This window comes from Ictidomys tridecemlineatus, chromosome 8, assembly GCF_052094955.1.
Source record: "Ictidomys tridecemlineatus isolate mIctTri1 chromosome 8, mIctTri1.hap1, whole genome shotgun sequence".
Taxonomy (NCBI): Eukaryota; Metazoa; Chordata; class Mammalia; order Rodentia; family Sciuridae; genus Ictidomys; species Ictidomys tridecemlineatus.
The window spans coordinates 81310917-81383005 of NC_135484.1; the positions used below are offsets into that span (position 1 = coordinate 81310917).

General features: G+C 34.3%; 1 pseudogene; it reads right to left on the reverse strand.

Annotated features, from left to right (window-relative positions):
• Positions 1 to 5581: 5581 nt before the first annotated feature.
• Positions 5582 to 35341, reverse strand: LOC101958462 (chromobox protein homolog 1-like; annotated as a pseudogene).
• Positions 35342 to 72089: the final 36748 nt, after the last annotated feature.

The following is a 72089-nucleotide window of genomic DNA, read 5'->3' on the forward strand; positions in this document are numbered from 1 at the left end:
AATAAAAAAAATAAAATTAAAAAAAAAACCTTTTTCATCAGGTACATAGATAAGTCAAAATAATTTAAGGAAGGACATATGATTAGAATATTGAGTCCTACGATAATTAAGTAGACAAGAATCTGGAGACTACCAGCTCACGCACTTCTTCAAATCAGCATGAAAGGAGTCAAAATGTGGTCCTGGACCTGTTAGAGCTCAGGTAAGATTGTTTCTCTTGCCTCAACACAGGGAAGAAGTACTGCCTTGTCTAAGCAACTATGTCCCTCCACCTTCTCCTTTTCCTGCAAAAGAAAACCATCTCAGCCTAACTATCACTAACTGCCTTGAACCCAACAGTTCTAATCTCATGCCCTTAATTCTTGTTTATGTCAATATTCAAAATGTGAAGGACTCCCAAACCCTCTTTCCCTTTATAAAGATGTTCCTCCCAAGGCAGTTCAATGGACTGAAGCCATTGTTCACCATCCCTCTCCTATCCCTTTCTCCTATAAGCACTTACCAGCAGGTGAGATTTTTATATGCTTTACTAATAATCTGTCTCTACTGATTTGAATATATATATACTCTATGAAGACAGGCTTATGTGTGCACATGTGTGGGGATGTCTGTTTTTTACATTTCCAGTGTTCAGAAAAATGCCAGTGTCTATTATATACAGGCATTGAACCTACTCGTTGAATGAGTGCATGGATTGATGCATGCATTTCTCCTGGAGTATCTGTCTTTGGAGGAGGCGAGGGCTCTGCAGAGGCAGGCCTTGCCTGGGTGGCTCTGGAGCCAATCTCCTTAGTGTCAGCTATTTGTTTGCAGCTACTAGCATTTGGAAATTCCTAAAATTGTGTTGGATGGTCCAAAGCCATTTTGAAATGCTTAAACTTCAATGGTTCTATGCTAAAGGATATAATTCCATAAGGACAAACTCTAATACCATTGAGCTGAGGTTATAATGGTGAGCAGAGTCAACTGTCTTTGTTCTCACAGAGAATTTGCCATTTATTAGAAATTATTTAAATTTCAAACATCAAATAGTCTGTAGATTGGATTGGATAAAATTACATCTTTTATGCACTGGTGACATAGAACATGTATTGTGTATTGTTATCTTCTCTTCATCTCTAACCACCCTTATCTCTACCCTAGACCTTCTCCTAATTATATTTCTATACCCAAAACTCCTGCATATTTTCAATTCATCTCTGAATGAGATTCTTTTTTCCCTTTACAAAATAAATTACAATCTATATATTTCCATCAGAATTTACTACATTGCTTTCTAGTTATTTGCTTATTAGGCCTTTCTATTTCAGTTTAACCTATTAAAAATAAAGCATTTTAAAACTAATTATTGGATTTCTAACATTAGCACACTTTCATACATAAAGCAATACATTCATATGAACCATTGTATGAATAAATGCATGAATAATGAAATTTGAGGAAAAGTTGAAATTAAATATAGTTATTATTTTGAGAATTTTAATCTTGTGAATAAATATACATTTGATCTGTAATTTGACTTTTTATCTTTCCAGTTTTCTTGTAATTTCTGTGCTTACATATATGTGAGAAATTTGAGCTTCTTAGCTACAGAAGTTGAGCCCTGTAATTTGTAAGTGATAGTGAGAGAGGTAATACAATGAATGTCTGAAATGCTGTGACACAACCTCTTAATACACTTTAGGCCTCTATTTCTGCATCTTCACTCCATTTGCAAACAGCCAGTTAGAATCTGCATTGCTTATAATACTATACAGAGAGTAAAATTATGATTATGACTAAACCCCTTTACATTTATCAACTTATTTTTTGTTAGGATTTTGATTTTGTTTGCTTTGGGATCTAATTATAATTTAACAAATATTTACTGAGTGTTTAATATGGAGCTGTCATTGTGCTGATGCCACGGTCAGAAAGTATGCCAGGCATGAAAATTTCATGAAAGAAATTATTTATTTCAAGAACTTTCTACCTATTTAATATCCCAGAGCCTGAATATCATAATCTCCACTGTCATTTTCTTTTTCTTGAAAAATTGACTTTCAGTAGGTAAATTGGCTTCATCATTCACATTAGCCCACATGTTTTGATACACTATGTAATGTAGTTAGCTCTGAATAATTTAAAAAGTGCACTTCATCCCTTCGCTTGCATTTTTCAGCTCATTGTTTTTTAATCTTTTCAATGAAAAACAGCAAACATGAAAATTAGAAAAGATAGAATAGTATGGGATTGCCAAGAATCAATAAATCTGCTTCAATAATTATAAATGTTTTTATCTATATTTCCACCAATTTATCTTCCCCACCCAACCTCCACCATGCATATTGTTTGAATTAAATATATCAATTAGTTCTTAAATATTTGCATATGCAACTTTAAAATATAGGTACTGAACTATTTTAATAAGATCACAAAAAAGTATCATACTAAAAAAATTAATATTTTCTTAATTTTAGGGTTCAGACTTAGTTTTTTTCATACGAAGTATTTTCCTTTTTGTTTCAATAAATATACAAATAAGTTATACACATATTGAGATTGGTTAATATTACCCTAAATTTTCTTTCATATTATATGTCATTAATTTTATCCCACATTATATATACTGTATCCCTTAGAGATAACCTTTAGGACAAGTGTTGAGGTTTATTCTTTTATTTTTAAATATTAACATATGTAACATACATTAGAATATGTGTGTATGTATGCCTTTCTTATTTCTAAGACAAATAGCCTAAGGTATTCTACTGTAATTTCGAGTACAGTTTTATATATTAAGTTTTCTACTGTATTTTTGGATCTCTAGTTGTTTTTCCTTTTAAAGGAATAACTGTAGGGCTGGGATGTGGCTCAAGTGGTAGCGTGCTCGCCTGGCATGCGCGGGGCCCTGGGTTCGATTCTCAGCACCACATAAAAATAAAATAAAGATGTTGTGTCCACCAAAAACTAAAAAATAAATATTATAAAATTCTCTCTCTTAAAAAAATAACTGTATTTTTGTTTCAAAGAGAACCTTTATGGTAGTACCCTTATGATACTTGTAGATTTTTTTCAGTTTTATTTATCAATTCCCCTTGATGCTCATTATAAAGTTAGCCAGTATTCTGTTTTTCTCCAACATTTGTCTCTCCTCCTTGTCACCTACTATCATTATATGTGGCTCTTTGGGTTTGGCAGTTTTCTTCCTATTTGTTCTCTTTCAGGCAGAATTAAGAACCATGTAATTTCTATCTGTCTTCCTGTATATGTGTTAAGTTGCTTTGCTACTTCTTCTAAAGGACATTATTGGGAATGTACAATAAGAGGAAAATTAATTGAATTTATTGTTTACTACTTCTCACAGCATTTCCAATTCAAATGGAATTAAATTATAAATATAATCAGGATTGGAATTTAAGCAGCTTGTAGCTTGTAGAGTCTTGATGTTCAAAAAGTTAATATTCATCTGATTTGATCTCCAGATTTGAGCCTTAACATTACAAATTTCTAGGTAATTACCATTCTCCTAAATGTTAAAATGGTGTGAAAAGTTTACAATTTTGGTATGATTCAAATAGTTCAGGTAATTTTACCTTTGTTCTTTTATTTTAAAATTTAATCTCATAATTAACAAAAAGCAATTATAAAGTACTTTCTAACTCTTGAGAGCTATAGATATACTGAATAATAACTCTGAACTCCGTGTACCTTTTATAATTTATAAGGTTTTGTGTCAAATGAAAAACAATTACTTTAGGAAACACTGGATAGCTCCACTTTGATGACTTCAATAGATGTGCTTTACTTTAGGTTGAGTGTCTCTGAGGAGAGAAGACGAATACAAAGGAACAAAGTCCATGTGTATGGGGAGACAGCTTGTGTATTTTTCAACCAGGTCCCTTTGGTAACCAAGAATATCTTTTGCTTTGGGTAACCCTTTTTTCAGCTCCTTGAGATTTAGGTTCAGCCTTCATGCTGTGAAAGAGATCCAAGCAAAGTTCTCCCCAGCTTCTATGGATTCTGGCATTGTTTATGCCCTGGCCTGAGTCACAATCCTTTGAGGCCCAGCAGGATGATTTCTTTATTAGAAAAACTACAAAAAGAGAAAGGCAAATTCTTATGGCAAGCACAGAAAATGCTTTCTTTTCAAGAAATCATTCTCTTCAAACTGTTTATTTTTAATATAACTGTCAGGAAACTGAGTATAAAGGGTATCTGGAAAGGTGAAGAACATATATTTTCACTTCTGGAGATTTATCCTACTTTGTATATTGTTTGAAGGATGGGTTGTTCTATCTATATGAGGCACAGATTACAGGAAAGGTTTATGCAACAAAAGTTTGCCTGTACCTCTTTCTTGCAGAATCCCATCTTTGCAGACATTTTCCATAACACTTTGCTGTTTGTTCTCACAGTTTGTTTCCTGCCTTCTTCCTCAAATGCCATCAAATATTTTGGCTAATGCAACTAAAATGGAAGATTATTTGCACTTTAAATGTGTCCTGTATCCTGAAATTCTTCATTTCTGCAGAAATTTGTGCTCTCAGAGTCCTGGTCTGTGCAGAAAAGGACAAAGATTCTTTAGGACTCCTATGTTTCTAGGGCGACTCTGGAGTTGAGTCTTATCCTAACCTGAGCAGTGAATAAAACAGCCCAGGCTCTTTGTCTCCATCCTGCTGGGTGGTTAAAGGAAGAATATCCCAGACCCTGCACTCTGTGCCTTTTGGTAATAATTTCTCTTTCATAAAGGCTGACATAATGACACTGCCTCCTACTCACAATGCAGTGATAACCAAGGTGACGTTCCCAGAGAACAACAGCTCTGCAGCCAGGAATTTCTGCAGAGGCAGAGAAAAGCAGCACTACCTCAGAGCAAGCTGATGTACACTGATAAAAGGTACCCAGACTTCACTGACTTGCTCCTGGACATATACTAATTATTTCTTATCTCTTCTTACACCACTCTTCAATATCCAATTTCAGGTGATCATTCAATTTTAGTTTACTGCTGGGGTTATACTGCCCGTCTTTTGTTGACTTCATCAAACAAAGCTTCCTTCCTGCATCAGAGTCTTTTCAGGTTTTTCTTTCTGCCTGGAACACTCTGCCCAAGATCTGCCACCAGATCTTACTCTGATGCCTCTTGTGTTAAAGAATTCTAGCAGAGGTTTTTCTCTTCAGGTCTAAGGTAGTCCTATTTACTTGGTAGCATAATATCTTATAGCATTTCTTCATAAGCTCAAGTGATATTTCTTATTTATCCTTTAATAATTTGCAAACTGAGCCTCCCCCCAAAGTATTAGGAAATATGTTTCATGGAAGTAATGTCTTTACCTAATGTGCACTGTGGTGCCTAAATGGGAAGAACTTTATAAATACTTGCTGAATAAATGATCATTATGTGTTTTCTGCCCTTTGTTGAGGATGAATCTTTAGTCTAAAATGATTTTCAAACCAAGAGCATTTGATTTTTAGTGAATATAACTATCACAGTTACTGAAAAAAAGAATATTCTAATAAAGGCCTGAAAAGACATAATGGTCTATAGGAGAATACAAATTAACAATGTGATTCACTCTTAGGTAACTCACTAAATAGCTCAGATGACTTTGATGACACAGTCTCTACTCTCTTCATTTTGAGCTAGAAAATAGTGTAAATGAATTAGTATGTTATTTTTGTTTTTAAGTTAGGCAATTTTAAATGTTGATATGAATTTTTGCTTTATAACCCACATGTATATTATATGTCATCTGGTATGTTTCAAAATCTAAGAGAAATTAGTAATAAGGATTGACACAATTCGGTAAATACATATTAAAAAGACTCTCTTGTCTTGAAGTACCTTTTGGTTTGGTACAGTGGTGTACTTCTGAGGAGAAGACTGTAGGACCATCTCCTACTTTCCTCAGATAGAATTTATACTATTTTGTTACTTCCTGGAGTTGATTACAGTATTTTGCCAAATTGATAGAAGATTTACAGCCTCTTCTCCTTCTATCTGTAAAGGGTTTTATTATGTTGTTATAAATGTTGATCTGAATTTTGAATTAGCATAATTGAGAAGTTGGTTGGGGCAATATGGACAAGCAAATCTAAGATGTCTCACAAGAGAAACTAATAGAGATCCGATTTGCACACAGCCTCATAACAAATGGGCATCTCAAGCCAGTTTTTCTGTGTGTCTTTATTCAGGAGTTGCCATTTTGTATCCATACCACTTATAGTAATTGAGGAAATATCTGATCAGATACAGTGACTAGAAGAAGCTGCTTAGCATTGTATTGAAAACACAGGCTGCTAGGATGAGCTCCTGCATTCTTTCCTCCCGTTTTGAGTATATTATTGAACAAGACTATGGAGATCTCTTCTACTAGAGACTCATTCCTTTTTCCAATTTGAGTAAAAGATTTTGAGGAAACAATAATAAAATTCACTCAGGTACTTTGCTTAAGTACCTTTCTGTCCTGTGTCACTTGGAATGGGTGAAATATTTTTGATTATTTAAAAAACTTTGTAAGTAAAATATCATACATTGATAGTACTAAGGGTTTGAGCTCCTATAGAAGAGAGAAAAATTGGAAGAACCCCTGAGAATTTCCAGATTTAAATTCTGTCTATATCTATATAGATTTAAAAATTACAACCTTTTATTTGCCCTGCTTTTAGTCATTGAGAAATATAGAAGATATGATTAGTCAAAGTAGAGGCATTTACTTGCCATTGGAGCTTAAGTTCCAGAAACTTTTCATGTCAATAATTGTGTCTAGACTGTTGGACCCTGACCACACATACCCAGGTACAGTACATTGATCACATTTGTTAATGGGATAGAAAATTTTGATTTTTCTAGTTGAATCTATTCCAGAAGTTGGTAAGGGAATAGACAGTTGGAGGCACAGATTGATTGGATCGATGTAGGGGGAGGAAATTCCTCTAGAGATGTAAAACCATCAATGGGAGATCTCAGAATGAAATGACACAGACGGACATAATGATTGCCAATGTGGAATGATATATGTGCTGATGGTTTATTTCAAAATTGGACTTGTGTCTTTTCTGAGAATTAATTTCTCACCCTGCTCTCAGATTCAATCTGATTTGAAGTCTTTTGAAAAAATCAAGAGAACAAAGGAGGCAGATTCCAGTTTTACTCGATCACAGCTCAAGCCCCAGTGCTGAGAGTAGCATCAAGCATCTGGTAGGAACTCAGTTAATGTTTGTGGAAAAAATTAACAAATAATTGCTATCCTTAGAACCTGGTCCCATTGTCCTACTGATAAGGCACATTACTTCAATTTCTGCAAGATGCCTAGGAATGTAAGAATATCAATTTAAGTGAAGAGGTCCATCTGGCTTTAACCAGGTAATTTCTTTCAAGGTACTTAAGAAAACCTCTGAAAAATGTATTGGAAAAATATATAAGAAAAATATATGCCTGTTGCTAACTTTAGAAGAAAAAAGGACTGGTTAGACTTAAGGAAAATCTTCAGTCAAGAACCACTTGTTTAAGGCAATTTTCTTTGAGTTTGTGGTTTTCCCTATGGAACCATATCTAACACCGAATCTGGTCTCTATGATTAGCTAGAGGGCACGTAACATTGCTGTCACAGGACAAAAAAGACACTTTGTGAATGGAGATAAACCATGGAAAACAAGTATGTGGAGAAGCTAAAGCTTAGTGGAAGTTATGAGAAAGTTTAATGGAAATGAGACGACATGCACATCCATTCGAATCATAAAAAATAACAATTGTTAAGACTTTAGAAGAGAGAACTCTCACACCATTCTGTGGATATAATGAGCTAGTACAAGTCACTTTCTGTGTGTGTTGGAATGGGGGTATATGGAGAGTTGAACCCAGATGTATTTTACTCCTGAGGACATTCCCAGACCTTTTTACTTTTATTTACTTACTAATTTTCAGAGGGTGATCTTGAACTTGTGATCCTCTGGCCTAAGCCTGCTGAATCACTGGGATTAAGAGTGTGTATCACCTTGCCCAGCACAAATCATATTTTTGAAACTGATATTTTAAAAGCAATCTGTGGATTCTTAACAGAATTAAAAGTGCATTTCTTCTATGTCATTATAGGTAGCACTTCTGGATAATGAAACCAATTCATTCACAGATTATAAGGGACATAAAGATACTTATTCTGGTTGAGATCATAGTAGTGGAGAACTGGGGCAGGGGATATAGTTGAGTGTGGTACAGTGCTTGCCTAGCATGTCTGAGGCCCTGTTGGATCATCAACACTACAAACAAATAGACAAACAAAAAGACACATAATAGTGGGAAACTGTATCTAAACTAGATGTGCTTCCCTTGAGAAGGTGATAAATAAAATGTGACCGATACATACTAAGGTATTCTCTGCAGCAGTTAGAATACACATGTGGACACTCAAATTGTGCATGGAGCCACATTAGTAGAGCTCTAGCAACAAGTGAAAAAAGAAATGATGAAATAATAACATTCAAAACAAAACAGTGCATTTATTGTATAAAGACACTCGAACTAAAAACAGAGGGTAGTAGAAATAAGGATTAGCAATCAGAATGGAAAAATAGAATAAGATAAAACAATAGAGGACACTTACATGGATTTGTGCTGACAACATGTTGTGACATGAGGGGAAGGTTCTCACAGTGCTCAATATCCAAATGCCACTGCCTCCCCCATCATAGTCAACCACACTGTCAGCTCAATTCCCCATGAGAGAAGCATAGTCTCTTTTAGTCTCTTTCCTCTGATTCACCATTAAAAACACACACAAATATATATTTAAGCGTGGTCTTCTACAAATATTGTGTATTCTGTCTACTCAGATAAATACCTAAGCAAGGATTTTCTGTCATCTACTTGAGCTCTTACAATTCACCTGAAGTGATGTGAGAGGTCCCAGTTTTTTGGCTAAGAGAGACTTCATTTCTCTCCCTCACTGGAAGACTTTAACAATTTAATTGCTCATTTCCATTCCTGTGTTAAAGGAGTGAGACATTGTGTTGACCTTCTTCAGTTGAAATTTATCTATTAGTGTTGTTCTGTTCCTAAGTCTTTGCAATGACAGTTTATGTGGATCTGCATTCATTGATCACAATAGATTCTTTTTGGTATGAAACTAATGAATCCTACCATTTTATGGTAAAAATAAAAGTCCTCCAACTCTGCAAACTATTCAAGATGGTCATGAACTGGGGTATACAACAGTACTCAGTTCCATTAATTTTTCTATATTTCTCTGATGTGTAATTAAATGTAAGGAAATTTTTCTGCAGAAAGTGTTCAGAAGAATATAACTCTTTCTAATCTCTATTAAAATCACTTATTTTTTTTTTTAAATTTTTATATTTAGAGTACAAGAGGCAGAATACCAATCACCTCTGAGAGGAGATTTTATTCCTTAATCTGAAGTGTCACGTTTTACTCTGAATTCAAAGGAAGAATAAAAAGGAAAACAACATTTTTCCCTCTTCATTTTTATATCTTAATGAAAATTTGTGTATACACTTTTTTTTCTGTAACAAAAAGGAGAAAGCTCAAGAAAAAGATATTAGCAATAAATCTCATGAGTTTTAATGTCTTTAATTTTAAAATCCTGGCTTCTGACTTTGTAATTCAGAGGAGGAATTGTTGCTTGATCAGGCTCAATCCCCTAGATGAGCAAAGATTTATTTAGGAAAAAACAGCAAGTTTCTGAGTCTACCTTCTTAATCTGAAATTAGGTATAATTTTCAGGTATGTTTGAAAGAGTAAATGAGATAATGTGTAAAATATTTGTTTATTATACATAGCATATGGCAAGGATATGCAGTACAGTTTGGTAACTATTTTTTTTAATTCCCCTTAGGGTCTTAAAAATACTATCAGTTTGTTGATGGCATGTCACAGAGTGTGAAGGAAACAAAAAATGTTAACTAAAGTTAATTTTTGAAACATGACACATTAAACAGGAGAATATATTCAAATTTTGCTCTTTTTGATAGGTCAATATTTAGAAAATATGGTAATATTATAATCCTCATGATTGGAATTCTAAAAGACTCCTTTCAATTTCTTTGATATTTAGTTGCTTATTTGCACCTTTTGTTGACACCATAATAATATCATCTAGAATTTACATCAACCAGTTGATAAAAAGTATCCTTTATCCAGTAATTTTTTAAGAGTGTGAAATTATTGCCACTGAGTTTTGATTTTCTTTAAAACAACTATTGGCAGGAAATGAAGTATTTATTTGAAAACTGGAAAAATGTTTGTATTATGCCATACAATTCATAAATACTAAATAAAAGGAAGCATACTACAGTAGGTACAGAACTTGACACTTGAATACATGGGAATAAATATATATCAAGACATGGTTTCTAATAAAAATACACGTATGAATATCAACACTAGGGAAGCCTGTTATTGAAGTATGTACCAGTTACTTGCCATAATTATCATACATCTAAGATGACTATCTTTAGGAAAGCTGTTTTGCTTCTTGGATATCAGTGGGATATTTTCATATATTGAGTTCCTTAGCAGAAAGCAAGATTTCTTGGTAGTTTTGGTCTGATGTGGTGACCATTTTCATTTCCCAAATCAGATTGACAAAGGGCTTTTTGTCTTCATCATTTTCACTTTTTAATCTATGCTAGAGTTCAGAATTTGTACTTATTAAGATATGCAATGTTCAGAATTGGAGACTCATTTCACTGTGATATAATCCATTAGGAATCTAGAAATCCTTTGTTAAAATGTACATATCCCAGGTATTCATTAATAATTATCCATCAAAACCAATAGTATTATCACAATTATCACACTTATCTGGGCTTTTCAGACCATGTGGAAAAATAATTGTCAATGGGTCTTTTATGCTTCAGTATGTGTTAACAGTGAAGTCACTGAATGTCCTTTGTTCTGCATAATTTTTTCAACTATGTTTGTATAGCAACCTACCTTGAAAGACAGAGGGGAGGGGAGGGGAGGGGGGATAGTAGGGGATAGGAAAGGTAGCAGAATACAACAGTCACTAATATGCCATTATGTAAAAATGTGAGTATGTAACAGAAGTGAGTCTGTATTATGTATTTGGGGAGTTCAAAACCCAATTGAGTCGAATGTATGAAAGATGATATGTCTTGAGCTCTGTAATGTTTTGAACAATCAATAAAAAAAAAAAAAGAAAGACAGAGATAGTGCTTTCTTCCAGAGCAGAAGTTTGCTTTCTGTCTCATATAGCAGATTAATATGTTCTACCAAAGCAAAATTTGGCTAGTGTTGCTCACTGTCCATTATAAAGTACTGGAGTTTCCTAAACTTGAGATTCCTCATCATCCAGCTAGAAAACATCCAGCTAGGCCACTATGCATCATCTCCATGTGATTTAAGGGTCAAAGGAACCGACGTGACCATTACTTTGTACTGTTTGATGCACAGTGAATATTAAAGTCTTTTGTCTTTAATCAAGGAGTCTTATATTTTCTAAAAGTATCCATGAAACTGAGTCAGGCCAACTTGTTAGCTTTACAGGTATGATACTATTACAGAATTTTTATAATTCTTGACAGGCCATGAAAGTGATACCCACATGACAGGAAAGTGAAGACAGGGATAGATTTAGAGTATGAGGTAGTTTGTGGTGAATAAATTCACATGGGTTGCCCTGCATGTAGAAAGTGATGGATATTTTTTGTGGGGCAGATACCCAGGATTGAATTCAGGGGTACTCATCCACGGAGCCACATCCGCAGCCCTATTTTTTATTTTATTTTTTAATTTTTTTTTTATTTAGAGACAGAGTCTCACTTAGTTGCTTAGTGCCTTGCAATTGCTGGGGCTGGCTTTGAACTCACAATCCTCTTGTCTCAGCCTCCCAAGCTGCTGAGATTATAGGGGTGTGCCATGGCAGAAAGTGATGGCTATTGAAACCTCAAGGGCAAGTATTAGAAGAGCGGATAATTCAAAAAGAGATGATGGAGAAAGGTTGCAAGACACAATGATGCATTTTATTCCCTAAAGTTCATGATCGAATATCTTTTAATCCCTAGCATAAGGATTTAAGTCTTATACTCAGGCACAATGGCTCTAGAATATGAGGATGGAAAGTTGTAATAATACATCAGTTTATATCTCTGAAGAGATAGGAAATAAATTGTACTGAATAGGCAAACTCTTATTTTAAACAAAGAAAATACTGAAATGAAGCAATACCATCACAGAAAATAATGACATATGCTTCTAAGCTGAATTTCCATGTGAATAAGCATGAAATAAGAGACTGTTCACTTCAATCCATTCCCCTTTCACTTCAATCCATTTTCCCTATAGCAGCTGGAATGATTCCTCTAAAATCCTCATCAGATTTAGCCAGTCTATAGTTCAAAATTCTTCCAGTATATTATCCTCTCTCAAAAATACCTGCAAATTTGCTCCGAATGACTTACAAGGCTCTCCATGACCTGATCTTTTGCAGTTGTGTTGGCCTCATCTATGATCACCCCTTTCCTGTGTTTCTCCTCCCTACCACCCTTGCTATTAATCAGACATGCCAAGATTCCTTTCTTCCTATGGACTTTACACTGGCTATTTTCTCTACCTAAAGCCCCTTCCCCACTTAGATAACCCCCTTGCTTGCTTATCCATGCCTTTTAGATTTCTTGTCACATAATTTTTTAAGAAATATCTTGCTTCTCACTGTCAATAAAATAGCACTCCTTCCTCCAATTGTCCTGTGTTTTGTTAATCACACTTAAAACCACAAGATTTAACATATGTACACATTTATAGGTAACATATAAGTGCACACACATAACCACTTCTAATACTACCTACCCTATCCTAATATGGGTATCAAAAAAACTGCTTTATATGGGTATTAGTTCGGGTGACATTTATCAGTTAGCAGTTGATCATGACCTCATGTACAGGTTTATCAAAAGTTTATCTTTTTTTAAATAAATCTTTAGTTTTATTAAGACATCAAAGTGTGTATGAAGTTTACATTTAAACAAAAATTTCAAGAAACCTAACACATACCTAGAAAGATTTTACAATGTAGTTCCAGATGCAAGTCTAGATGATATCAGTAACTTTTGGATTTCAGACCACGTTTGGGTGTCAGTTAACTCATAAGATTTTTTTCCTTAAAACAAAAAAAACTTTAAAAAAATGTGTTTAAAGTGAACCACTACACAATATGAAAGCTACTCTCCTGAGACCAGGGCTTTTGAAACCACTCAACCCGTAAATTGATTTAATGAAATTTATGCTGTCAGTGACTTAACCCTTCCACCAATGGTCTCAGAGTTCACAGTTAAAAAAGCAAGGTCTCTAAAAATTTCCCTAGTCTTTCCCTAATCTTCCATCTCTTATACTTCCCCTCACCCCAGTACTTTAGCCAGTAGCTTAGATGGATACGCTGATTTTATTGATAAATTTATAATTGTAAAAGAAAGGGTCTTTTCATCTAATTTCAAGAATTAGAACCTCTAAGATAGAATGATCTGCCCATTTATATTCTCTAATTAGAGACCTTCCCATTTCAGTCAGTTTCTATTTCCAAAATGGCAGCTTTGATAACTGATGAACTGGCTTAGTTGTTTGTGGGGAACAACATTAATTCAGGCAGGGAACACCTTGGCTTATAGGTTTCAGGTATTCACAGCTTTGAAAAACAGTCTCTCGTAGTCCTCATCTATGGTGCCAATGACATTTTTTTCTTTTCTTTTTGGAGAAGGTAAAATATTCTGGGTGTAGAACCAAATCATAAATTACTTGTTCTTTCCATTATTTCACCATTTTCCCCAAATTTTAATGAAAATGATCCTATTCATCTCCCTTCTTCCCTGCCCTATCCCTCAAACCTCAAATAATACCGCAACTACACACATGCATGCTGAAAACATGCAGAAGGCTGTGGGTTGTGGAGATATTATTTGAAGATCAACAGTATCTTTTTGCCTTCCCACACACTCAATTCTGCAAACATTTGTCCTTCATAGAAGTCTCTTTATTTTCTCAATATTAAGTGCAGAATGGGTTGCCTTCAACCCTGAGATGGGTGTGCAAACTATACAGCTTGGGTCAGCTTAAAAGTACTTGAATTTCTGCAGGGCACAGAAACCAGACTGTCTCTTCAAAAGACATATTCTCAAGCCACCTTTATGGTGTCAAGACAAGTAGAACTTTTTCCCTCCCCACTTAACCCCACAGTCAGAGGTGACAGGACAGTTAATTCTTGTCATCTTTTTTTGTGACCATCCTTCAAGGGGTAGGAATGCCACGTCAGCCTTTCCTTATAGAAGTATTTGACAACATGTGAGCCTCTGACATTGGCTTTCTTGCCAAGAACCAGGTCAGCCTCTTCAGTTTTTCCATTTCATCAGGAACACGAGCTCTCCACTGGAGTCTGGTGCTCCAATAATCTGCTCAGGCTCCAAGCCCCGGGGCTTTTCAGATACATCTCCTTTATCCTCAGAATCAGAATCAGTTTTAAGCTTGCCTCCCTCTGATTTGTCTGTCTCAAGGGCTGTTTTCTGTTACTGTAGAAACTCAGCAATGAGGTCTGGGCAGTCCAGGTCCTCTTCTCGTTCTCACGGGCTTGTTCTCATAAGAGAAACTCTTCCACTTGAAGATTCCCTCCACTATGCCCCTTACCACCCACTAGACAACAAGAATTTTTTTTCCACCACATATTCTTCTTCCTCTTCTTCTAGTACCTCCTCTACTTTCTTTACTGCCCCCCCACACACACACACACTCACTGCCCTCCAGCTTTCTGGTATAAAGGGTGAGGCTGCTCAGAGCAGCACCCAAGAGTTTAGGAGGAATCAGTGTCATGCTCACATTGCAACAGGCCAGCTGAGGGATGGGTGCCCAGGAAAGCAAAAAGCAGGATGGCCAAGGTGGAGCCACTAGCTCAAGTGGCGTGCTGCAGGCCCTGGTCAGCTGCCCTCCCCACAGCTGAACAAAAGAGCCTCACACTCTCTCAAAAGTTTATCTTTCAACAAAACATCAGGTACCCAACAAATAGAGTGACCACAAATTTACTAGTCAAATGAGGTCAAAGAAATGGTAAGTTTGACCCATTAGGGTAGAGGTAAAATTGGATTGTCCTAGGCAAACCAGGATGCATAGTCATCCTACTGATAAGGAATGCAGGGAAAGAAAAGCTGGGAAGAGCAGCTCCTTCCTGTGCCAGGATTGCTCATTCCACCAAGGTTTTATTCTTCCCTTTATGCTTCAAGACTTACCTTCTACTTCACTTCTGTGATAGCTTTGAGGATACCATTGAGCCTTAAAGCCCCAAAGAAGCAGTCAAGATTATCTCTTTCTCAGACTTATGTATCTTTATTTGTGACCCCTCATGACATAGCACAGTGTCTAACTTCCAACAGACATTCGACAACCCCATTGAATTAACAAATCCATGAATGGAAATCAGCTTCTTAAGGACAGTGCATGTCTATCTGTAAGTGGAGCTGGATTGGATATCAGACCACAACCACCACTAACAGGTTGGTGGAAAGTCAATGCTCTCCTGGTTCTGAGCTTATTATCAGATTTAAAGGTCCTGACTTCTATATCTGAATTAATAACTTTCTGAACTAAAAAATTCCCAGGGAAATTGCATGGTTTTAATTTTTTCTTTTTTTTCTGTTATGATTGCCTATTAAAAACAAACAAACAAACATTTTTACATTATTTCTGAAGGCAAGAATCCAGTAGCCCATCTTTCTAGCAGCCAATTGAGCTACCTGTTTCACTCTCCTCTGGAGCCTGGCAATTAACTACTGCAGGAATCCCTCTGGTCAGGCCTCTAGGAATGCTTTTAACACCAATACTTCTTCAATTTTCTGTGCTGAAGAGGTCTTCACACTTCATTAACCGAGTACCAACTGTGTAGCATAATCTCTTCTGCAAGTTTTTCTCAAACCTGCAGCATATTAACCTTTAGACATTAGAAATCTATCACATAGGTGGTCTTTTTTTCTTGTTTTATTCTTCTGGGTTTTCTTTCTTTCTTTTTCTTTGATTTTTAATTTAATTTAATTTTTTATCAATCAACACCACATTAATTGTCCAGGAATCATCTCTTTTGCTAATAAGAGGGAAATCCCTCACCAAAAAAAAAAAAAGTAAACAACAATTTGTTACCTGATTTCTTTTTGAAGGGAATAGCTTATAAAACCTGAAAAATCATTTTCTTTAAGAATGTTAAGAGAAGCTTGAGAGTAGGAACCATTGTCTTATTATCTACCTACCATAGAATATAGTTGATGCTGGATAAATACTGAGTACTCAATAGTATTTAGACCTGAGATGTCTCATATGGAAACTACTAACTCAGGTGGCTGGTTCAAGGTAAGAAGTAATACAGTGAAAAATCAACTCCAAAATTTAGTATGTAAAATAAGGACTTAAAATACGTTATTTATAATTTTATATTGATTACATGTTCCAGTTGTTCTTTTCAGGTTTTTTGGTCACAGCAGCAAAAACAAACAAACAAACAAACAAAAAACAAACTCAAACATTTAACATACTTGCCAAGAACTTTGTGGCTTACTTATGAGCAATTAACATTATTAGGAAGGCCCTTTGTTCAGAAACTCTTTTACCTTACCTGCAACAAATAATGCTCAATACAACCTGGCCTGGCTTGCAAGCCTGTGGGTCATACTTGTGTTTCAATTAAGGAGAGGCATTTAATTCTTCTGGAAATTTCTTCAAGGCCTTAACCCATAGTAAACACATATTCCAAAGGCTACCTAGCTCTGCCATATAACACTCAAAGTCTCAGAGTCAGATAACCAAACTTTCAAATGTGTCTCATCTCAAGATCACTTCTAGTCTCCAGTGTAGGGTGTCTGTGGGTCATGAAAAGACTCTTCGCTTGAGGGGTTCACATATAGCTGATAACTTCCAGGATATAAACACGAAGAAAGGAAAATCAATACTCTTTTTTATTTCATTTCCTTTCTTCCTTCTACCAAAAGTAATCTTTTTTAGTCTTCATTGCCTTATTCTTTCTTCAGTTTATCTTCTTATTACCTCTTTGCCATTTGTACCTCAGACTAAATCTCTGAGATGCAGTCCTCAATTTGCTCATTGTGTTAGTTGAAAAACTTCTGAGACTGTGCAGTTATCTTTCACATACGCATGCATCATTAATTTATTATCCACCTCTAATAATGCAGGCTCCCACACTTCAGCATGCATCAGAATCACTGGTGTTTTATTAAAATTATTTTCTGAGTTGGCAGGTGTGGGATAGGGAAGGAGAATTTACATTCGTAACAATTTTCAAGGTGATGCTCATACTCTTTGCCCAAGGATCATACTGAGAATGGATAATAAGCAAAGCTGTTTGGGGTCATGATCATAAACCCTATTTGAAATGATAAAAATGCTAATATTAATTTCTGCTTAATTATCTGGCTATTGCATTTCAATTAAGATGCCCAACATTGAGATTCTGATGACTTGACTAAACTGTGATGGTGTCAACTCAACGTCCAGTTTAGTCTATAAACCACAGCAGTAAAGACTGGTGGACTAGTTAAGGAATATTTTTTTTAATGCTTTGTAATAAAGAATACCTGGATTCTGCAAAGGAATCCTTCTACCTCTATTTCCAGGTGTCTGATGTGAGCTTACTAATTAAAATTTAGAATCTATAGAATGTTGCTTAGAACTGCGGGGATTTGTCATATTTGGATCAAAATAGGAAACCTTTTTAAAAAATCCTGATAATCTTTCCACCATTTTTAATATTTAACTTAATGAGAAAAAAAGTACAAGAAGTACTAGTCTGTGTAATTTTTTGCCAATTTAGCTCTTCCAAAACATCACCATTTATTAAAGAGCCTGTAGGCTCAACATCACAGCCCACATGATCTTATTTCTTCATTGTTTCCATTTTTTACTTTTTGCCTCCTGTCTGTTACTTGTAAAGTTTTATGGTGACTCAGTTTCCAGTAATTTAGCAATTTATTGTTATTTCAGCAGAAGTTTGGATGAGAATTTGTAATTAGGTCCTATAACCCCTAAACCCTAATAAGGGATGTTAGTATTTTAAAACACAATCTGAGTTGCTTATAGGATTTATAACAAAAAATAAGGTACAGTACATGGAAATTCATGGAGGAACATATTTTTCTAATATTTCTGTAATTGTGTGTTTGGGGATTTTCTTTATTTTTTATCATTAGTTCTGGAATGGAGTATACCAACTGAAAAAACTTTATCATACTGATATATTTATTCTTCACTACTACCCCACCAGGGTAGTAGTGAAGAATAAATATAGTTGTCTATTAAATGAATTGTTGTCTAGCAATACCAAGAACTGAATGCATTCCTGTAAATAGAATTTCTCAATGTGGCCCATGTCCAGTCATTACTGATCCTTTGTGGGTTGTTTTAAGTGTGCCCAAGTCAACATTAATTTTCGAATGAATTAACACAGGGCTAATCTATATAGATTCCAGTTTAGAAAGTCAAAATGATCTTGTCAATGATGTAAATGGTGCTTCACCTTGCCAGTTTGTTTAGTTTTCCTCTATCTCCAAGCTGCTTGTATTCCTACCACCCAAATTATCCTTTCATTTTTTAAATGACTCATGTGTTCAAGGTTTTTTAAAAAATGATGTCACAACCACCATTTTCTCCAAACTGTGATTATTAAATACAGCAACTCATGTACTCAGATAGCTAGTGCAGAGAGAAAAGAAGGGAGACAGTGAAAGGAAATTGGAAGTGTTAAGAATCTTATCCATTAGTCATATCATTTTCCCCTTGTTCTTATCACTGTATGAAGTCTATGTGGTTATGTTTCTGAAGACAAAGAATAAACTAAAATTGAGCCCAGCATCTTACTGTTTAAGGAAAAGTGTGTTCTAATAAGCTGAATTACACCAGGTAAATATTATATTTATTCTATTTCTTTTTTTCTGTTCATCTTACAACTATGGAATTAGAGATGGAGAATTGAATAACTGAAAAATGACAGTAAGAGGAATTAAGAGAAAATAACAGAATAATGATGTTACCTCTTTCTTTAAGGAATAAAAGACATCCTGGGCTCAATGCACTTAGCCCTGAGCATAGAGAAGATTCCAGGTCACACAAACCCTCTGCCAGGTGGAGGATACTATGCCAGCATTTCTGAGTAGCAGAGCCAGAGTCTTTCAATAACTGAACCCATTGCAAAGGTTTCAGGGAAAACTGGGCTGAGCCAGAGAAGGGCAGGTGAGAATCCTGTTAGCACCTGGCAACCACATTTTCCCCTGGAGCATAGGAGCCATTGCCAGCAAATGGGTGGATTCCTTCTTCTGGGCTACAAAAACCCTAGGACCATCACGTTGCCATAAAAAGTTCTGATCTTGTCAATTGTAATTTTTATTTTCACTTTTTCTGTGGTGCTTAGTTTTGATCACCCTCGATAATTGGGGCCACATACTTTTACATAAATTTATACTTTGTGCTAAAAAACAAAAAAAGAAAAAAAACATAATGGAAGGTGAAATGTCTTTCTCTACAATTATCATTAACTGCCCTTTGAAAAATATTTTAATATGCAAGTATTATTTATTAATAAATTGAGGATAGAAACGTTTACGCAAACATGTTACTACTTCTGAATGTTTCAAGGAGAATTAAGCAGATATCAATAAAATAAATTGAAGTAGTAACTGCATTGCTGTGGGTTTTCCGTCTAAAATAGTACATAGTAGTGCATAAGGAATGTAGCATAAACTGAATTTACATCCAGCTATAGTTTGGAAACTATAATTATTCCAGTCTGTATGAGGCAGTGACTAGCAGGTGAAGGAGAAAATGTAGATTTCACCTAGATGTAAACGCATCACATAATCCCACCCAGACAATTAACAAAACACATACTATCTGATTAGTTATCTGCTTAATTACATGCCAATGGCCTCTTATGATGTATGTACCCCAACTTTTCCATATTGGAGATGATAATTATTTCTGTACTCTTGAACACCAAGATCAAAGGCCAATGGATTTGCACTTGAAGCTGCTGAAATCAAGGAAAGCTGCTTTTCAAGGTGCCATTCTTCCATGATAGCATGCTCATGCATGTATTCTGTTGAATCCTTCATTCATTATATACCATGTTCCTGAAATATTTCATAACCCATTTAATTCTCATCTTAAAACTTCATCATGAGTATTCATGTTACAAATGCCTATAAGCATTCACTCTAATTACTTAAATCTTCATGAAGGTACCAACTACACTAGGTTATGATTATTTTGTTGGAGCTGTTGCATTGTTAACAGCTTCTGTGGAAGGGTGACTTCTCCCCTGATAAGAAATGTTTACTGTCATTGCCTTTTGTTCTGATGAGTAGGGCTTTAAACAGAATGGTTGTCCCCCACTTCTCTGAAGTTCCCATGTTGAATTCCTACCTCCAATAGTAAGTATTTGGGGATGGGTACTTTGGGAGGTAATAAAGTCATGAAAGTGGAGACCTCATGGGTGGAATTAGTGTCCTTTTAAAAAAAAAATGAGATGATTTCTTTCAGACATTTGAAGGTACACAAGAAGGCAGCCATCTGCAAACAGGAAGAGAAAACTCTTCAAATGGTCTTGCACCTTAATCTTGTACTTTACAGCCTGCAAAATTGTGAGAAGTAAATGTTTGTTAAGCCACATTGTTCAAGGAATTTGTAACAGCAATGAAAGCTAACTAGGACATGGAGTTAATGGTAAAACAGGGAAAATGTAGATGTTGGTGTTGAACGAATTATGTTTCTTTATTCAGAATATCTAAGATTTGGGCTAGAGACCTAAAGGCATTTTCACATGGTGGGCAGTAGTGATGTGAATGGAAAGAAAATTTGCACCAGTTTAGGAGACAGCAGTTGTAAACTGCATACCTTATCAAACTTCCACTTACTGAAGGATTGCAATAGCAATGCAAATGCCAGTACTACATTAGTTAATTATTTTAGCAGCCCAATCAGGAGTGATAATAGGGGACTCCAGATTCAAGGAAGCTCAAAAGTCAGCAGGAATGCAGAATATCAGGAGTTGTCATAGTAGAGGCAAAGTGCTCATTACAGTGCAGCTAGCTGCTCTAACAACATTGTGTTAGCAAGTCAAGAAGGCAGGAAAGAGGGTTGACAGGTGATCTAGAATATGCATAACACAGTGACAAGGGGAACTCCAGATTCTGTGTTGGGCAACAGTAAATTATGTGAACAGAGTTGACTTTGATCATCAAGACAATGAGCATCTGAAATGTAATTTAGAGAACAGGAAATGGTTTGAGGACTTTGAATATTGTTCATTACCTGTTGTCTGAGGGGCTTGTGGAATTCCTTTAAGTGTTTGAAAAGAAAAGTTCTCCCACAATTTCCTGTTAATGCATTATCTAAAAGCCTTAACTTTATTCTTTATATTTTTAATGAACATGACCTAAGCCAAAGTAAGGACCAGAGGAAGGTATATGGAGATATTAAGGTGACTAAAAATTAATGTTTTGTTCAACCAATGTATTTTTTTAACTTTATTTAAAATATTACTTTGTGTGTCAGGAGCAAAATGATTTCTATTGATAATATGATGCATTCTCTTTCTATGTTCAAGTTCCTTGTTATGTTCAAAAAAAGTATCTATTATGGTTGAATTTTTGTATACATAGGCTAACTGAAATACAAATTCCCTGTACCTTCTAGGTCCGATGATCCTTTTGTATTTTCTCCAGAGAGTTCTACTTTATTTAGTAAAATTATACAAAATTAAACATTTTAAATAACTCTCCCCAAGTAAGTTTCTCCACTTTTATTACAATGGAGGAATTGATCTTACGTGAAGGCTTCTCTCTCTGTTGACTAATCTTCGTTATTCTTAGAGTTAGATTCTTTCTAGATGGATTCAGGATCAAATTTTATCAGGAAGTCTTAATATTAGGTAGATAATTCCCTGTCCTGTAAATAGAATTCTATTCATTTAGTTTCAAAGCATATTTGCTTTCCTTTAAGGGTTAATCAAGAACAATGTGTTGCTACAGAACATAAACCAAAACTATCCAGTTAATTAAGATAAATCTGGAAATAAAAACAAACTAAATTATGAATAACACCATCTGCAAAACAAGAAGGAAGCAGAAATTTTTGTTTCCCTAGATTCCCACCACTGTCTTTTAAAATGTTCCATCCCTTCATTTATACTGATACATCACTTTAGAAGAGAGAGGTTATGATATAAAGAAATTCATTCAACTAACTCAAAAATATTGTAGTCTAATATATTCCACTAACTTTAAAAAATCTGAGCAAAAGAGGATATGCACTATATAAAATAACAAAACACATTTCTGAGAGGCTGAATTGGTCATTGTGCCATATTACTATTCATGTGACAAACACTCTCTCAAATATACAAGTCTGGCCCTCTGTGGTAGATACAACACCAGAGCAGAAGAGAAAGTTCCTAATTATCTTTGCCAAGGACACTGCTGGATTGTCTGTTTCCTGTTGTTCTGATATTACAATCATCAAGCAATCTTCAGATTTAATTTGACTATCCATGTAGCTTTTCCACAGAGAGAAAATTTGCTAACCAATAAATGCAGACATTCAGTATACTAGAAATATTTTACTATAAATTAGTAAATTTTAATTCCAGGGTCAAAGGGGTTTAGCTCAGTATTAGAACTCTTGCCTCGCATGAAAAAGCCCTGGGTTCAATCCCCAGCACCACACCAAAAAAATAAAAAATAAAAATAAAATAAATTAATTCTAATTTTACCTATCAGTCCCTTGAGCTTGGTTGGCTTGAATCTACCCCAGGGGATCTGATTAATTCTCAGTACTTTGATAAAACTAAATTTTTCATCACTCAAAACTGAGAATGAGATTTTGAAATAATGACCCAACTGAGGTGGTGCTTTGGAGGGGGTCCGATGATATTAAAGAACTGAATTAAAGTAATGTTGGAAATGGCGGCAAATAATCTACATCATAAAAAAAAAATCCCTAGGAAGTAAAATCAATGCATCTGAATCTGCATTTCCTAGAACACAAACAATACTTTAATATAGTTATGGGGAAATTCATAAATATATGGATGCTGTATAATGTTGGGAAGCTATATAAAATAGCCATCTCTTTTATTAATGCAGTACTCTTTAACTGCACTTTAAGCAGACAGGTGCTTTGTTCCATTACCGTTGCTATAAGAAAATATACAGTAAGTAGCTTATAAACAACCGAAATTTATTTCTTACCAACATGGAGACTAAGAAGTGCAAGATCAAGAAACCAGCAGATTCAGTAAGGTCCACATTCTGGCTCATAGAGCAGTTCCCTCAGGTCTTTTTTATGGGGACACTAGCTCCATTCATGAAAGTGGAGACCTCATCATCAAATCATCCCCCAAACACCAACAACTAAAGCTGTCATCCTGGGGGTAGGATTTCAAATATGCATTTTGGGAGGACACAAATGACCAAAAAGAGTGTACTTACACATGATGACATTATACATGGTCACCAGCAACCAGTGAATAACAGGCAGAGGTTCTGACAAGGAAGAGTCAACATGGACCAAGCTGGATGAGAACCACAGGCTTTCCATTGGTCTCTAAGAAGGGAAAAGCCAAAAATGAACATCTGAGGGATGAGGCTGAGAGTGACAATAGTGAAAGACCAGAACTGAAACAGATGGCCAGTATTAAAAATCTGAGTGAAAAATATCACTGTAATCCTAAGTGAACTGTGAAGTATGCATGATATTCATGCACTTAATTTTCTTATCAGACTTCAATAGAGACTATCATCTTCGAGTGCCCAGACTTTTCCTGTCCTCTTAGGACAAATTGGTGTGTGGTAATTAATTTCATGTGTTATCTTGACTGGACCATAGGATGTCCTGAAATTTGGTCAAATATTATTCTGGGTATTTTGGTGATGTTTTGGGATGACATTTGAATAGATAGACTGAGTAAAGTAGATTGTCCTCCCTAATATGAGTGGATCTCATCCAATCAATTAGAAAAAAATAAGGACTATAACGAAAAGATTTGGTAAGAACTTCCTCTTCCTTAATTTTTGAGCTAAAATATTGGTCTTCCTGGGTTTTGAACTAGGCTAGGACTGTACATTGGCTTTCTTGGGATTTTAGTTTTCTGATTACAGATCATTGGATAGCTCAGCTGTCCAAATCATATGTGATAATTTCATATACTAAAGCAGTCTGTCTCTTTCTCTCTAAACAGACATAGGTAGATTTAAAGATAGGGATGCCAAAGATATTTCCTTTATTGAAGGATATGTGGTCTTCAGATCTCTTTCTATATATGTATCTAGGGATATCTATCTATCTATCTATCTATCTATCTATCTATCTATCTATCTATCTCTCTATCAAATATCATCTACCCAATTCTTATTGGGTCTGTGTCTCTGCCCTAATGCATACTCTGCTACCAAGATGTAGAGTGTAGTGCAACACTGATCTAAACACATGGTATTGGTTTTGGAACTAGGTAATGGGTACAGGCTGGAAAAGTTTACAGTACATACAAGAAATATGGATGTGAAGGATATAAAGCATGTTAAGAACAAGATTTGTTAGTCTTGGATTAAAATGAAGAAAATATTACTAGAACATGTAGGGAAAGTTAACCTTTCAATAAAGTGGCAAAGAACTTGACTGAAATATGTTTTAGTTTCTTATGGAAGGTAGAACTTGTGATGAAAAATGGATACTTCACTGAGGAGATTTGTAAGCTAGTATTGAAGAAGCAACTCTGTTACTCCTGACTCCTTATGGTAAAATGTGGTAAGAGAGAGAGACAAACTGAAAAATAATTTGTTAATCAGGAAGGCACCAGACTTAAAGATTTAAAAATTTTCTGCCTATCCATATCCCCAAAAGTTAGAAAACATGTTTGGAAAAAAATTATGAAATTATCACTTGCTAGAGACTTTGTGAGATTACATATGTAACAACATTGGCAGTTTTAATTGCAGGTGATAGAGATGGTACAAAATGAAGGATGGCTATCATACTGCTTAGTTTTGACAGGATGATAGAGCTATTTGGTTACAAGTATGCTGTTCTTCTTAAGAATTTTTAATTTGTTCTATATATATATAAAACAGTAGGCTATATTTTGACATATTATACATACATGGAGTGTAACTTCCCATTCTTGTGGTTGTATATGATGTGGACTAACATTGGTCATATATTCATCTATGAACATAGGAAAGTCAAGTCCAATTCATTCTATTGTCTTTCCTATTCTCATTCCCCCTTGATTCTCTTTATTCCCCTTTGTCTAATCAAGTATGCTGTCCTATAAGAAGAAGAAAAAAAGACTCTGAAGGGGATTCAGATGTCAGGGCCACTGCATCAGTTTCAACAGACTGCCGCTGCTGCTTCAGTGGGCTTGGGAGTGAGGAGATTGAGCCAAAGAGGATTATTTCTGAGCCTTCAGATTTAATGAAATTTGCTTTCCTAGGTTTTAGATTTTCCTGAAACTTGTCATCATTTTCTTTCTTCCCTTTGGGAATAGGAATGTCTATGCTATGCCTGTCTTAGCATGAGTTTGAAAGCCAGAATAACTTGTCTGTTTTACAGCAAGGAACTTATGCCTCAAGATGAATGAATCAGTCCTCAAGTCTTGCCTGGTCTGATTAAAATGATATTCAGGTGACACTTTGGACTTCAGATATTAACATTATTTCTGAAACAGGCAAAGACTCTTAGGAGTCACAGGAAAAAAATAATGCATTTTGAATATGAGATGAATTCAGGGATGACAGGGTAGACACATTTGATAATGAATGGTGTCCCCATTTCTAAATTTATACTGAGTCTCTAACACTAAATATGATGGTATATGGAGGTGGGGCCTTGGGGGAATATTATGTTCCTATGAAGTCACATGGTGGGACCCTCATGATGGGATTAGTGCCATATTAAGAAGAGAAACCAGACAGCCTGCTGTCTACCTTTTCCTACCATGTGATGACGCAGAGAGAAGGCACCCGCCTGCAAGCCAAGAACAGAGCCCTAACCAGAATCAAACCATTTTGGTACCTTGATGTTGGATTTCTAATCTCCAGGCTTGCATGACAATAAATTTCAGTTGTTTAAGGTACTCAGTCTATGGTAGCTTATGGTAATGGTGGCCTGAGTTGGCCAAGACCAGGTGACTTTGTAGGAGAACTGGACCTGCAATACTGAATTTCAGAGGACAAGAATAAGTAAAAACATAGATTCAGAAATTATCAGGAAAGAATGAGAATCACAACTATCTATTAATGTTCATCTAAAAAAGTAGAGCCAAGATCTGTATAGGCAGGAGACATGGCACAAAAAGAAAAAGTTTAAGACCAGAAACAAGCTTAAGATGTGTTGAAGAATAGGAAGTCAAACAGCAAGCTGGGAAGGACAGTTTCTGAAGAAAGATATAAAGGCTCAAAACTCAGACTTATGCTACATATGGAAAGATGATGTCTACATTTTGAGGCACTATGCATTGTCTGGTTTTACAGCCTTGGGGAAAAGTTTATACTAATCCTCACATTTGCTTTTTCCATACTACTTCTTGGAAGTAAAGCAGTTGGCACATTAACCCATTTCATCACATACTCACAGAACTATGTATGGTATATAATATGTAATTACATATGAACTAAATATGGTATATAATACATAATTATATAATAAGAATATGATTATAATATAGTCACAATATTAATTAACATTTTAATTTAACAGATTGAGCCTTTCATTTCAGTCAGGCACATTAAAAATTGTCAATTTTGTTGAAATAATTGCATAATTAAAATTTGGGGACTTATGGGTTAAAGTCCTTTCAAATCCTAAACTACTGTGACTCAATTGTCCATTTAAACAGGCCTGATTGAGATGAAGAGCATAGGCTGTTACTATGTATTGAAAGACATTAAGTGGTAGAAAGAACTATTAAAGCTGTGACCTTGACTCTTTTAACACCATTCAGTCCAATGATCAATACAGTGTATCCACAAAGTCCTGAGGATTACATAATCTGATCCATGAGGCTACTAATAGAAAAAAGTCATTAACACTCTTATTTATGTTCTTATTTATCTTATGTTTGGTGAGAATACTCAGTAATATGTGTAACATATTAGTGTTTATATGCATGTACTCATACACACACGTACACACTTATAAAGGTATGTTCACACATTTATGAATAGAGTTATACCACAAAAAAATTTTAATGGTCACTGCTTTAGTTGACTGTGTTATTCAATAAGTGGAAGATTTGAATGACTTTGTAGCCATCTTAAATGATATTCCTTAGGAGCTGAAGATCAACTTATGGGAATAATATGATCAGATTGTTTTTTCCATGAGCTCACTTTGAAAATTCACCAGAAAAATAGGTTTACAGGAGAAAACAGAAAATAGAGTGAGCAGCTGGAAAAGTCTGTCTCTCTTCAGTAATGCAGATATAAAGTGGGTAGTGATAACAACTGACAGGACTAAATAAATAAAAAGTCACCAGGTGAAACAAGCAGGATGTGGGTTATTCATTGAGAAGTGTGAGAGAAAAAGAGGAGTCAAGCATTTCTCCAAGGATTTTAGCTTACATGACCAATTGAAATCATCTGCAACAGAAAATGCAATTAAGAAAGGCTTCCAGGTAATATATGATAGTTACACTTGTCAGCACGTTGAGTTTGGGAAGCTCACAGGCCTTTCAGAGGTGAAGATACCCAGAAAATGCCTGAGACCAAAGTTCAGAGGAGAGACCTGAATGGACACATTGCTTTAGGAGTCAGAACAGACACAAGGAGAGGCTGGCTCCAAAGGGCAAGAACCCAAAGTGCAAAGTGTGGCCGAGCATGCCAGGAAATATGAAGAGCATTCTTAGACAGGGACAGATACAGAGCGCTTCTATTTATCTGATCTAAACTTTGTGGTTTGAATTTTTTAAAGTGAATTATGAAGTGGAAAATGGTGATTCATAAGTGGTGATATTTTTCAATCTTTGAAAGCATCTGCTCTTCGAAATGGCAATGTGAGGTGTGAAAGAAAACTTTTCATTGTGAAAAATTTGTCGAGTGGTAATTTTGTTTCTGTATTATAGAGAATAATGAGCTTAGGACTAATTCTGGAATTAAAATACTTAAATGCATGCGAATTTATGTATCTTCCTTTGTAATATATCGGGCAAAATTTCAGATTAATTAAAAGTAACTCAATCTAAATTAAAATTTTACCTTATTATAAACTGAGAATAATATTGTGCTGGAAAAATATCCAATGCATTGTTTCATCTCAAATATTTTAAAATTGCCATTCTTTCCGTTTTCAGTATTTGAATATTCTTTTTTCTTCATCTTGAATGAATGTTCTCCCTCTACTTTTCATCCCAGTGAATTCCAACACAACCCTCAATACTCAATTCATAGTTTATAACACCACAAAGCTGTATGTGGCTCCTATATAGTTTTTCTTAACTATTCTATAGTATAGAGTTTTTTTTCACCCAATTTATCATATTTTACTATAATTATTGTTTTCTTGTAGATTATAGTTATTTATTTACTTTTAATACAGCATGGTTCATCTTTTCTGTCTTATTTATTTTCAAGTACAAAGAATTGAGCTAATAATTTTCTTCATTTTGTAGGACAGCATCATCATATTCCCTCTCTCATTCTCTTCCTTTCCCCCTCCATAACGATCTCATTAATCTGTTATATATTTTCCTAATATTGTCATTGTCAAAGCATAGAAAACACACTTTTTAAATGTTTCTTTCTTTTTTCTCTAAGTATGATGTTTTAAAATATATATACCAGGTTGTATTGCATACACAGTCATGTGCCATGTAACAACATTTTGGTGAATGATGGACAGCGTGTATACACAAGGATGATCCCATAATATCATAATGGTGCTGAAAATCTTCTATTGACCAGTGATAGCTTAGCTGTTATGATGCAGCACAACATGTTACCCACGTCTGTGGTGATGCTGGTGTAAAAAAACCTACTGTGCTGTCTTATAAAAGTACAACACACAATTATGTATAGTATATATAATGTTTGAAATAGAAATAAGTGACTATGGTACTGGTTTATGTATTTACATCACTCTACTTTTTAATCATTATTCCACTGTGCACTCAGTGTGTCTATAAAACACACCCTTCAGGAGGTATTGCAGAAGGCTTGTCATGTAGGAGATGACAGCTCCTCACTTGTCATTTCCCATCAAGACTTTCCAGTGGAACAAGATGTAGAAGTGAAGACAGTGATACTAATGATATTGATTCTCTGTAGGCCTAGGCTAACACATGTGTTTGTATCTTAATTTTTAACCTAAAAGCTAAAAGAATTAAAGAAAAAGAGGTTAAGTTTTTAAAAATTAAAAAAAAATGTGTAGAATAAGTATATAAAAACAGAATTTTTTTTGCATGGTTATGCATTGTGTTTGTTTCTTAGTATTCAATAGAATAAAAAATTAGAAAAAAATAAAGTATATTACATAAAAATGTTACAGTAAGCTAAGTTTAATTTACTAAAGAGTTTTTTTTGCAAACTTAGGGGAGCTGAAATGTATAGTATTTACAAAGTCTACAGTCGTACATAGTAATGTCCATTCATATTCACTAACCACTCACCCACTGACGCCCATATAGGTGCTATAGAATTTTTACTCTACCATGTGTATGTTTAGATATGTTTAGAGTCACAAATATTTACCATCATGTTTCAGTTGCCAACAGTATTCAGTGCAGTAACATGCTCTACAGGTTTATAGCCCAGGAGTCACAGACTATTCCATTCATTCAAAGTGCACAGTAGGTAATACCATCCAGGTTTGTGTAAGCACACTCTGCATTGTTTACTCAACAATGAATCATCTAATATATTTAGCAGAATATATCCATTATATGGCACATAACTGTACTTTTAATGTATTGTTTTTGAGAGTTCTACAGTATCTTGGTGTGTTTCCTCTACATTTTATTTGTGGATTCCAATGTTAATCTCAGTTTGGATTTAAGACAATTACTGTTGGGTGGAATATAAATAATTGAAACATTTTTAGCAGTTAAATTATTGGGTCCTAGAATATATGTAATTTTAATATAAATAACTATCAGAATATTCTCAGTGATAACAAGAGGAAGAAGACTGCTTTTACATCATCTCATTTCTAAATACTAGACAATATCTAGTACTTTAAGTTTTGCCAAACATGTAAGTATAAATGGTTGACTCTTTATCTTAGTTTTATATATTTAATTATTAATAAATTTAAACATTTATTCATATAATAACTTGATATTTGGACTACTTCTGGTATAATTTTTCTCATCATATTTTTGTTGACTTATTATTTACTTATTTATCTTTTTATGTACTGTGTACTAAACCCAAGGCCACTTAACCATTGAGCCACATCCACAGCTCTTTTTTTATTTTTTATTTTGAGAGAGGGCTTGCTAAGTTGGTGAGGTTGCCTCCAAACTTGCAGTCCTCCTGCTTCAGCCTCCCTATTCCTAGATGATTTTCAGGCATTTGGGATATGTTTCAGATATTGTTCTTTTATCACTTTTAGACATTAAGGTGTATAGTCTCAACCTATCACTGATTTATTAACTCTGCTCATAATGTACTCAATTGTAGTAGAAATTTTAACATGATGTAATTGTCATTAATTATCTTTCTTTATATATTCATATAAATTAGAGAATGTGTTCACTGGACTCAATCAACCATTACCATTAGGACTTCTGTAATAGTTTGTGACACATATAATATTGATAATTTCATCTTCCTATGGAAGAACATGGACTTCCTCTACATTAATTTGAAAGCTGTCTTATATTCTTAGAGTTTTATGTTATTTTTCCATATTTTTGTTATGATCTTTATTAATTCTTAGTTACGTTCATTTTTATCTGATATTACAAATTGTGTCTTGCCACTGGTTATGTTTTCTACTTTGTTATTGCCAGGGTACTAAAACACTACTTATTTTTGTATGGCAATCTTATTCCAGGAAACATACTGAAATTAATTCTGAAATTTATTAATCCTGTTGACTTTCAGGGAAAGTCACTTTCTAATGCACATACAATAAAACTTTTTGTCTTCATTTGCAACGTTTATTCTTCTTATATTTTTCTGGTGCCTTGGTATTGATATTGTGAAATAATTATAGCAATAATGGTAACCGTTCTCTTCTTGGTTTAACAAAAGACTGTACCTAAAATGTTTTTCTAAGTAAAATGTTTGCTGCCTGTTTTTTGGGTTGGAACTTTATTAGATTGTGGAAATTACCCTGTTATACTCTATCTTGGTTTATATGATATGTTTTCTTCACCTGTTAAAGTAATCATAAGTTGCAACATTTATCTGTGGCCAATTATATGAATATATTTTCTCATATCAAATCATTCTTGCATTTTTGGTATAAACAATTCTTGATTACAATGTATTTTAACCACGTATTATAATCTATTGAATTTAGATAGCCAGTATTTTTAAAAAATACATTTTTGTTCATCATAAATATAGAGGTTCTATAATTTTCCTTTTGTTGTATCATTTATATGTAGAACTGAAATAAAAGATTCTGTGTCTCATAAAATAGTGATATTTTGAAGTCTCTGTCCTGCAATTGATACTTGCATGTCTAGAAAAATCATTCTTCACATGTAAATATTCAGTTGTTATATTTTTTGTTTTTCTTAACAGTATTATTTCATAACATATTTTAGAGATATATTTATAATAGCAATGCAATATTCCATCAATAAGCAATTATTATTATAAGGTATTTCATTTGTGAAAAATTTTTGAAATTTCATTTTTGAAATTTTTGCCTTTTAAATGAATCTATTATTATAACTATGTGTTTTTGACAAATATTCCATGGATACTAGTGAATTCTCTGAGTGCCAGGGTTATATCATCAATTTTGTATACTTAGGTACAGATCAGCTTAGGCATAGGAAATGTTGACACATATATATGTTAGATGAATGATTGAATGAGTGAGGGAATGGTCATTTTCCCTACGCAAGTATATTTATTTAGCTGATAAAATTTATTATTGATATCACAGGCTATACCTCAACAAATGGGTGGATCTGAAAAACACAGCTAGGGGAAAACTTTAGAAGAAAATTTCTAAAAACTCCCTGCATTATCTTCAACTCCTCATCTGAAATAATTGATGTATTAACATGTGTTTGTGACTAAAGACTGGCTAGTTACCAAAGAGAAATCCTTGAAGAATATAATACATATAATATTTTCTTTACCAAAACAAAATCTGTTTAAAAATAGCCATAATAATATTCATCATTTCTTTAGTTTGTACCATGCTCTAGTTTTTTTTCTGAAGTTACTTTATCAAATATTTATTACAATTTTTGAAGTAGACAATGTTATTTCCATATTTGAGATGCAGATTGAGGTTGAATAACTTGCCCAAGACCAAATAGCTAGTATATAGAGGAGACTCAATTTTCCTGACATTTGAAGGTATGCCTGACAGCAAATCTAGGTCTCTTGTTCTCTACTCCTGTGATGTCCAAGGTCTTCACCTTACACATCAGTATGAATGAACTACACTAACTACATGCATTGGTGAGTAAATCAGAATTCCAAAGGGGCACTTAGGCTTGAGAAGGAGCCGAGAGATTAATTTGTTGCAATAGCTGCCTTTGGTTTGGCTAAGGTTTGTCAGGTTTGTCAGGTAGTTTAAGACCACTTACCTCTACTATTACAGAAATTAGAGTGCATTCTTAAACTGATACATTTTCTATTAATTAAAACATTTTCTCCACTTAGAACCCTAGGCTACCTTAGACCTCTACCATAGACTTCAACCATAGACCTCTTCCTCCTGGCCCTCTATTAGCCCTCTCCCAACAACCTCTGATAGAAGCAGAGTTGACTTTCTTGTCTAGTCCTGGTGTTCTTGTCCTCCCATGCTCAGTCCTTTTTGCTTCTTCACCTTTACTATTCACTGAGGGGTCGAGAAAGCAAAACAAAACAGACTCCTGCAGGAAAGAATTCACACACAGAGAGTTCTTCAGAAAGGAAATATTTTTATTTTGAGATTTGCCTGTTCACTAAGAAAAATGTAATTTCATTAAAGTTTTAAATTTTATTACATGGAAGTAAAGAAAATGGCCACACATGCCAGTGGAGTCTTTCATAGTCATGGATGCTTTCACTGGTGTGCTAAGTCATGGCAATAGTTTGGATCTGGAACACTCCCCAAAGTTCTTTGTATTGAAATATTGGTCCACAGCTTGATGCTTTGAGTAGTGGAAACTAGGAGGGGCAGCCTAGTGGGAGGTCTTATGGTCATTGGGAGTGTGCCTTTTAAGGTGATTTTGGGACCCAGCCCCTCCCATTTTCTCTTTCTTCTCAGTCATGAGGTGAATGGTTCTCCTCCTCCACAGAGTCCCAACATAATGTTCCACCAAAGGCCCAAGATAATGGGGCCAATGGGTCATAACTGAAACCTCCACAATTATGGGCCAGAATATATCTTTTTTTCCTACATGATTTATTTCAGGTATTTGTTATAGTAATAGAAAGCCACTAACAGTCATTTGTGGGTTTTTTTAACTTTCATGAGTTTTTAAAACTTTGTTCTGTTGGTTGAATATAATAAAAGATATTTTCATTCTTAGTTCTCCTTATGAGTGCTACTCATATTGCCTTAGAATGGTCACCATTCTAAGTCTGCATTTCTATTTTACAGTCTTTATTTCTGTTCTCATGACAGAGTCTCTGCTGAATGGAAGCACTTCATTAGATAATGTTTGAGATAACTTAACACATTTTGCTAACTGCAGGGAAGCAATCACACTCTAGGGCTCCCAATCTGATTCTTTAGTGAATCAAGAGCAAAGCTTCTTGCAGAAGAGTAAGTCTTTAGCTGAACTTTTGTTGAAAATTTTAAGAAAATTAAAGCATAAGAGGAAATGATACAGTCTATGCTTGCAAAGCCTTTTAAAGTTGTATTGACACGTTCCTATCATGAATAAATTCACCAAGATATATGAAGAAATATTTCAGGAGAAATGGATAGAGACAGTGCCAATCAGATCCACATAGAAGATTAAGTTCTCTATTATGAGAATGGTTCACTTTTTGTAAAATTTGGTCATCAAAGAAACAAAAGGATATAAGAACTAGATATAGGCAAGTTTTCCTCTCTAAAAAATTTTTATCTTATCCTAAGGGTCCTGGAACTCTGTCTGTTATATATGTGAATCTCTCTGCCTTCCATATTCCTATCTTTCTGTTTGGGGGCCATAGTCTTCTTTGACCTTGACAGAGAATAAAAATAAAGAAATTCCAAATTTCCACTTAGAGTAAGTCTCATCTGTTGAAGTTATTGTATGGAAGTGCTATAGGCATAGTTTGAAGTCTACTTTGAAAATCTAAATCCCATCATAAATAGAGAAACCTCTCTGTATTTATGTTATGCTTTATTTTCTAAGATTTAGCCCAAATTTTTAATGCCTAGATTATAGAAATGGTATGTAGGTACCCTTACTTACACTGGAGCTGCATTATTAGAATTTCTATTATATATTTTTCAATATACTTTAATCAACTAATTATACAGGAATTTAGTTTTCAACACCAAAGAACTTTAATAAAGGGGCAAGGAATAGTAACAGTATTTTACTAAAGTGTTCAAAACACATAAATATATAGCAATAGTTTCTATTTCCCTAACAATTTAAACCCCAGACACAGGCAAATGAACAAAGCTTTTTTTTTATTGTATAGATTTTGATCAATACCCATATCATCAAATTTTATATGCTAGTCACACAGCATTTAAAAAGGATATTTAAATTACAGTTATTATTAGAACATGTCTACAGAATGATGAGGTTATATATAATTTGGGTTGTAGATTATAATTTTGAGCCTCAAAGAAGGGCAGGCATATTGATAAACAGCATGTCCATTAAAAATTTCACTTTTTTTTCTTTTCTTTTCTGTGATACTGAGGATCAAACCCAAGGTTTTTCATATGTTAGGAAGGTGCTCTATTATTGAAAAATTGCAATCGTCAAAGATATAATGGGAAGATGGTGGGTAAAGAAAGGAAGCAGGGCCCAGAAGTTTATCAGCACCAAAATTAAAAGGTAGGAAAGCTGCTCTTCAGCAAGATGAGTAACAAAGGAACCTCATTAAAACGTAATACTGAAAGGTTAAAGAAAAAAAAATCATAGTTACAGAAAGTCAGTAACTCGAGCATTAAAAACTGTACCATAGAGATGTCCCAGTTGGCCACCAGCAGACAAAAGAGACGCATGGCCAATGGATGAAGAAATTTTAAAAATAAAGAAAAAATGATGTAGGAAAACCTTTGGTCTAGACAGGAAGGCTGATTTTAATGGACACAGAGTTGGTAGGGTAGTCTTACTAGAAACAAATTAAAAGCAGTCCACTGAGGTGAAAGCATTCCAGAGGCAGCGCACTCTCATGGGTGTGGCATGGAAAGCCCTCTATGTAGCATTCTGCCAGTGTGGAACTTACTGGCCAGTGGGGAAAACATTCCAAGGAGCTGAAGCTGTCTCTTTGCTGCTCAGGTAACTGTGAGCACACAGAGGGTGAGATGCTGGACTGGGAACTCATAAAGGAAGTTGCGAATAGCCAACGAAAGAAATCCCAGAGAGTGCCTGAACCAGAGAGATTGAAACAATCAGCCTCCAGATCACAAGGGGAAAAAAAAAATCCAGAGTAGCTGATGCTGAGCTATTGCAGAGATGCTCACTGTGGTCATGCAGTGCATCTGCACTCCAGAGCAGATAAACAGATTATACAATTCATCAGCACTCCCCAGTGAGTCCCACCAAATACTGATGCTGGCAGCTAGGTGAGAAATGCAAGGACAGTGGTCAAAAATACAGAGCCAAGAATAAAGACTAAAAATCCATCTCTTCCAGCAGATTTCTTCACCAAATTGAAACAAGACCTCTATCTCTCATTAAGATTGTTTTCTTTTCCTTCTTTTTTCTTATTCCCATCTTTTTAGTTTATTGAGTTTTAATATTTTTCAAACATTTTATCAAATTGTATTATTATCCACTTTTTTTCTTTCATTATGCATGATTTTGCATTTTTTTGAGTGTGCATGTGTGGTTGTGTTTGCTCACACTGTATGGATAGATTTGAAATATGCATACATATATGTTCATATAACTTTACTTACACATGTATAGCTCTCTCCTGCATGTGTTAATTATCTACCCTAGATTAGACCTGGGTGAGGTACAGTTATTATGAGGGTTTAGGTTGTTTCAAACTTATATTTGCTGGTTAATTCATACTTAGGTTCTGAAACTTCCTATCTATTCTTCTTCACTATTTTCCCCCAGTGACATGATCCCCCACTCCTTGTCTTCTTTTTTTCATTACTTTCATTTAACTTTATTATTCCTTCTTTTTTAGAGTTGATACATTAGTGGCATTCCTGGCACCCTCTCCCTCTAAGAGGGCCTGGAAAGAGATTGAGATACTTCAATATCACAGAGTAGAGACCCTGTTGCTGAGAAATACTCCCATCTCAGCCAAGCAATAGTGAATCTCACCTCACACACAATGTATCCCACCTGAGCTTTAACATTACTCCAACTCAAAGAATTGAGGAGACAAAAATTTCAAACCAACAATGATCAAAGAAGGAATAATCAGAGAGGAACCTCAGGTTCCACTCCTTGACATCTATTCATATATTTTTTTAAAAATTGCAGAACAAGTAAGATAATTACAAACAAAAGGATATGAATTAAAAAGAAGGGAATTATTCCCTTGAACTTGACAATTCCAAGACCTCTGAAGACATGAAAAAATAGGCCAATAAATTTCCCCCCAAAATTCACAATTCCTCAATAAAGGATTCCACTGATATTTAAATAGATAAAGTCCCAGAGAAAGAGTATAAAAATCAATTTTTATGATTAAAATTTATATTAGAAGAGATGGATTTTTAGTCTTTATTCTTGGCTCTGTATTTTTGACCACTGTCCGTGCATTCCTCACCTAGCTGCCAGCATATGTAATAGCTCTCAGTGTTTGGTGGGATATACTAGGGAGTGCTGATGAATTGTGCAATCTGCTTATCTGCTCTGGAGTGCAGATGCACTTGCATGACCACAGAGAGCATCTCCGCAATAGCTCTTATAAGAATTAAGATGAAAGACCCCTTTGATAAAGAAATATAAACACTGAAAAGAAACACATCAAAACCCTTAGAATGAAAGACACACAGATCCAATTAGAAATTCACTTGAAAGCAAAACAGTTTATATGGCACAGAAAATAGAACTTTTCCCTTAAAAACAGAACTTCAGCCTTGAAAATGGGTACACAGTTGAGTACACAGAATGCATCAAATGGAAAAAAAATATAGACCATAATTAGAATATATAAGAACTCTAGGCAACATGAAGAGATCTGCCTTGAGAATCATTTGAATAGAAGAGAATGTGGAGATACAAGCTAAAGTCATTAAGAACATTTTCAATTAGATAGTTACAGAAAACTTCTTCTATATCTGAAACAAGATAAACATTCACCCAAAGGATGCATACAGGAACCTAAATAGACCTAATCAAATGAGAAGTTCTCTAAGACATATCACAATCAAAATGCCTAACATAGAAAATATGAATATTAAAAGATGCAAGAGAGAAACATCAGGTCACATTTTGAGACAAGCCAATAAGGCAAACATCTGATTTCTCAATTTAGACTCTAAAATCAAGGAGGGACTGAAATGAGATATTCCAAACTCTGAAAGACAGCAACTGCGAGCCATGTCTACTACACACAGCAAAGCTCAGTTTCAAATTCAAGGAAGAAATAAAAACTTTTTATGACAAATATAAACTAAAAGAATTTATGACCATTAAGCCAGCACTATAAAGAATCAGAGAAAAATCACACACAGAACTCAAAAATTTCTAAAGCTCCCAAATAGAGGAAGAACAATATAAGAGTAATCTATTAAATGAGAATCAATACACTAATAAATACAGCAAAAATCAAAATGACAGAAAAACACAAACATATATACTACCATTAAATATTTATGGTCTCAAATTTCCAATTAAAAAATACACATTAGCAGAATGGATCAAAAACAAGATCCAACTATGTGTTGTTTACAAAAGACTCATAAGAAAAACATCCATAGGCTAAGGTAAAAATATGGGGATGGGGGAGGGAATTCCAGGCAAACAAACTCAAAAAACAAGCTGGAGTAGCTATCCTCATATCTGACAAAGCAGATTTTAAGGAATAATTGATCAGAAGAGACAAGACCACTACATCCTGGTAAAGGGAACAATCCATAAGAATATATAATGATAGTAAATATTTATACCTGACATATCAGGGCAACTAATTACATAGGAACTACTCTGACAATAAATTTTGGATAGACACCAACACAATGATACTGGGTGATTTCTACACACACTTATCATCAAAACATAAAACAATGAAGATATTTCCACCTTGCATAAAACCATAACTCAAATAAACCTAACAGACATCCTCAAACAGTTGAATTTACCCTTTTCTCAGCATCTCATGGAACTTTTTCCAAAATAGACCATTTTTTTTATGTCACAAAGTAAATCTTGGCAAATATAAAATAATCAATGTATCCTCATACGTTCTATAAGATCACAATGAAATTAGAAATCAACAGCAAGAAAATTAATAGAAACCACAAAAACATATAGAGATTGACTAATACTCTATTAAATGAAGAGTGGACCAAAGAAAAAATGAGAATAGAAATTAATAAGTTCTTATAAATGAACAAGAAGAGAGATACAACATATCAAAATCTCTGGTACAGTATTAATGCAGTTTTAAAAGAAAAAAATATAGAATTTCATGCCTACATAAAAAATAAATAAATAAATAAATAATCTTATGCTCCGCTTTGAGGTCTTAGAAAAAGAAGGAAGTAATTCCAAAATCAGTAGAAGGCAGGAAATAATTAAGATCAGTACAACAAAGACTTGGTTCTTTAAAAAGATAAACAAGATTAATAAACCCTTAACCAAATTACCCAAAGAAAAAGAACACCCAAATCAATAAAATTATAGATGCTAAAGGAGATATCACCACAGCTCTTCTAAAATCCAGATGATCATCAGAACCTATTTTGATAATTTATACCCCAATATACTGGAAAATCTAGAAGACATTGATAAAGTTGTAGACATATATGACCTGCCCAAATTGAAACAAGAAAACAGAAAATGTAAACAGACCAATATCAACTAATGAAAATTAAAACAGCTATGGAGATCTTAAAAAAAAAGCCCTGGACCAGACAGATTATCATTATCATCTGAGCTCTCCCAGACATTTACTGGTTTAAAACCAGTCTTTATCAAATTATTCCATGGAATTGAAAGTGAGGGAAGACTTCCAAATACATTCTATAAAGTGGAGTCAGTATAACCCTCATACCAAACCCAATGATGTATCAATCAAGGAAAGGGGATGAACATAGATGCAAAATCATCAATAAAATATTAGCTAACCATGTTCCAAAACATAAAAAGAATTCAATACATCATAATCAAGTGGGTTTTATTTCAGGTATACAAGGTTGGTTCCATATATGCAAACCAAAAAATGTAATAAACCAGTTAAACAGAATTAAGGATAAGAATCACATGATCATCGCAATAGATGCAGAAAAGACCCTCAATAAGATCTAGCACCCAATAATATTAAAAATTCTAGAGAAGCTAGATACCAAAGGAACTTACTTCAACATCCTAATGACTATTTATGACAAATGCAATGTCAACACCATACTAAATGGAGAAAACCTAAAAACATTTCCTCTAAAATTAGGAATAAGATAAGGCTGTCCATTCTCACCACTCTTATTCATTTTAACATTTAAACATTTAAAATAATTTTAACACAATATAGTCTTTAAACATTAGCCAGAGCAAGAAGGCAAGAGAAAGAAATCAAAGAGTTACAAATAGAAAAAAGAAGACTGCAAACTGTATCTGTTCAGTGATGACATGATCCTATATCTAGAAGACCCAAAAAATTCCACCAGATTTCTAGAGTGTATAAACGGTTTAAGCAAAGTAGCAAGATTCAAGATTAACACCCTTAAATGCAAAGTCATCCATAGACTAAAGGTAAAAGAATGGAAAAAGATATAACTTGAAAATGGAGAGTGAAAGCAAGCATTGGCAGCTATTCTCATTTCAAAGTAGATTTCAAGCCAAAATCAATAAGAAGAGACAAAGAAGGTCACTTCATCTTGGTTAAGGAAATTATCCAAAAGAATATATAATGAGTGTCAATATTTATGCCCCAAATAATAGTGCATCTACATATATAAAACTATTTCAATATAATCAAATACACCACAATATAATACACAATAATACTGGGTGATTTCAACTTCAACTTATCTCTGTCACCATTAGATAGGTCATCCAAACATAAAAAGTGAAGACCCTTTGGAACTAAAAAATAATATAAATTAAATGAATCTAACAGACATCTATGGAATATTTTATCCATCAATAACTGAATTCACTTTCTTCTCAGTGTACATGGTTCTTTCTCTAGAATAGAACAGATTTTAGGTCAAAAAGTAAATTTTAGCAATTACAAAAAAAAACAGAGATAATGCCTTGCAAACACTCAGATCATAATAGAATGAATTAGAAACCAATGACAAGATTAAATAAAGAAATTTTAACACTGGTAAAATAATACACTTTGAATGAATAATGGATCACAGAAGAAATCTGGGGAGAAATTTAAAACTTCTTTGAAAGAAATTAGAATATAGATCCAACATATCAAAATATCTGGGACATTATAAAGGAAGTTTTAAGAGGAAAGTTTATAGAATTGAGTTCTTACATTAAAAAAATAGCAATGCACCAAGTAATAATATGCTATATTTCAAGGCTCTAGAAAAAGATTTTAAAAATCTATTTTCCAAATCAGTAGAATACAGGAAATAATTAAGATATTAGCCAAAATTAATGAAATTGAAAATAACAGAAACACAAAACATCAATGAGTTGGTTCTTTGAAAAGATAAACAAATCTGATGAATCCTTAACAAAACTAGCCCCAGAGAAGTAGAGAGAAGACCCAAATCAACAAAATTGGACATGAACAAGGAGATACGACCTCAGGCATTTCCAAAATTTATAAGCTCATTAGAAACTTTTTGAAAGTTTATATTTTGGTAAACTAGAGAGTCTTGAAGATCTGACAAATTTCCAGGTATGCAAGGGTGGTTCAACATGCACAAATCAATAAATGTATTTACCACATAAATAGTGTTAAGGACAAGAATCATTTGATTATGTCAACAAATGCTGAACATGTATTTGACAAAGTCCATCATTACCTAGCAATTAAGTAGAATGAAATTATGGTACTTTCTGGTAAATGAATGGAACTGGAGACCATCATGCTAAGTGAAATAAGTCAGACTCTGAACATATTGTGTCTAATATTTTCTCTCATATGTGAAAACTAGACCAAAATAAAGAATAAAAGGGGTTGGGGTGGGATCCCATGAACATAGGAACTAAGAGGAATAAAAAGTAGAGAAAAGAGGTAAAGGGAAGTACCTTGAGGCAAAGGGAGTAAAGTGGGAGAACATTCTAAAAGTTTTCAATTTATAGCTATTTTTTTTCTAATTCTGCTTAAGTGCTCAACTTAAAAATGACTGAGATGATGAATTTTGAAATAAATTCTTCATAAATTAGAAGAATTAATGCATATCAAAATTATTCAAAGATACATTGGGAATATAGCATCATAGTAGAACTATCTTATGTGAAGACTTAAAAAAATTAAAACATATTGTGACTGGTTGTTGGGAACACAGAACCTACTTTAGGATGCAAACAGAAGCAACTTGTTGCTTTTCCATTAAGTTTGCTTCACAATTTGTTTTTCTTCTGGAATAAAATTTCATTTAAGTCCCATTAATTTACCAGTCATTATAAATAATAAAAGTTGTCTGGTAACATTGAAACATGAAAGAATCCTGTTCATTATGATAATTGCAATTTAATCTCCAAATTACATCTTATCTCATCTCTGAGTTTGGGCTTATGTTAGGAAAAGAAGCAGATGTTCCTTTCCCTCATTTGCCCTCCTTCCAGACTCATCAGCCAGTGTTTCTGACCATCCGACGAGGAAATGTAGGTGAAGAGGACACAGATTCCTGTAACTGAGAGTTGTGATGCAGCATTGGAAAGCTAGGAACATGGCAGATATGACAGATAACTTTTCTTTCATGAGATATATTTGTGGTTTCTTCAAGACACATTGCTTATGACTTGTTGCTCATCTGGTAGTTCTCTGGATGGGTGCACCTTTAAGATCAGCCAAGGCTAGCTCTATTTGACAAATGTCACAGACAGTCATCAGAAAACACATATTTTCCCATCAGTGGAAGTACAGCTCACTGCTCATGCAGCCATGCCTGCAATGAGAGGCAATGTGGCCAAGACTACTTTCTTCAGACTTCTAAGGTAAAGGTCAGATTCCTGGGCTTCTGTCCCTTAGCCTCAGGGAACCTTTGTATTCTTTTCTTTCTTTTCTTTTTTCTTTCTTTCTTTTTTTCCATACTGGGGATTGAACCCAGAGGTGCTTTACCACTGCACCACATCTGCAGCTCCTTTTTACTTTTTTATTTGGAGTTAGGGCCTCCCTAAATTTCTGAGGCTGGCTTCAATTTGTGATATTCTTGCCTCAGCTTCCTGAGTTGCTGGGATTACAGGCGTGTGCCACCACCACCCAGACTGTTATGCTCTTTTAATAGTCACCTTGTAGCCTTGTCACTGTGCTCAATGTGAAAGGGGATCTCTCCCCTCTTGATCCCCACACAGCACACCAAAATTTATTCCAAAACTTCCCTTTCACACTTGAAGCATAGTCTGTAGAGTCTCAGTGGGGTCTGAGAGCTGGTTGAAATTACAGTGTCTTACCTCAGGGCTACAGCATTCTAATAAAATTCCCAAGTGAGCTGCATGCAAAGTAATGTTTAAGATGAGCCATTTAAATTCACTTCAACCATTGTATGCCCTCAGTTTTGTCATCTCTTAGCATAGGTAGTTCAGAACTTGCAAAGTTCAGGCTTTTAAAACCTCAGCTAACACTGAGAATAAGAGACTGACTTTAATAAATCCTTTATTCTAATACTTATCATAAAATGAAAAATCCAGCAAAATATATAAGTAGAAGCTTTTATGATTAGATCAAAGAAAGTTACTGTGACTGTTTCTACTTTCATATTTATATCAAATTATACACTTGATATACTTACAAATAATGTGACAAAATAGTTAATGTCAGTACAAGTTCCTAAATCAAAAATAAAATCTTTTATTTTTATAATGCATATTACTCATAAATACATTCTTATAAAATCAAAATACTAAGGTGTATGGATGGAAAGTCTATAATTCCTTTTTATTCCTGGACTTCTCATTCCTTGGTATATTTCATTTTAGTATTTGGTGGATATTTGTTAAGAAACTTTTTTTTCCCTACAAATATATAAATAAACATGTACTAAATTATCCTACAATATAAATCTGCTTTACAACATCATTTTTTTGATACTGGGGATAATTAAACCCAGGGATGTTTTACAACTGAGCTACTTCCCTATATATCTATATCTATATCTATATTTTTTTTTCTTTTGTAAATTTTGAGACAGAGTCTAACTAAATTGTTAAGGGTGGCCTCAAACTTGTGATCCTCCTGCCTCAGCCCCCTGATTTCCTGAGATTACAGACATGTGCCACCATGCCCAGCCAAAATGATCTTTTAAAGCTTAAATACTATGGTTACTGCTGCATGTTAATCCATTTTCTTCCATTTTCCCAGATATGGAGCACCTGCAAAAACTTGAATTGAGTAACAAATATAACAGATCATGGTAACTTTAAAATGATACTTGACTATTTATTATGTTCATGGAATTAAAAAGTTGGGATTTAATGGGTCGATAAGCTTGGATCTAAATTCTCTTTTTGATTTCTAAATAGTATTCAAAATTGTGACTATGGCAAACATTCAGCCACTCCTCTATTGATAAATAGCTTGTCTTCAAGCTTCCCTGTTATTTACACAGCTTCAAGGACTCCCATCATCAATTTCACTCCTCACTTCATCCATGGACTGGAGTTCCTTTGACCAGTGTTCTCTTCTTAGAGAATGTTTGTCCTACACGTAACTTATAAAGATATTTTCCACTTGGACTCCGTACTGCCAAAGATTCATAACATCCCATGTGAGTCAACAACTCCTTTTCAAGGCAATTTGGCATGACCTTCCCACTTAATCTTTTTTTCTGGCTGCTCACTCTCCTTGGCCTGATTCTAGCATCATGTTCTTTCCATTTTTAGTTTTCAGTGCCCATTTTTGGCCCCTGGGTTTAAGGCTAGTTTAATCCACCTTCTCTTTCACTTTGGGATCAGATATACACTTAGTGCTGTGCACCTACCCATTTTCAGTCTGTCTGCAGCTATGGGTGTGAGAATTCTTAGACTGACTCCTGTGAGTGCAACTGACACATTGATCTCTTGTCTTCTCCCTCATCCTGAGATTTGATTCAACATCTGAAAGATTCTCAATTTCATTTCTAATGAATCAACTATGAATGTAAGGTTTTTCTGTATTTAAAAATTTTATCTTATGTTAATTTCTCAGGAGTAGATTCACTTTGTAAGGGAGACATTTTAAAGATTTTGAGTCAGATCACTAAAGAGTTTTCAAAAGCATTCCCTGAAACTTGTATATGTTGATTCATAATTATGAATTGTTTTAATTTCTCAATCATTAATCCTAAATATTTTCTCAATGTGTATGTCTATTTAATGTCCTATGAAGCTATTTTTTTTTCAAGCTCTGCTCTGGAAATTTTCATATGCCTAGCTACATTATTATTATCAACAAGTACATAGTGTTATACTTATAATGAATGTTAGACCTATGTTAATGTGAATGAAAAATTCTATAATTTTTCTATGCTTAGATTACTCAGAGTTACTATTTGTTAGTTTAAAATAGAAAATCTATCTTCAGGTCTCTGTGTCTCCTGTTTTCTAATTATTAAATTTAGTTTATCATATTTCTGACTCCTAAATTTATATCTCCTACTTAAATTTGTATATTCAACTGTTCACTTGCATATCTAAATACCTATATAGCACATTAATTTTAATGTCTAATGAACTGCTCACATTTCTTCAAAACAAATTTTTTTCTTTTTCTCTCCCAATCTGCTCCTCCCATAGTTTTTCGCATCCCAGCTAAAGACTACTTCATGCTCAATCCAGAAATCTTGAAGTCAACCTTGAATCATTCTTTGCCTTATACCACATCAAGAATAATGCTGAGATTTTTTTCCTTCTCCTTCTCACTTCTTCTGTCACGTCTCTCACAGGGATCTATGAATTGAAGCTTTTATTTTGACCTCCAGTTGACCAAAGCAGGCACAGTGATTCATTAAAAACTCAATGCTGTTGATAACTTTCCTCTTCTCAAAACCACCAATGTATTCCCATCTCACTCTTATAAGAGCCAAAGTTCTAAGAATAGCCTGCATGTCCTTACATGAGTTTTGACTCTCAAGACTTCTCTGACTTTTCACCTGGTTCTCTGCACCAGACCTCACTACTGATGCTAGGATATTGGAAATTAAACCAAAGATGATAGTCATGCCTCCTGGCTTTCATACTTCTCATTACTTCTGCCTTCAACACTCTTTCACATTCTTCACATCTTATTTAAATAATGGCATGAAGTCTTCTCTGAATATCCTATCTAAGCTGACTTCTTAAGGCTGGAGATGTAGCTCAGTGATAGAGTGCTTAACTGGCATGCAAGAAGATCGTGAATTCCATCCACAGCACCACAAAAAGTGAAAGAAAATAGACTGAACTCTCAAATTCTCCATGTCTCTTTTTAAAATTTATTCTTCTTCTTAATATTCTTGACTTTTAAACATATTTATTTATTTATTTTGTCTTTTCTTTTTTCCACTATAAGTGCCCCTAAGGCAAGGATTTTAGTCAGTTTTGCTTACTTTCCTCTAGCATCTAGAACAGAGTTTGAAACAGGAGAAATGTGGTAATCAATTAGTTTCTGAATAAATGATTCAATAAATTTACTATTCTCTCAATAAATTATAAATGTACACATGCGTATACATATATAGATATTCTAAGGTTATTTAAGATTAAATCAGCATTATTCATGTGAATGGAATAAATCTATAGGGGGTTTTAATTATTTCCCTGTGAAATACAAAAGAAAACCAAAACCCAGTGTTGATGAAGATAGAGGGAAATTAGTACTTTCTTTCACTGCTTTTAGGATAATTTATTGTAAAAAGCTTTTAAAAATGTACTTTTATATAACACACCCATTATACTTCAAAAAAATCTAAAAATATGATCATAGTACTTGAAAATGCTTATCTTTGGTGACTTTAGGTCTAAAATGGTTTCTAATTCTAATACATCTGGGAGAACTACTTGCTCTAAATATATTAGTAAAAGTTATTCAATATTTAAGGTTAAGTATATATAATTATTAAAAAAAATTGAGATAGATTAACTGATATCCTGGAAAATCTTCCTTTATATTATTAAATGAGTCAAAACAAATTATAAATTAGTCTTTGAAATGCCATAGACCAACACTTTCTTTCTTGGTGGCTCTATTTAGTTCTTCCAAATTTAACCTTACAATAAATTTTAAAAAATTCCTCTCTCAAGCAGGCAGAATGGTCAGAAAGCATATCTGCCATGTCCTTGATGTCAGTAAGTTTTAGTAGCCTAACAAAATGTATGACCTATGCTGTGATTTGTTTTCCATTTTAATTAAAATTATTATTTACAAATAATGAAATTTCTAGATTAATCTACTTTGAGATCAAACCTCTGGTCTTTTCCTAACCTTAATTGATAGTTTTTTTGTGAATTTTTGAGAAATGCTAATGTCAGTCTTTCCGTATTATGTAACACAGTTGAGTTAACCTCATTTTTAAATCTCTCCATGTCTTGACTTCTAAAACATTTCATAGTCCTGGTTTCTCCCTCCCTGACCTTTCTATCTCTGTTTTTTTTTCCCCATTTATCCTTTTTTATAAATATTCCTCCAAATTTCATCCTTAATCTTTTCCTTTCTTTCTCTTTAATGGCAATAATAATTCACTCATTTATTCACTCACTCATTCAAATATGTCTTCTTTCAACACATATTTATTGTTATTTAGATGCTGGTGGATTCTGGAATATAATTTCAAGTAAGTTAGATTCATTTAAATCACTCAAGGGATATAAAACCTAGAGATGATAATATGAATAATCATATACAACATTATGAAGTATATATTAAATTCTCACAAAACCTGATAAAGTAGATACTAATTTCATCCTTATTTTAAAGCACAGGTTAGGGGAAAAGCATAGGATGACAATAGGCATGTCATTACAAAATTAACTAAGGAAAATAGATGTGCTAAAAATAATTATGACATCAGAGACTATAACAGAATATTTATTCAGAGAATTAAAGAGTATAAAGGGTAAGTGACTTTTCGATTAAGATGTGAAGGATGAATAAGCATTAGGGAGTCAAGTCAGTGTGAGAAGACACACCTCTACATGGAGAGAGAATAGTCCATGGGAGAAAAATACTCTGAGATGGGAAGAAGTACAGTGTACTCCGGGAAGTGAAAAAAGTGAAAGTAGGCAAGTGTGCAGAGACATAGACATTCAAGGGGGTGACCAGATGCACAAACTGAGTGAAGATCAGTGGTGCATTATGGTGACTGTGGAGTTAAAACAAATATACTGACTTGGTATATATCTAGAAATTGAGCCAGCAAAACCTATACATAAAGTGGTTGAGAAACCTGGTCAGGGGTGGGAGGAGTAGTAATTAAAAATGATTCTCAAAGCTTCCATCTTGAGCTATTATTCATATGGCAGGACCATTCGTTGAGATCAGAAAAACAGAAAAGAATATATGAGTTCAGTAGCTCCTTGTACCACCTCAAGAACATCCAGTGTGCGGCTAGGATACTTGGTGTTTAAGGTAGCTTCCACGTCTATTCTCTCATTCATTCATTGAATCATTGCATGTTATGAACCATACACTCTGCTGGTTGTGTGGAATGAAATGGTGTCGAGGTGGACCTCATGATGCCTATGACCTGGACCTGTGGTGCTGAGAATCAAGGCTCTGAGGGGAAAGTCACTGCTTTATTTTTTATATGCAACCTCAAAAGGGGAACAATAAAGATGTTTTTAGAAGTGAAGGAAGAGAGTAGAAGCTGAATCCAGTTGCTACTGAAATTAACTCGTGCCTCTGGAATGAACAGCCACTACTGGAGCAAATGCATACTGACTTAGTATATATCAAGTTAAGTGTGACACAACTGACAGGTATACCACAGAGGATCAAGTCTTTGCCTCTCTCCCCACCTTCCAAGGAGCTAGAACACCCATTATTTATAGGAACTGAAATACACTGTTAAATAAGAATCAAGTTTGCAGAGTTTCAGCTTCAGAATCAGTGCGGTAAGAAGCTTGGGGTTGAAGATGAGAGGCAATAGCTTCACTCTCTTGCTATCACGATACTCTTGCAGTTCTATTTCTAGCACAGAAACATTATCCAGCCTCAGACTTACTTATCTAACTGCCTACTCAGGATCCATGCTTGGATGTCAAACAGAAATTTTCCATAACATATTCAAAACTGAATATCTGATATGCTTCTCCCACATTCTTAGTCAAATGTCTGTGCATTCTTTTATTTTGGGGGATTAAAAACCTTGACTTCATTCTTGACTTGTGTTTCTCTGACTCCTTCGTATGCAATCCATCAAAAAAATCATGATAGTTTTACCTTCGCAATATGTTCTCAGCCGCTCCAAGCCATTTTTATATTTTACTTGGATAATTGAAATAGCCACTTATTTCACATCTCCTTCTTCTGACCTTGCTCCTATCTCCCAAGAGCCAACTGATTCTTTTAAAACACAAGTCAGATCACTTTAGTCCTCTTCTCAAAATCCTTCAAAGATGTTTTGCCTCAGTTCAAACAAAAGCTAACAAGTCTTCAATGATCTGCAAGACTATAAATAACCTTTCTAATCCATTCTCTCTCTACCCTCATCCCTTGTTTTGCTCCCCCCTCCCCAGAAGGGATAACATTTGCATGTCATATACTTTCCTCTTTTAAGTTTCTTTGACAGTTGCTATTATTACTATCTGAAATGTCTTTCTAGAATAGTGCCCAGAATACTTAATCACTCAATACATAGCTAATTGCTGAATTGAGGTGTCAGAAAGGCTTCCCCCAAAAGTAGCATTCTGTACAAGATAAGTAAGTGTAATATGAATTAAGGGTAGAAGATAACTAGGCTTCTTGAGGTCCATCTCGACACAAATAAATAAATAAGTGTAATATGAATTAATGGTAGAAGATACCTAGGGAGGATTTCCATAGGCAAAGGCCAGGAGGTGGAAGTGAGCATCTCCTTTGTATATTTAAGGCATGTACATAGGAGAGGGTCACAAAATAAAGCTGGAGAAAAAAAGAGAAACAATATTTTATGAGTGATAAAATTAATATTTGATAATACATGCTATACTTTTTAAATATTACTTTTATTTATTTCATTACCATTCTCTCAGATAACTAAGTCTTTAAATACTTGAAGCATTCTGTAGTCCCTTTTCATTTATTGAATCATTGGGTCCTTTAAATCTAATGATATCTCTTTCCATTGTTTGATCATTTATTTATTTATTTACTTTTAACATCACTTTAATTTGAGCATGCATTTTTAAATTTAATTTAATTATTAATTAATTATTTTTTATTCTAATTTGTTGTATATGACAGCAGAATGCATTACAGATCATATTATACATATAGAGCATATTTTTTCATGTCTCTGGTTGTATACAAAGTATATTCACACCATTTGTGTCTTCATACATGTACTCAGGGTAATGGTGTTCATCTCATTTCAATCTTTTCAACTCCCATGCCCTCCCACCCCTCTGCCCTATGTAGAGTCCTCCCATGATCCTCCTCCCAACCCCACTATAAATCAGCCTCCTTACATCAGAGAAAACTTTTGGCATTTGTTTTTTTTGGGGGGGAGTGTTGGCTAACTTTACTTAGCATTATATTTTGCAGTGTCATCCATTTACCTGCAAATGCCATGATTTTTTTCCTCTTTCATTGCTGAGTAATATTCCATTGGTATATATACCACATTATTTTTACCCATTCATCTACTGAAGGGCATTTAGATTGGTTCCACAGTTTGGCTATTGTAAATTGTGCTGCTATAAACATTGATGTGGCTATGTCCCTGTAGTATGCTGTTTTTAAGTCCTGTAGACAGAGGAGTGGGATAGCTGGGTCAAAATGTGGTTCCATTCCCAGTTTTCCAAGAAATCTCCATACTGCTTTCCATATTGGTTGCACCATTTTGCAGTCCTACAGCAATGCATGAGTGTGCCTTCTTCCATACATCCTCCCCAATTCTTATTGTTTGTGTTAATAGCTGCCATTCTGACTGGAGTAAGATAAAATCTTAGAGTAGTCTTGATTTGCACTTCTATAATTGCTAGAGATGTTGAACATTTTTTCAAATATTTGTTGATTGATTGTATATCCTCTTCTGAGAAGTATCTGTTCAGTTCCTTTGTGCAGTTATTGATTGGGTTTTTTTTTTTTTTGGTGTTTAGATTTTTCAGTTCTTTATATACCCTAAAGATTAGTGCTCTATCTGATGTATGTGTGGCAAAAATGTGTTCCCAAGCTGTCAGCTCTCTAATCTCACTGATTGTTTCTTTTGCTGAGAAGAAGCTTTTTAGTTTGAATCCATCCCATTTATTAATTCTTGATTTTAATTATTGCGCTACAGGAGTCTTATTAAGAAACTAGGGGTTTAATCTCATATGATGGAAATTTGGGCCTATTTTTTCTCTGTTAGACGCAGGGTTTCTAGTTGAATTCCTAGGTCCTTGATCCACTTTGAATTGAGTTTTGTGCATGGTGAAAGATACAGGTTTAATTTCATTTTGTACCATGTGGATTTCCCGTTTTCCCAGCACCATTTGTTGAAGAGGCTATCTTTTCTTGAATGTATGCTTTTGGTACCTTTGTCTACTATAAGATAACTGTAATTATGTGGGTTAGTGTCTGTGTCCTCTATTCTGTACCATTAGTCTACCAGTCTGTTTTGATGCCAATACCATGCTGTGTTTGTTACTATTGCTCTGTGGTATAGGTCTGGTATAGTGATGCCAACTCTTCACTCTTTCTGCTAAGGATTGCTTTATCTATTCTGGGTCTCTTATTTTTCCAGAAGAATTTCATGATTGCTTTTTCTATTTCTATAAGAAATACCATTGGGATTTTGATTGGAATTGCATTAAATCTGTATAATGCTTTTGGTAGTATGGCCATTTTGACAACATTAATTCTGTCTATCCAAGAAGAGAGATCTTTCTAGTTCTTTTTAAATTTCTTTCTTTAGTGTTCTGTAGTTTTCATTGTAGAAGTCTTTCATCTCTTTTGTTAGGTTGATTCCCAAGCAAATTATTTGTTTGTTTATTTGTTTGTTTGTTTATTTATTTATTGAGGAGATTGTGAATGGGATAGATTTCCTTGTTTCCCTTTCAGAGGATTTGTCTCTGATATAAAGAAATGCCTTTGATTTTGGGTGTTGATTTGTATCCTGCTACTTTGTTGCTACTTTTTTCTCCTAGAGCATTTTAATAATGCTGAGATTCACTGCTTTTCCTTTTTCATTCAAAGGACATGCAAATACTTCTAATGGATTTTTTTTTCCTGAAGACCATCTTTAATTCTCTGTGCATGAGCTCATTAGACTTCAGTAACTTTCTGTTCCCTACAGAAGTAAGTCAGAACTCCTGATCTCAGCCTTCCAGTTCTATCAGCAAACATTCTCAACCTACATATCTGACATTACTTCTATACCCATACTAGATATATATATATATATATATATATATTCCAACAAAATTACTAATACAATTTATAACATTACATATTTCAGCAAGGCAGCCAGGCACATTTATTGAGCACATCCATGCCTTGTGTTGTTCATAATATTTGAATGCCCTTTTCCCACTTCCATCTTTTGAACTGCTGAATATTCTTAAGATCCTTCTCACGTATCCTCCTAGTTACTTTTAAGGACAATCTTTGATCTCCCTAAATGAAAGTAACATTAGAATCTTTGAATCTCTGTAGTATTTTATTTATCTTTTCTACCCACACTGGATTCTGTTATTAAAAAAGTTATTTATTTTATTGATTAAAAACTTAGTAAGCATAAAATCATATGGCAATAAAATTTCAAAGTGAAGGCAAGACTTCATTTTTGCCATTATAATTATTGTATGTATTAACTTTTTCATCTTACCCCTCACTGTAAGACTAAAAGTTCATTCAAACAGGTAATTAGTTACTCAATATTGAGGTGATTATTACCATTATGTATATACATATAATAAACTAATGAATATAGTTTATATTAGTTTTCTTGTAGCTGCATGCCTTAGATTAAAATGATGATATATATAAATTAAAGAATTTCTTTTTTCAAAGTCTTATTCTTAGAAGTACTATGTTTTGTGTGTTGTATTTATGATGAGAGCAAGTGAATCTTTCTAGTAGGTCATTCATCCTCACCTGTCCGTAAGGGGATGGGGAAAAATAGTTTGAAAAACAGTGATACCACCTGGAAATCACATTATATTTACGTGGGAAGCTTTTGAACATCCCAATGCCTAGGACACATCCCAAACCAAATAAATCAGTATCTTGGGACTTTACCAAGATTAGAAATATCCAAGGAGTTTCAAAAACTGTAGCTAGAAATTCCTAGCAATTTAGATTTTGTTGACTTGAGGCTGAGATCAGGCATCTATATTTTTAAAAATCTCCCATAGATATTCTAATATTTAGACGGGGATAAGAATTCTTTAAAGAGATTCCTATTCATTTATTTAGAAGATGTATTGAATTATTTCAAATTATTATTTAGCCCTATCTTAAATTCTTTCACTGAGTGGAAATAGAGCACCTTGGAGAGTTTATTTAGTCTTTCTGCTTAGAAGTAATTTCTATAACTACAACTGGTTTTATACCATATGTTAAAAAATAATACCCTTCACAGAGAATTACTCACTGATTCATTTATTTTAGTTAAAAATCATTTGCTTTTCTAAATTGTTTAGCATTAAAATTACACATATGACCTAATTAATTTAATGAGTCATTATCTTCTAACAATTAAGTGAAATGCCATTCCTCCTTCTACAGTCTTAAATACCAAAGAATTACACAGATCTAAAATGATCAATGAAGTACTGCCCCTGAACAATGTTTATAGGAAAGTCCTAAAACACATGGCTAATGTCAACTTATAATTGTTGTAACGATTAAAATGTTGCACTTTTACATTGCAATAAGCTAATTTAATCTATTTAAATTATTGTGTTTTAATAACATTTTCACTTGTTCTACCATATATTGTATAGTATATTATGAAACATCTGAAATCCTTCTTATAATTGTACTGATAATAAGAAAAGAGTCTCACTTTAACTCAAAAATGATTTTGAAATATTGTTGTCTATATATAATACATATTTCTACAAAATTTTATATATATATATATATATATATATATATATATATATATATATATATATATATAATGGGACCCATATTGAACAAAAAAATCTTTGTGGCTACATATTACGGCATTCCTCAATAAGAACTATTGATGATCTTTGAAAATAAACCCTGAACACCCTGAACACAATCATTTATTATATTTCCACTGTCAACATTCTAATTCAATGCTCTATTATCTATCTGAATTCCTGTATATTCTACTATCTTGTCTCCCTACCCCTCCTATTTGCCTCTGTAATATATTCTTTCACCCACACTAGCTACAGCAATATTTTAGCAGTACAAATCAGGTCATATACTTGTGTTCTTTATAAATCTACAATGGCTTCATACCGAATTAGAATAAATTTTCACCACAGTTTAAATAGAAGCTTCTACCTGTCTTTGGTCTGCCCATGTTACTTACCCTCTCATCACTATACTTTAGTGACACTGATCTTTCTTTCTGTTCATCACATACACCAGAGCATTTGCAACAGATCTCATCCCTATTTGGAATGCTGTTCCTGAGCATCCTAGTGTGTTCACTGATGAGCATGGGAGATCTTTCTATCTTCTAATTTTTTTTTCAATTTCTTTCTTTAGTGTTCTGTAGTTTTCATTGTACAGAACTTTCACCTCTTTTGTTAAGGTGATTCCAATTAAAATCCCATCATTATTCCTTATATAAATAGCAAAAGAATTCATGAAATTCATTTGGAAAAAACAAGAGACCCAGAATAGCCAAAGCAGTCCTTATCAAGAAGAGTGAAGCAGGAAGCATCATAATACCAGACCTTAAATTATACTACAAAGCTATAGTAACAAAAACAGCATGGTATTGGCACCAAAATAGACTGGTAGACCAATGGTACAGAATAGAAGACACAGAGACAAACCCACATAAATACAGTTATCTCATAACAGAAAGGCCTCAAAACATACATTGAAGAAACGGTAGCCTCCTTAACAAATGGTGCTGGGAGAACTGGAAATCTATATGCAGTAAAATGAAGATAAACTCCTATCTCCCACAATGCACAATACTTAAAGTGGATTAAAGACTTAGGAATTCAACCAGAGATCCTGCGCCTAATAGAGAAAGAAGCAGTCCCAAATCTTCATTATATTGGATTAGGCCCTTTCTTCCTTCACAAGACTCCTAAAGTGCAAGAAATAAAATCAAGAATTAATAAATGGGATGGACTCAAACTAAAAAGCTTCTTCTCAGCAAAAGAAGCAATTGATGAGGTGAAGAGAGAGCCTATACTTTGGAAGCAAATTTTTGCCACATGCAGATCACATTTAGCACTAATCTCCAGGATATATAAAGAACTCAAAAAACTTAACACCAAAAAAACAGTCAACCCAATCAATAAATGGGCTAAGGAGCTGCACAGATACTTCTCAGAAGAAGATATACAATCAATCAACAAATATATAAAAAAATGTTCAACATCTCTAGTAAAGAAATGCCAATCAAAACTACTCTAAGATTTCATCTCACACTAGTTATAATGGCAGTTGTTAATAATATGGAAACAACAAATGAAATTCTATTTTCAGATAACTTACTTATGCACTTAATCCTCTGTACTCTATTAAGAAATTAGAACTACTGTATTCAAATAGGTCAACACACAGATGGACATGCTAATTATCCTGGGTCAGTCTCAACTCAGTGCATACCTGAATCAAATTATTACATTATACTTCATAAATATGTACAAATATTGTGTCAATAAAAAGTTTCAATCATATTTCATAATAATAGTATGGAGAAAATAGAACAAAAATAAATTAAATAACATTTTAAATAATCAAAAAATGGAATAAGTATCTACTTAAAAGTGTAGAATATCTACATACTACATACTAAAAATTAGAAAATAGGTATAAAATTTAAAGTGGCCTTAAACGTATGAGAAATATTCTCTATTGAGAAATGCAGTGTTTAAGTGTTTAAGGACTAGAAGACTCAACATACTAAAGTTGTCAATTATTCTTAAATTATTCTATAGTTTTACCATAATTCCTATCAAAATTCCAGTAGCTATTTTTTTCAAATATAGACAAGCTATTTTAAAATTCATATGAAGATATAAAAGAGACAGGAAAGCTAAAAAGATATTTTGAGGAAGAAGACTAAAGTTGAAGGAATCATACAACCTAGTTTTAAGATGTTATTATAACCACAGTAACAAGACAGTATGGTATTGAAGGAGGGACAGACACATAAATCAATGGAACAGACTAGAGACACCAAATATAGACCTACAAAAACATTTTATGATGGTTTTTGACAAGAAAACAAAGGTAAAAAGAAAGGATACTGTTTTAATATATGATTTGAAATAATCAATTTTTAGTACAGAAGACTGAATTCAAGAGTGATCTATCACTGAGCTACATCCTATGCTCATTTATTTTACTTTTTATCTTGAGACAGGGTCTCACTAAGTTTCCCAGGATGGCCTCACATTTGCAATCCTCCTGCCCCAGCCTCCTGGGATTACAGGATGTGTGCTACTGTGCCCAGCAGTTCAACTTTATGAGCAAAATATGAATCTAACCTGAACTTCGCCTTATATAAAAATTAATTTAAGCAGGTAGTAGATATAATTTTAAAACTATAAATATTTTAGACAAAAACAACAAAAACTCTTTTTGAAGTAGGATTAAATGAAGATATGAACCCAAAAGTATGATCCATGAAACAAGAACAAAAAAATATATTGGAAGTTCACCAAAATTAAGTATTATTATTATTATTATTATTATTATTATTATTATTATTTGTGAAACACTTTGTTAAGAGGACAATAATTTAGGCCAAAAACTAGAAAATATCACTAGCAAAACACTTAATAAGCCAAAAGACTTCTATTTAGGAATGCATGGACAAAAGATGTTTCACCAGAAATAATATGTAGATGCAAAATAAGATACATACAGAAAACATTCAATTTAGCTATATAAAGAAACAAGCTCTTGATACACACATATCAACTAGGATGGGTCTAAAGGGCATAAAGTTGTGTGTGAAAAATTCCATCTTGAACTGTTCTAATTGTATGATTGCATTCACATAACACTTTAAATATGACAAAATTGTATTGATGGAAAACAACCAGCCAGGATGTAAGGCAGGTTTCTTACTAACAGGAAAAGCAAGAATTTATTTTTGGTGATGAAACAGGTTTTTCTCTATGTCTGTGGTGGTGGTTAAACAAATCTGTACATGAAGTAAAATTTCACCACATTATCACTGAAAAAGAAAAAAGAACAAAAGTGAGTATGTGTAATAATTGGTAAATCTATGTAAAGTTTGTAATTTTACTTATCATATTGTACCAATATCCATTTCCTGGCTTTGAAAATAGATTATGGCTATTTTAAATGTTGCCATTGGTAAAAGATGGATGAGCATTATGTGAACATTCTACTATCTTTGCAATTTTGAGTCTTAAATATTTGCAAATAAAAATTAACAAAAATAGAACATCCTCTATGACCAAGTGCCAAGGCCAATGTCTCGGCTTGGCACCAGAATCATGAGGCACTCACAGCTTTGTAGGTTCAAACAGCAATTCTTTATTCCCGCTCTCACACCGCCTCCACACAGGTCCAGGGGCAAACACGTTCTCCTGTCTGCCTCACCACCACCTACTCCACGAGGCTATCTCCAAATCCCATTTTAATCTCACGAGAACTCAACGGGAACAAGCAGCAGGAACACCCTAATCCCAGCAATAATCTTCAACTTCCAACTTCCCTAAAACCCATTATCTTAAACTGGCAACGCCTTAAACTCAAGGAGCCGGTTACTTCCTCAAACCTGATCAGCTCTAAACCCGGATCTGCCTAGGTCCTTGAGCAAGGTCACCTCATTAAAGCATGCATGCAATGTCCCATCAAATGTCCTCTAAGCAGCATGGGGTACGCTTGGCAAGGAAATTGCGATGCGTCATTCCTACTTGGTAATGGCCCTCAGCAACCAAGATTATTCCCGTGTGCTAGAAATGCAAGGAGATCATTGCAGTAGAGCAACACTGGGTCTTTGAAACAGGAAACTTGAAAGTAAAAGCGAGTTTGAGAGTGTTGTCTATGGAAACATAGATGTAAGTACAAGGACAGAGTTGGATAGAATTAGAGATCAGAGCAGAATATGATTATATAGATTTGGGAGTCATCAGTATAGGGTAAAATAATCAAGAGAAAATGTTGCAAAACAAAACCCCGAAAGGGATCCTAAAGTTCTCTGGGCCTGTCCTCTTCAGCTACACAGGTGTAATAACTTGGGGTGGTGCTTTCTTTTCTTCCTTAAAAACATCAGAATATTGCTGGGGTCATAATGGTAAAAGTAAAATACATATGTGATTTGAACCTGGTGTAAACAATACTAGAAGGGCCATTGGAAAATGGGAAGAAGCACACCTTATTTAAAGTCATTAAAATTTAAATTCTGTGCAAACACTGCAGTGTTAGCCAAACAAGACAAACCTTCAGCCAGATTCTGCTAAGGGCTGCTGGTTTGCAATCATGGGGCATGTGGTTTGACTAGTTTATTAATCTTTGAATAAATGATGACACATTAATAGCTGATATGTTACCCTTCTAAAGAATTTACCTTTTGTAAAAGGGTTTTGTGAGATGCAATAGTTTTAGCAAATGAGAATTTAGTACAAAGGAGGATTGGAAGGTATTATAGAGAATTTCTTCAAGCAATGCTCGGTAAATTACAATACAGAGAACAAGTCATGTGAAAAGTTGACCTTTGTTTAAAAGATATGCCCATATAACACAAAGTAAAAGTGACCTTTGGAAATTCTTTGTTTATTTGATCAAAATCTGTTAATTTTTAGTGCATCATTGTTGAGTAACATCAGAAATTTCATGTAAATACAGACATAGCTTCTTCACTAAATATATTAATTTTGAATATACAGATTTTTGTTTATCAGTTCAGATAGAAAATTAATCAAATAGCAAGGGTTTGAGTCATGGAGCATAGATAAGTAAGTTTTGTAATTATGATTGGATTCAGACACTTCACATATTATGCTAATATTAGTAATTCAAGTGACTAAGTAATTTGAAATAAATTATTTCTACAGTCAGTCCGACACTGATAACAAAGCAGAGGTTGGAAGAAAGTTATTTATTGAAGGAGATCAGATTATAATAAGTGTTTAATGGTACCATAATAACATATACTGTATTGTCAATTGTAGATGATAATGAGACTAAACCTGAATGCAGGAATGGCTCATTGATAAATTCTCTGCCCTGGTTTACAAAGCTCTGTTTGATTTGACCTGTGTCTATATTTCCAAGCATATTTGCTCTGTCTCATCTAGTATATTTTAGTTATATGACTTTGGGTTTTTTTGTCATTTATTAAAGCAAAAATTCCTTATTTAGAATCTTTACCTGAACATTTTTTTTTCTGTCTGAGATGGATGCTCATTTGCCAGATATTTGAATTCTTCATACCTTCTTATCATTGAGATTATTGCTGAGATATTACCCACTCAATAGTCTTAAATTGTTAATAAATTTCTATAACATGATATTTTCATTATCTGCATGTGTCCCTAGCTCCTTTTTTGTTGTTGTTGTTTTAATTGTTCTTGTGTGGTCTCTCTTGCATCTTCACAAATCTATCAGCTTCAGGAGAGTTCACAGGTTAAAAAAAAAAAAAAAAGCTTTCTGTAGTGAAATGAATGAAGATTCCCATACTCTAATATAAAGAACCTGTGAACATTACCTCCTACAGACAAAGGTGGTGTGTGGCAAAGAATCTTCAGAGGAGGAGCTGATTTTATATTGTCTGGGTGACAGAGACAGAGGGAGCTTTACAACACACAAAGAGAAGGTGATGTGAAGATGGGGGCAGAGACAGGATGCCAAGGCATGACAGGAGACCTTGGAATCTAGAAGCAGCACATAATGCTTCTCCCTGGAAGCCTCTAAAATGATTATGTTTCTCCACTGTACTTCTTTTATTCCTTTTCAACCAAAAAACAAACTTAGAAGCCCTCAGGGAAAGAATATTGTTTACTCGGGAATCAAAAGGGAATTTGCCAACTGTAAGATGGACATGCCATGGAGACCATGGTCAGGACCCAGGTGAAACCAGGATGCAGAGATACCTAAAAGTTTTAAAAGGTAAGATGAAGAGGATTGCATAAACTGTTTCTGAAACAATAATCCTCGACTAACAGAATTAATAACAAGGAATTCTTCAGTCCAAGGTTAAGTAGGCAGTTGCTGGGCAGATGTTCTTGCGTAAGTGTTCTTTGTGGAAAGGACAGTGGCTTTTCTGTAAGGCTGTGGCTTTGATAGAGTCTCTTATGATAGTTCTTTATATCATAATACATGGAAAAAGCTCCTTCCCCATAAATTCCTGGTCTATTTAACATTTTATTTATTTGCTCATTTGTGTTTGATACAAGTGCCTCCATTTTAATTCTGATAACTCTCACACCCTCTTTCCATATAATATCTGTTCAAAGGATGTCATTATATATACTTCATGCTTAAGGAGTGGTGACTTATATTCTAATTCCTTATGGGATAAAAAGCTATATAAATTACTTGGAATTTCCCAGAGATTTGCCTGTTGTTCCAGATTTGTTTATTTATTCAATTACTTTTAATAATGTTTTATGGAATAATGGATATTTTATACCTTGGTTAAAATCCACTACTGTTTTATAAATGGTCAATTTTTCTCATTTTGATATTAGAAGATCTTGCAGTTGACTCATATATCCCTTTGATACTCTCACATTAGTGTATGTGTGTGTGTATTTATTTAGCATTTGTTTACTTTCTGTCACTACAAGATATTCCATGCTTATCTTATACATTTTTTGTCCCATTTTAAGAATCAGTCATTTTCCCAAAGACCCCTGATTCCTTTTATTGTAAAATAATATTAAATCCAAGTTCTAAGTAATAAGAGTGTTTATTTCTACTGTGGAATCGTTACCTTCAGGCCCTCTTAGCTACTAAAGCTTATCTACCAGCAAAACTTCCTTTGCAAGAGGACCATTATTTTCTAACAAAGAAGACAGAAGATAATTCTACCAGATAAGAGGGATCAGGGAAAAGTGGAACATCCAGGTTCTCAACTATATCTAATCAATTATGCTCATTCTGAGTCTAAGAGGAATATTCTTTCTTCGTGACTTTGGCTTGGGAAACTGAGAATTCGACCTTCTGTGAAGCTCCACTGGATTTCATCACTAATTTCTGAACCTGGTCCTATGCTTTGACTGCCTACCAGTGGTAAATTGACTCCTTGTATTTTTCCAGGGGTCTCGATGCCTTTCATATTTTGACTTTAATTGACAATCCCCTGTAATTGTCACTCTTAATTAAATTAAATTAAAAAATAGTTAATTAAAAAGTGGTTCTCAGTAAAAGTCTATTCATTTCATACTGCTCATACCTACCATTTTCTACATGTCATTAAGTTCCAGAAGTAATTATATTTCTCTTTCACCAGTGATGCAGTACTACTGGTGACAGTTTTAACAATTGTGACACATCAAAGTTTATTTATTCTCTATTTACCACTAGCAATGGAGTAGCCGTTGTCAGACGGACTGAACATTTTTATGCAGTCTTAAATTCCTATTTTAGAGTCTGCTTTCAAGGACCTCTTCTCATACTTACTGAATTAGACTGAGATCCCTCGATGTAGACTCTGTAGATGTAGATACAATGTTAAGTGCAGAATGTGTGTTGGAGAATGTTTTGGGGACAGATATCTATAATGAATCAAGGAAAGCAGTACTGGGCAGAAAAAGAAGTCAACACATAACATAGTTTTATTGTAGCTATTGAGCTAGGATGGCCCTTGAGAGTTCTCGTAACCTGAGATAAAGAAGCTGAACATTTGTATTCTTGCATTTCACTCATTGTATTCGGTTTCTCTCCAGGGAGGAAGATAATTTTAGAAAATGGAGTTCTCTGTGGCCAAGGGCAATGCCAAGGGAGGGACTCAGCTATGAGCTGTCAGCAGCAGACATTCTCAGCAGCTAGGAGATGTGAGATTATCAGAGTATCAACCAGCTACTGTATAAGCAGAAAAATTTACAAATGTATGTATACACATTGGTACACATAATATGTGGATTATTAGAGAACACATCCATACAGCTATCATCAATTTTAAGAACTATGATACCATAGAACTGAAGAAATCTTCAGATGTCCTGTTTCCTAAATCCATTTCCTAATTACTAACTCCATTTCCATGATACTAATCATGTCTCAATTCTAATACCATAGTTTAGTTTTGCCTGCTTTTAAACTTCATATAAATAGAATCAAAACAATATTTGAATTCTAAATTATGTCCCCCCAATTGTTGTGGAATCTATCCATGTAATTGTGTACATCAGTAGTTCACAAAATACATTGATGTCTAATACTACTTTGCATGAACATATCACAGTTTATTATTCTATGGTTGATTGACATTTTAACTCTACAGTGTTTTCACAGTTAACAATAATGCTACTATGAACAAATTCACACATATGCTTCAGTGAAAGTACGTATGCATGTAATTTTATTATAGAAGAGTGAAACTTATGGCCTCTAACAGATTTAATAGATATCTTCAGGATTTTTTCTGAAGAAGTCGTACCAATATCTACTCTAACTAGAAGAGAATGAATGCTTCAGTTAATCAACATCTCCTCCCTTACACTTAGTATAATCAGGGTTCTCTTTAGCTTATTATTTTATCTTGACCATTTTTACAAGATGTGAAATAGAATCTCATTATAGTGTAAGTTACCCATGGTAAGTTGCCTTAAGAAGTTATAGTGATATTTGAACTAAATTTCATTTGACTTCTTTCCTGCTGCATTGTTTCCTCATTCTAAATCATACAAAGATGATAGGATTTAGTTAGGTTACAATTGTTTATTTTATCTCATAAGCAAAATAGTCTCAGATAAGAATACAATATTGCCACTTATATGGCTACTGAACATATTTATTGTGTTATGTCTTCACATTTTATAAATGGATGTAAATAGTAATTGCATACTATATTATATTTCTTGTAGCTCTCATTGCATTTTAACTCTAGTGCAACCATGTATTTATTATTCATAATCAGTCTTTACATCCATGTCTCTCTGTTCATTTTTGTTGCCTGTAAGTTATTTTGTGCAAGATTTCTCAGGAAATGCTCATAAAAACAATATTCTTTAAATTCTTAAGTATTTGATAACAGATTGCCTATGTTCTTCATATTTGAAAGTAGATTCTCTCTTAGATATAAAACATTGGCTCATAAATTCTTAATTGTATTAAACATACTTTTTTATTTGTTTCTTTCAAGTGTTCCTTGAAATTCTTATGATAATCTAACAACTTTCCCATATGTACTAAATGTAATACTTTCTAGAAGATGTTTTTTATTTTTTTTAATTGGGTAATAATTTTCTTTAAATATGTAATGGTGCTGGTGATTCTGGGGCATTCTTCTCAGGTTCATGGTTTGCTATTTCAACATGTAGTTTCAAATATTTTTTATTAGTATTATTTTAGGAAGTTATCTAGTTTTCTAGAACTATTGCTTTCACTTAAAACTTCACTTTCGGGATTCCAACATGGCGGCGGGCGCGGAGAGATCAAGTCTCTGACCTCTTCAGCTGTGCAGGCATAGGGAGTCATAAACAGCCTAATTCTGTTTGCTCAGGATCACTAGGCAATGCTGAACTGACGTGGATCTGGGGCGAGCTGTTTGGGCCTCTCAGAACACACACTGAACCTGGATCGGCTGAATTCAAGCTCCCGTTCACCTGCTTCCCACAGATAAACAGCTGTGACTCAGCACTAATCCACCCGGCTGAAACAACCAGTCAGCCCTTCTGATCCTACTGAGGTAAATGCCAACCGAGCCTTCATAGGTAGTGGCCACAGGTTTGAAACGGGGCTTGGTAGAGACAGTAAGGACCCACCCGTTGCATTGGTCACCCGGCAAAGGGAAACGAACTGTTGCCGTTTGCAAGAGATACCACCATGGCAGAGAACTGACGTCATCAGACTGCGGCGGAGGAGATAACTTCATTGAAACCTGCGGCTACAGGTGTGTAATTCCCTAGCCTTTTCTCTCCACACATCGGGGAAACCTTAAGGGCCAATCTCAGCTCTCCTGTAAGGGCCCCTCCCAGCTCTCCCGTGAGCACGGTAGCCAGACCGAGGGAATTAGAGGTGGTGCGGGACCCGCGGCACGGGACTACCGCTCCCACCAGTGCTGACAGCTGAGGTCTCTTGCACCAGCTACCGGGGGTGTGGCTACCAGAGGGGCAGTAAAATTCGCTGAGGATTCTCAGCCCCAAGCTCTACAAACTTAGGGTCTGAGGGAATGGCAAACTGGAAGAGTGTGTCCAGTCATTCATGACAACAGGGCTTCCGGGAGCAGCAGACCTGGCGTGTACCCAGTATTGTGGTGAGCGGCACCCGTGAGAGGGGCCTGGCTAGAGGAAAAGTGGGGAAGTGACTAGACACAAGAGGACGCCCTAGGCACCCAGGATTGGAGACTCGCCCAGTCTGGGAGGAGGAGCTGCTGCACAGTGATTGGTTTCCGCGTATTGATAGGAGAAACTTGGCCTGGTGGTCACAGCGCCACCTACTGGAAGAGAAGTTAATCAAACTCTAAGACTGCATTTATTAGTTTTTTTTTTTGTTGTTGTTGTTTTTTGTTGTTGTTGTTGTTGTTGTTTAATTTTGATTTGGGGTTTTCTTTTATTTTCATTTTTCTTTCTTGTTTTTTTAATTTTTTTTTTTACAATTTTTTAAATAATTTTTTTTCTTACAATTTTTATTTTTTTTTTATTATTTAAAAAAATTTTTTTTCTCTTTTTTTATTTCCTACTTTTTTCTTCTTTTGTCTTTTCATTTATTTTCAATTATCTTATCCCCCTTCCTTGAATTCTACCGGCTTACTCTCATTCTCTTTAGTGACTTTTTCCCTTCCCTTCTAATACCTTTCCTCCCAAGCATCAAATAAATTTATAGGAGTAAACAGTAACCCAGCAGTCAAACAGAATAAGAAGTAACATGAGCAGCTTCAAAAAGCAAGGAAGAAAAGGAGTACAAACAATGCAGGACAGCCTAAATATTCAGGAGGACTTAGAGTCATCAGAAAAATGGTCATATAAAGAACTCAAGGAACACCTTAGACAGATGGAATGGAACCTTAAAGAGGATATGAGACAGCAAATTCAAGCAGCGAAAGAACACATTGAAAATGTATTACACAAACAGATAAAAGAAGAAGTTAAGCACCTTTATCAGGAGATAGAGATTATAAAAAAGAATCAAACCATAATCTTAGAAATGAAGGAAACTATAAACCAAATTAAAAACTCAATTGAGAGTATCACTAACAGAGTGGAGCAAGTAGAAGCCAGAACGTCAGATAATGAAGACAAATTATTTCATCTTGAAAAGAGTCTAGCCAACTCAGAAAGGCTGGTAAAAAATCACGAGAAAAACATCCAAGAGTTATGGGATAACATAAAAAAGCCAAACTTACGAGTCATCGGGATAGAAGAAGGTACAGAGATTCAAACCAAGGGAATGAGTAACCTGCTGAATGAAATAATTACAGAAAACTTTCCAGAAATAAAAAAGGAAACAGATATACAAATTGAAGATGCATACAGGACACCGAGCACACAAAATCACAGTAGACCAACGCCAAGACACATTGTTATGAAGATATCCAATATACAGAACAAAGAGAAAATATTAAAAGCTACAAGAGAAAGGAGACAGATTACATTCAGGGGTAAACCAATAAGGTTAACAACGGATTTTTCATCACAGACACTGAAAGCAAGAAGGTCATGGAACAATGTATTTCAAACACTGAAAGACAATGGATGCCAACCAAGAATTCTGTATCCAGCAAAATTAAGCTTCAGGTATGACAACGAAATAAAAATCTTTCATGATAAACAAAAGTTAAAAGAATTTGCAGCCAGAAAACCAGCATTGCAAAGCATTTTGAGCAAAACACTACACGAGGAAGAAATGAAAAACAATAACCAAAACCATCAGAGGGAAGTGCCTCGGTAAAGACAGAGGGCGAGGGGAAAAATAATCATGGAGAAACAAACTAAATTTTTTTTTTAAAAAAGGATAAATAATCAAACATGGATGGAAGTACAAACCATATATCAATAGTAACTCTGAATGTTAATGGCTTAAACTCTCCAATAAAGCGACATAGGCTGATATCATGGATTAAAAAAACAAATCCAACAATATGCTGCCTCCAGGAGACACATCTGATTGGAAAAGACATACACAGGCTGAAGGTGAAAGGATGGGAAAAAATATACCACGCACACAGTCCTCGTAAGCAAGCAGGGGTGGCCATCCTCATATCGAATAAAATCGACTTCAAGACTAAGTTAATCAAAAGGGATAAAGAAGGACATTATATAATGTTAAAAGGAACCATTCACCAACAAGACATAACAATTATCAATATTTATGCACCTAATAATGGCGCTGCGACATTCATAAAACAAATTCTCCTCAAGTTCAAGAATCAAATAGACCACAACACAATAATTATGGGTGACTTCAACACACCTCTCTCACCATTGGACAGATCCTCCAAACAAAAGTTGAATAAGGAAACTATAGAACTCAATACCACAATCAATAACCTAGACTTAACTGACATATATAGAATATATCAACCATCATCCAGTGGATATACTTTTTTCTCAGCAGCACATGGATCCTTCTCAAAAATAGACCATATATTATGCCACAGGGCAACCCTCAGTAAATATAAAGGGGTGGAGATAATACCATGCATTTTATCTGATCACAATGGAATGAAACTGGAAATCAATGATAAAAGAAGGAATGAAAAATCCTACATCACATGGAAAATGAACAATATGTTACTGAATGATCAATGGGTTACAGAAGACATAAAGGAGGAAATCAAAAAATTCTTAGAGATAAATGAAAATACAGACACAACATATCGGAATCTATGGGACACAATGAAAGCAGTTTTAAGAGGAAAGTTCATCACCTGGAGGTCATTCCTCAAAAAAAGAAAAAACCAACAAATAAATGAGCTCACACTTCATCTCAAAGCCCTAGAAAAGGAAGAGCAAAACAACAGCAAATGTAGCAGAAGGCAAGAAATAATTAAAATCAGAGCGGAAATTAATGAAATTGAAACAAAAGAAACTATTGAAAAAATTAACAAAACTAAAAGTTGGTTCTTTGAAAAAATAAATAAGATCGACAGACCTTTAGCCATGCTAACAAAGAGAAGAAGAGAGAGAACTCAAATTACTAACATACGGGATGAAAAAGGCAATATCACAACAGATGCTACAGAAATACAGAAGACAATTAGAAATTATTTTGAAAACCTATATTCCAATAAAATAGAAGATAGTGAAGACATCGATAAATTTCTTAAGTCATATGATTTGCCCAGACTGAGTCAGGAGGATACACACAATTTGAACAGACCAATATCAATGGATGAAATTGAAGAAGCCATTAAAATACTACCAACTAAGAAAAGCCCAGGACCGGATGGGTATACAGCGGAGTTTTACAAAACCTTTAAAGAAGAATTAATGCCAATACTTTTCAAGTTATTTCAGGAAATAGAAAAAGAGGGAGCTCTTCCAAATTCATTCTATGAGGCCAACATCACCCTGATTCCGAAACCAGACAAAGACATCTCAAAGAAAGAAAACTACAGACCAATATCTCTAATGAACCTAGATGCAAAAATCCTCAATAAAATTCTGGCGAATCGAATACAAAAACACATCAAAAAAATTGTGCACCATGATCAAGTAGGATTCATCCCTGGTATGCAAGGCTGGTTCAATATACGGAAATCAATAAATGTTATTCACCACATCAATAGACTTAAAGATAAAAACCATATGATCATCTCAATAGACGCAGAGAAAGCATTCGACAAAGTACAGCATCCCTTTATGCTCAAAACACTTGAAAAACTAGGGATAACAGGAACGTACCTTGACATTGTAAAAGCTATCTATGCTAAGCCTCAGGCTAGCATCATTCTGAATGGACAAAAGTTGAAGGCATTCCCTCTAAAATCTGGAACAAGACAGGGATGCCCTCTCTCACCACTTCTATTCAATATAGTTCTCGAAACACTGGCCAGAGCAATTAGACAGACAAAAGAAATTAAAGGCATAAAAATAGGAAAAGAAGAACTTAAATTATCACTATTTGCAGATGACATGATTCTATACTTAGAAGACCCAAAAGGGTCTACAAAGAAACTACTAGAACTAATAAATGAATTCAGCACAGTGGCAGGATATAAAATCAACACGCATAAATCAAAGGCATTTCTGTATATCAGCGACAAAACTTCTGAAACGGAAATGAGGAAAAACACTCCATTCACAATATCCTCCAAAAAAATAAAATACTTGGGAATCAACCTAACAAAAGAGGTGAAAGATTTATACAATGAAAACTACAGAACCCTAAAAAGAGAAGTAGAAGAAGATCTTAGAAGATGGAAAAATATACCCTGTTCATGGATAGGCAGAACTAACATTATCAAAATGGCGATATTACCAAGAGTTCTCTATAGGTTTAATGCAATGCCAATCAAAATTCCAATGGCATTTCTTGAAGAATTAGATAAATCAATCATGAAATCCATATGGAAAAATAAAAGACCCAGAATAGCAAAAGCAATTTTAAGCAGGAAGTGTGAATCAGGCGGTATAGCAATACCAGATTTCAAACTATATTACAGAGCAATAGTGACAAAAACAGCATGGTACTGGTACCAAAACAGGCGAGTGGACCAATGGTATAGAATAGAGGACACAGAGACTAATCCACAAAGTTACAACTATCTTATATTTGATAAAGGGGCTAAAAGCATGCAATGGAGAAAGGATAGCATCTTCAACAAATGGTGTTGGGAAAACTGGAAATCCATATGCAAAAAAATGAAACTGAATCCCTTCCTCTCACCATGCACAAAAGTTAACTCTAAATGGATCAAGGAGCTTGATATCAAATCAGAGACTCTGCGTCTGATTGAAGAAAAAGTTGGCTCTGATCTACATATTGTGGGGTCGGGCTCCAAATTCCTTAATAGGACACCCATAGCACAAGAGTTAATAACAAGAATCAACAAATGGGACTTACTTAAACTAAAAAGTTTTTTCTCAGCAAGAGAAACAATAAGAGAGGTAAATAGGGAGCCTACATCCTGGGAACAAATTTTTACTCCTCACACTTCAGATAGAGCCCTAATATCCAGAGTATACAAAGAACTCAAAAAATTAGACAATAAGATAACAAATAACCCAATCAACAAATGGGCCAAGGATCTGAACAGACACTTCTCAGAGGAGGATATACAATCAATCAACAAGTACATGAAAAAATGCTCACCATCTCTAGCAGTCAGAGAAATGCAAATCAAAACCACCCTAAGATACCATCTCACTCCAGTAAGATTGGCAGCCACTATGAAGTCAAACAACAACAAGTGCTGGCGAGGATGTGGACAAAAGGGTACTCTTGTACATTGCTGGTGGGACTGCAAGTTGGTGCGGCCAATTTGGAAAGGAGTTTGGAGATTCCTGGGAAAGCTGGGAATGGAACCACCATTTGACCCTGCTATTGCCCTTCTCGGACTATTCCCTGAAGACCTTAAAAGAGCATGCTACAGGGATGCTGCCATATCGATGTTCATAGCAGCACAATTCACAATAGCTAGACTGTGGAACCAACCCAGATGCCCTTCAATGGATGAATGGATAAAAAAAATGTGGCATCTATACACAATGGAGTACTATGCAGCAATTAAAAATGACAAAATCATAGAATTTGCAGGGAAATGGATGGCACTGGAGCAGATTATGCTTAGTGAAGCTAGTCAATCCCTAAAAAACAAATACCAAATGTCTTCTTTGATATAATGAGAGCAACTATGAACAGAGCAAGGAGGAAGAGCAGGAAGAAAAGACTAACATTTAACAGAGTCATGAGATGGGAGGGAAAGGGAGAGAAAAGGGAAATTGCATGGAAAGGAAGGGAGACCCTCATTGCTATACAAAATTACATATAAGAGGTTGTGAGGGGAATGGGAAAATAAACAAGGAGAGTAATGAATTACAGTAGATGGGGTAGAGAGAGAAGAAGGGAGGGGAGGGGAGGGGAGGGGGGATAGTAGGGGATAGGAAAGTTAGCAGAATACAACAATTACTAATTGGGCATTATGTAAAATTGTGGATGTATAACCGACGTGATTCTGCAATCTGCATTTGGGGTAAAATTGGGAGTTCATAACCCACTTCAATCTAATGTATGAAATATGATATGTCAAGAGCTTTGTAATGTTGTGAACAACCAATAAAAAAAAGAAAAAAAAAAAAAGAACTGACAGCACCAAGCACATTAACCACAAAAAAAAATAAAAAAAATAAAACTTCACTTTCTATCTTAAATATTTTTTAATGATTTTTATCTCTTTTCTCCAAATATATATTTAAACCTAATATTTTAAAGAGCTTTTCTGCATTTATACAAATATCATCTTTAATTTTGTGGGTTTTTACTACTAATAATTATTTTCATCTTTTTTTCTTTCCTGAGGATTGACATTTCACCTCTAAACATTTTTATTTATGCTATGCTGTTCTTTCATGTCTTTGTATCATTTCTTGATGCCCTGTGGGCAAGTTCTTGAATATGCTCTCATTATCTGAAGGGCTCCTTGCTATTTTTCTTTTTCTTTTTCTTCATAATTTTGTTTGGAGCATTTTTTTTTTTTGGTAAAAATCTTTGCACATTTCAATAAAGCTCTGTTTCCTGCATATGCCTACCATTTCTTTTCTCTGTAATGCCCAAATGATTGGCAGCAAATTTTCTGAAATAATCTAATTCAAGGATCCTCCCCAATTTCGTTTAAATCTTTGGTTCCCCACACCCTTGTCTCTACTGTTCCTGTCTTCCTCTATGTTTATTTAACTTCCAGAATTTTTTTTTTCACTTTGAGGTCTTGTCTCCAAAGGAAGTGTGAGTGAATCAGTTTTTTTTTTTTTTGTAATTTCATAGGTGCTAAACTGCTCCAGCAGTTAAATATAATTTCATTTTGACACACTGATTATCTCTTGGAAGACACTAATGAGGTTAATGGATTATTATTGTAGAAATGTGAAATTTTTTTCAAAAAAATATATATACATATATACATATAATTCTTTCAAGTTATTTTATGCCAGTTCATACCCCTATTTCATAGAATAGCACATTCCATCTCACCACACCTAGGCAGGCACTGCATATAATCCTTCCTCTGTAAATTTAATAGATGAAAGGTGCTTTCTCATTGTTGTTTGAACTTGTATCTCAATTTCTCTTTTCAAAAATACACAAAAAATATGCTTATCTGCCTAAGTAATAAGGATGTTTATGAGTTGTTTCTCTTTAATATTTAGAAACAATATCATATGCTTGGTTAGAAAACAGCAAAGAAATTATAGCAAGTCTTGGTATCAGATAAGGCATCAAAACCCAGACTGATTGTCACTATTTTTTTTTTTCATTATTCATGTCAGAACTAAAGGATTCTCCAGGTTCTTGTCATTATGCTGTTCTTGCTGCTATCTTGTCCATCTCTTTTCTCTATGGTGATGTTCCTTAATTCCTCTATGAATTCAGTGCAGTTTCTTTTTTGTGCCACCTAATATTTTTAACACTAACTGCCATTCATCTACTGCCAAAACAAACCCCAGTACACATTCACACTCATAGATACCTTATTTTCTAAGAGAAAATAGTTTGTACTTTCAACTCTAGATACATGAAAATCCTAAGATACAATCTAAAGTATTATAATCACTCCTGGTTCTCTGAATGTTTCATTTTGCAGATCAAAAGAATATAATATAAAACATAATAATGTATCTCAAGCAGGATAAAAAGGAGATAGAGTGTTGTGTCTATGCTACCAGGAAATCAAGAATAGGTAAATTACAATTTATTCAAAATTATTATTCAGATACTGAGCTTGGTACTTTTAATAGCACTCTGCAACCAGTCTTCAGAGTAATAATTCAAAGGAATAAAATTATTGTTTTCATTTTACAGATCTGGAAACTGAGACTTGGAAATTGTGTGAATTTCCCAAGGATACAGTGGTATTAAATTACAGCTAATATATATAACAAGCTGGAAAA